General features: G+C 53.3%; 3 protein-coding genes and 1 long non-coding RNA gene across 7 annotated transcripts in view; 2 read left to right on the top strand and 2 right to left on the bottom strand.

The window, feature by feature from the left end:
• Nucleotides 1-2,350, bottom strand: part of Foxc2 (forkhead box C2) — a 3,896-nt gene extending 1,546 nt beyond the window's left edge. The window contains exon 1 of the mRNA XM_034522612.2: nt 1-2,350. This exon is cut by the window's left edge and continues 1,546 nt beyond it. Within this exon, the coding sequence (XP_034378503.1) occupies nt 340-1,824 (1,485 nt within the window). The 5' untranslated portion in view covers nt 1,825-2,350 and the 3' untranslated portion in view covers nt 1-339.
• Nucleotides 2,351-10,831: 8,481 nt separating this feature from the next.
• On the top strand, nt 10,832-21,681 carry Mthfsd (methenyltetrahydrofolate synthetase domain containing). Of its 2 annotated transcripts, none has more exons than XM_034523013.3 (8): nt 10,832-10,939; nt 12,397-12,500; nt 13,690-13,803; nt 14,773-14,886; nt 16,502-16,592; nt 17,951-18,063; nt 18,229-18,354; nt 20,471-21,681. In XM_034523013.3, the coding sequence occupies exons 1-8, from the start codon at nt 10,924-10,926 to the stop codon at nt 20,909-20,911; spliced, it is 1,119 nt and encodes a 372-aa protein (XP_034378904.1). In that variant the 5' UTR covers nt 10,832-10,923; the 3' UTR covers nt 20,912-21,681. The 2 variants fall into 2 exon arrangements, with proteins under 2 accessions (XP_034378904.1, XP_034378905.1); XM_034523014.2 differs by lacking the exon at nt 13,690-13,803 and adding an exon at nt 13,546-13,659.
• A 9,573-nt stretch (nt 21,682-31,254) lies between these two features.
• Nucleotides 31,255-35,242, bottom strand: Foxf1 (forkhead box F1). The gene is made up of 2 exons (XM_034523033.2): nt 34,077-35,242; nt 31,255-32,742 (listed from the first exon to the last, which is right to left on the bottom strand). Exons 1-2 carry the CDS (start codon nt 35,050-35,052, stop codon nt 32,582-32,584), a joined length of 1,137 nt encoding a protein of 378 aa, XP_034378924.1. The 5' UTR covers nt 35,053-35,242; the 3' UTR covers nt 31,255-32,581.
• A 202-nt stretch (nt 35,243-35,444) lies between these two features.
• On the top strand, nt 35,445-67,866 carry LOC143434998 (uncharacterized). Of its 3 annotated transcripts, none has more exons than XR_013104944.1 (4): nt 35,445-36,466; nt 65,394-65,603; nt 66,566-67,049; nt 67,614-67,866. It is a non-coding gene; the product is annotated as an uncharacterized LOC143434998 (long non-coding RNA). The 3 variants fall into 3 exon arrangements; XR_013104945.1 differs by having other exon boundaries at nt 35,451-36,466; nt 66,566-66,778; nt 66,889-67,866; XR_013104943.1 differs by having other exon boundaries at nt 35,455-36,466; nt 66,566-67,866.
• The last annotated feature ends 1,051 nt before the right edge of the window (nt 67,867-68,917 follow it).

The following is a 68,917-nucleotide window of genomic DNA, read 5'->3' as shown; positions in this document are numbered from 1 at the left end:
CCTCTTGCGCCCGTGGAGAGTCTCCACAGAAGTCATTAGGGGTCTCTGTGGGGTTTGGTCCATAAACTAATCCATTAAAGCCCCGAGGGGAGTGGGCGCAGCATCCGGGTAGGGGAAGGGGATTTTTTTTAAATCGGTATTTCGTTTTGCTGGGCTGTATCCCCCTTAGAGGGACTCGCTGAGATCTCAGACTGAGCTGCGGATAAGTTACCTGCGAGTTGCACGGAGCTCTCTGCTCCCGGGTCTGAGAGAGGGGCGCGTTCCGTCGCTTTCTGCGGCTCCGTCGAAGAAGGTCCCATGGGGGAGGTGCGGGCCTGGGGCTGGAGCGGACTGGACGCTTCAGTATTTGGTGCAGTCGTAGGAGTAGGGGGCTGCATGGCGGTAGAGGGACGGCGTAGCTCGGTAGGGCAGCTGACAGCTCGCATTGCTCACCTGGGACTCCCCGAGGGTCGAGTTGTCCAGTCCTAGCCGGTGCGAGTTGAACATCTCCCGGACATTGGGGAAAGTTTGCTGTTGGGTCGCGAACGTGTGGCCAGGGAGGTGGCTCAGGTCCCCGCCGTGGTTCAGATACCAGGAGGTGGCCTGGGTGGCGGGCTGCGGCGCGGGAGGGGGCTGCGGGGCGGGCGGTGGTGCCTGCGGGTGGAGGTGACCGTGATGCTGGTGGTGGTGGCCCGAGGCCCCCAACGCGCCCTCCTGACCCGCTGCGAGGTTGAGGGCGCCGAGCGGGGAGCCAGGGCCGCTCGGGTGGTCCGACAGAGCCTCGTCCAGCGCGGGCGGAACGCACACGTGCGCTGGCCTCTCGGCCCCGGTATACAGGCTCATGGCCCGCATGCTGCACTGGTAGCCCGCGGAGCCCGCAGCCTCCAGACCCTGCGCGCACGGCTGCGCGTAAGCGGCCGGTGGCGCAGCGGCGTATGGCAGCGCCAGCGGCGGCACTACCAGGCCAGCGCGCGCGGCCGCTGGGCTCAGATCGCCGCCCGGAGGCGACGTGCGCAGTGTCATGATGGTTTCCACGCTGAAGCCGGGCAGCCCGTTGGGTGCCGCGGCGTGGTGCTCCGGCAGCGAGCCATCTGGGGAGCCCGCGGGTGTGGAGGCTGCGCTGCGGGGGCTGGCCTGCAGCGCGCCCTCGGGGCTCAGCGTTTCCACCTTGGTGATGACGGGCAGCACGGGGGACGCCGCCTCGCTCTTGACCACCACTTTCTTCTCGGCCTCCTTGGGCCCGTCAGCTACCGGGGTCCCTGACGGGGCGCCCTTGGCCGCGGCCGGGGGCGGCTCCTTGAGGTGGGCCCGCTCCTCCTTGTCCTTGGGCACGTCCTTCTTCTTGAAGCGCCGCCGCCGCCGCAGGAAGCTGCCGTTCTCGAACATGTTGTAGGAGTCCGGGTCGAGCGTCCAGTAGCTGCCCTTGCCCGGCTTCTTGTCGTCGCGCGGCACCTTCACGAAGCACTCGTTGAGCGACAGGTTGTGGCGGATGCTGTTTTGCCAGCCCTGCTTGTTCTCGCGGTAGAAGGGGAAACGGTCCATGATGAACTGGTAGATGCCGTTCAGGGTGATCTTCTTCTCGGGCGCGTTCTGGATCGCCATGGTGATGAGCGCGATGTAGCTGTAGGGCGGCTTCACCAGGTCCTTGGGCGCCGCGGGCTGGTGGTGGTAGGGCGCGTAGGAGCGGCCCATGCCGGCGCCGTACTGCTCCGGGTGGCCGGAGTAGACGCCCATGGGGCTGGCCATGCCGCCGTAGCTGCCCGCCGCCCGGTAGTAGTTTTGCTCGCTCAAGTAGGGTACCACTCCCAGGGCGTTGGGGTCCGATACCGAGTAGCGCGCCTGCATGCTGCGTCCCAGACGCCCGGCCTCCGCCTGCGCGCACCGACTGCGGCCCGCGGCGAGCGAGGCCCGGAGCAGGAGAGCAGGAAGGGACGGAGCGATGCGGGCAGCCCCGGCTCCGGGCAGCCTCGCGATCCACGCGCGGTAGATGCCGGCGCTCGCGTTCAGCCGACCGGGCGGATCAGCATCCTGAAGGGCGCACCCCGGGCGGCCCCGCTGGCCGCGCGCGCTTTCGGCCCGGCGGGTGGCAGCCCTGAGCTGGCGGCACAGACGCCACGCTCAACCGCGGAGCGAGACCAGCCCTTCCGAATGTTAGAAAAGGAGACAGCGGCTCTCGGGGCCCCGCCAGGAGAACGGCAGCCCAAAGCGTCAGCGAGCTGGGGTCCGGAGAGGCTGCGCGGCCGAGCCCGGAAAAAGAAGCAAAGTCCCTTTTAGGGACTGGGAAAAGTTTCAAAAGTCTTCTGGCTCAAAGCGAGTTTTTACTTTCTTCAGGCCGCGCCCTCTCCAGGAAGTTTGCACCAATCATCTGGCAGCTCAGGGAAGGATGGCACCAATCAGAACGAGGAGCGTCTGAATCCGTCGGCTCTAAGACCCAGTTGCTCTTAGCCAGATCTCCCCCCCCCCACAACCCCAGCTCAAGTTAACTTGAGGACTTTTAAAAATGAGTTACATCTTATTAAATTTTATTTTATTATCACATTTTGTTTAACGAGACCACGTGTCCAGAGCAAAAATAAAAACCCGTTCCTTTGCAAAATAAAAAAAGAGGTTTGGTTTGAAATATAAAATCGAATTGATGAAGTTGGGCAGAGATCTGGCCCCTCCAAGACCTTGTAAGTAGGAGCCTGAAGATTTTTTTCTCATTAATGGGTGAAGAGGCTAGAATAATTAGATTTCTTAATTATCGGGGCCTAGTTGTAATGGGTTCAGAGCAAACGGACGGAACCTGTAGTCTGTTGAACGCAGTGATAAATAATCCACGGGACACTTCCAGGTCGGAGCCCACAAAGGAGGCCGGGTGGTAGAATTCGGTTCCTCTCGCCTTCACGATGGGAAGGAAGGCTTGGTGGGAAAGCCAAGCCGGGAAGGTAACACCTAAGGAGCAATTGATTCTCTGTCTTCGCTGCGGCTTAGGTGATGGATCTGCGTCCTCTAGCCCATTTCCTGGGGTTCAGGGAAGCGTATGGACCCAACGGTTGCTTTCCTGGTCTCCTTTCCCGCGTAGAGGGGCTAGCTTTTCCGTGCCATCTATCCCGGCCTCTCTCCCTTCTCCTCACCTACGAAAGCGCTGCCAGAAGGTTAGGACAAGGCAGCCAGCCTCCCCTCCCCCGGGCACTGGTGTCCCCGTTCGGCGTGGGAAGCCCCAGGCCTGCTCTCCACCTCGGCTTCGCCACTGGAGACGCAAAGGATCGCCGCACTGGGTAGCCTCCGACCCGCTTCCCTAGCCGGTGTTGGGCCCAGCGCAGATCCCACTCCGCGGCTAGCATCTTTGGGATCCTGTAAATTGATTATATTTCAGGCTGTTTGTTTTACTGAGTTTTGATAAGGTGAGCTGAGGACCAAGGGTTCCTTAGAGGGCCTGGTAACTGAAAGTTTTTTTTTTTTTTTTTCGTTGCCAGCCTTTACGCACAGCGACACCGAGTTCCCCGACCTTCAAGCGTGCTCCTTCCCTCTAGGAATCCCGGGGACAGTTTGTTTATTTGTGGACTGGTTATTTATTCCTTCAACACCTCCAGTCGTCATCGGATCCCTCCTCGTCCGCTTCTTCAGAAGCAGTGAGACGGCCCTACCGAAAGGCTCTATGCCTCGCAGAACCTTCTGGAAGTTGTTGGTCCGGTTGGGTAGGGAAAAAGGAGACAGATAATATGTTTGTTTCAGTCTTTCTCCTCCTCCGACTCCCCCACCCCTACCCCTCGTTGGATTTTCGGCAAAAGACTGTGAGAGATTAGAATTCACTTTTTCAGCTCTGACTTTACTGGCATCACATGACTTATCCTCGAAACAGCAAAATAAGTATTTATATGTATTATCTTTGACCAGAATTTAAAGAAATTAAAGGACAGGGCTGCACAGGACCCCGTGACCTGTATGGAGGATCTTAGGAAACACATTTTTGTGGCTGTTCTGAATTCTTTTTTGACTAATTCCTTTTCCCCCTTTAAGCTGCAAAGTAAGTGCAGGTCGGGTGCAGATCTGGGTAGGGGGTTAAGCCTTCTCTACTCTCAGGAGCCTCACTGTTCCTGCAGAGGCAGAGGCAGGCGGATTTCTGAGTTCGAGGCCAGCCTGGTCTCCAGAGTGAGTTCCAGGACAGCCAAGGCTATACAGAGAAACCCTGTTTAGAAAAAAAAAAAAAAAAAAAAAAAAAGAGTTATTGTTCTAATACTCCTTAGTGTATTTGCGCCTCCCCCCCCCCATTTTTAAAAAAATGACTGTGACAGAAAACGTCTTGGCCCTCGTGAAACTCGTGGCAAGCAGTGTCGAATTTTTCTCACGATGTCGCTAAAAATTCCACTCATTGATCAAGAAACATCTCCTCTCCCATGGGTTTCCTGCAGGGGCACAATTTACTCTGCTTTTATGAGGTAAGGGTGTGTGTGTGTGTGTGTGTGTGTGTGTGTGTGTGTCCCCGTGTTAAACAGCTTTATCAAAGCACAGGGCAGAAACCGAACGCCTCGGACTATGAAATCTAAATTGCCAAAGGCTGCTTTCTGCCTCCGTATGCCCAGACTGAAACCTGTGTTTTCTTAAAAGAACTTTGTTTTAATTCTCAGATGGATCAACCTCACCTCCTCTCCGAAAGAAAGGGTGGGGGCTCCGGGAGAGGCTGGGAGAAGTTGTAGGAATGTTCCTTCGCTCTGGACCTGGGCTTCGGGCTTCTGTGGAGTACGGAGAGATGTTTGTTCCGGTTTCTAAAACAACACTTTGCGCACACGCACATACACACCTGGACTTAGGCAGGAACCAAGTCCGGCTCCCGCAGCCTGCAGAGGCCTCGGCTCTCTAAGACTGGCTACATTCTTGCCTGTTCCTTCTCTTCCTCGTCTTGTTGTCAACGAGTCGAAGGCAAATCAGACCCCAGAGGGCCCTGTGTGTTTGTCAAATAATAAGCGATGAAAAGGGCCGGGAGGTGCCTCCCCCGCTTCCCGCGGGTCCTTCTTCCTCGGCAGGCGCCACGGCTTCATCACCTGGAGGCGCCTGGCGAATACTCCGTGGGTGATGGTGCCATCTTGAGGCCGGTTGTGGAACTACAACGGAAAAGGCGGTGTGGTGGGGGGAGCGGGGAGGAGCGAGGAAAGCCAGACAGGTTTGGTTCTAATGAAGGTGCTGACACCTTGTGGACGCCACGACGCCTTGCACTGCAAGAATAAAGCCTGCGGAAACCCAGAAAGAAGGTAAGCCAACTGCGCCTGACGCTTGGCTTACAAAAAGCCATTTTCCGAATGAAGGGACTCTGAGCTCGAGCGTGACAAACATGGCTCTGGCAAGACTTACCCTTCTCTCTCGTTCCCTCTGCTTGGCTAAAAACCGTTGGACTATATTCCCACAGCTAGCCCCGAAGGTCTGTTCCCTTATTTGGCTACTTCCTCCTCCTGAGGCTGACTACCAAGGTCCAGCTATCAAAGTTTTGAAGTCCTGCAATCAGAAGTTCCTCTTGCTTCACCTAATTAACATGCCCAGTCAAAACATACCACAGCATCCTGGCCCGTTCTAACACAGGACTCTCCCCCTTTTCTCTTCTTTAAAGTTATACCTGCAAGGTCACTGGCTGCTGTTTTTCTCCCAGAGACAGAAAGCAGCCACTTTAACCTTTCTTCTCCACCCATTAAAGGATTTCTTTGTGAAAACAGGTGTTTGGGGGTGGTTTGTACCTAATCCGGGGTCTAGGAGGGCGCCCCACCACTGGCAGGGGTTTCTTTCACTGAAGCTTTGCCTTCAAAGGCTGAGAGACAGAAACATTTTTGAGATTTCTGGCAGTTTTGAGAGAAGCAAGAAGGTTCTTCCCCATGGCTGGCCTTCACCCACGGGGTTGTTGAACAAATTGGCTACCACTTGTGGAGATGTGTTGGGGGCGGGGGGGGGGGGGGAGGCGGGAAGTTGAGCAGAGAGCTGTTTGGATGTGTGGTGAAAGGCCAGGTCTGCAGACTTCTGCCTTCCAGGCCCAGCCTGGACCAAGGCAGACAAGCTAGAAGCAGATTTTGTTCTCAACTCTCTATTCAGCATCCTCTGGGTCCAGGAGATGCCTTCAGTTTTAGGAACCAGATAGCAGAAGGGTCCCAGGTTCCCAAAGGCTTCTTGAAAACTGACCTGTGGTTTAGACATGGGCAAAGAAACCCCCTTCCCTTGGAGACAGGGTCTCACTATGTAGACCAGGCTGGCCTGGAACTCACAGAGATACACCTGGTTTTGTTTTCTGAGTGCTGGGATTAAATGTGCATACCACACCCCAGAATCAGAGCTGCTATTGATTGATTTATTGGTTGATGGACTGAGACAGTGTTTCTCTGTGTCTGAGTGGCCCTTGCTGTTCTGGAACTCTCTGTAGACCAGGCTGGTCTCAGACTTAGAGATCTGCCTGCCTCTGCCTCCTGAGTGATGGGACTAAAGTCATGCACCACCACTGTCTGGCCTCAGAGACACTTTTTAAAAAAAGATTTATTTATTTATTCCATGTATGTGAGTACATTGTTGCCCAGAAGAGGGTGTCAGATCCCATTACAGATGGCTGTGAGCCACCATGTGGCTGGTGGGAATTGAACCTAGGACCTCTGGAAAAACCTTTTTCAGAACAAAAAGTTCCATCCTTGATGGATCCTAACTCAGTTTAGTGAGAATTTCCCAGAAGTTGCCATGGTAAAGGAAATGATGAGGGTAGGAGTTATAAAGGACATGAAAGAACCCAGAGACTCCATGCCATGCTTGACTCTATGTGGCAGGAAGCTATCAAAGGGCAGGTCTGAGGGAATCGGAATCCAGAGTGTGCCCTGGACAGCCATCTTCCCCAGGTTAAGATTCCTGAGTGAGATAGGATTTGTGTTCAGGTAAGAACAGGTCCTGCCAGTAGCAAGCACATGTCAAAATATTTAGGGTTGATGTCACAGCCTCTGTAACTTTTAAAATATTTGAAAGGGGTTGTGCCATGGAGCAGAGCGATTGCCGGGCACATGGGGCCCTGTTTTCCATCCCAGCACTGCAGAAGAAGACAGGGATAGAGGAAGAGTGGGAGGAAGGAGAGAAGGAAGAGGGGAGAAAAGGGAGGAAGGGACAAAGGGAGGAAGGGGGAGGGAGGGAAGGAAAGGGGAGGGGAAAGTAAGTACTCAACCAAAGATGGGTGGGATTTTAGCCTGTTTTCCAGCCTGTGATAAATGCTCTGACAAAGGAAATTTCAGCACACAGTTCCTCAATTTGCAGAAGCAGTGGCAGTAGCAGCATGGGGGTGGGGGTACAGGGACAGGGCAGGAGCTGCACACTGTAGCCACAGTGAAGGGAGCCAGGGCGACCGCATGGGTGCTGGTGTTCAGTTCTGCTCTGTTTCACACAGTCCAGGATCCCTGGGAATGTGATACCCACAATGTTGGATCTCACCCACCTCCTAGTTAATGCCTCCAAGATAATCCCCACAGACAAGTTTACATCCCCTCTCCCAAGTGAGCCTAAAGTCTGTCAACTGACAGTGGACACTAAGTATCACAGCTGACAGGTGTAGGAAGCTGAGCCTCATAAATGTAACAAAATGTGACAAGATGGGGGCTTTTAAAACTCGGGCCTCTGTTGTAGCAGCCCTGCGATTTTTCTGCATTTTGGAAACTTTCAAAATCAAAATATCATTATAATTCTGAAAATAGAACAGAAATGAGAGAGAGAGAGAGAGAGAGAGAGAGAGAGAGAGAGAGAGAGAGAGAGAGAGAGAGAGAGAAAGCAGTCAGTGAGCCGAGAATGTTCAAGAACCTGCCAGCATCCCCTGTCCCACTGTTCTGGGATTTTCTAAAACTCTAGCCATGAATAGCTGTGACATTGTGAACCCCTTCGACTCACCCTCCAGGCTAAATGGGCTTCTGTGGGGGCCTGCAAACCCTGACTGGAAGGTCAGGAAAGAGAAAGGTGCCGAGCATTTGATCTAGGATTCTCTAGATTGAGGGTTCCTAGCTCCGAGGATGAGCCACATTCAAACTCCCTAATTTGGACTGGTGACTCAAAGTGGCCACAAGACAGATTCTGGGACAATAAGATGCTCGTGGACTGGGTAGAGCAGGGGCAGAGTGAACGCCTGGGAATCGAGCCACTTCCTGGTCCATGGCATCTGCTTTACCTCTAGGAGTGATGAAGCCAGGGTCACCCTCATCCTTCGTCAGCCAGAACCCTCTCTAGCCCCATTGCACCTGCTGAGCCTTTCTTTGGCCATCCATCAGTTCAGGTACTTGCTCCCTAGCTCCCTTCTCCGAAGCCCCCACTGAGGACCACCTGCCTCCCTCCCCCTCCACACTATCCCACTCTTTACCCTGTTCCCCCCCTTTTTTTTCCAGCTACACCAGTCAGTGTGGTGGAATCTGATTGTATCTGCTGCCACACACAGTAGCAGGAGAGGACATCAAGGCAGGCTAGACCCCATGCTGTTAGAACTTCTTCCTTTTGTTAATTTAAAAATGTTTTTTGCATTTATTTGGGGGAAGGGGAGATGCACCAGGTTGATTGTGCTGAGGTCATAAGGCAGCTTCCAGGAGTCAGAAGACAGCTCTGTCCTTCCACCATGTAGGTCCTGGGCTCGGAAGTCTTGCCTCATAATCCAAAGTAAATAAATAGATGATGGTTAAAAATCTGCTGGAGAGCTGGGCGGTGATGGTGCACGCCTTTAATCCCAGCACTTGGGAGGCAAGCGGATTTCTGAGTTCAAGGCCAGCCTGGTCTACAGAGTGAGTTCCAGGACAGCCAGGGCTACACAGAGAAACCCTGTCTCAAAAAAAAAAAAAAAAAAATCTGCTGAAGAGGTGTTCTCTCCACTTCCAGGGAAACATGTTTAATCTAAGAGAGGGCTTCAGGAGAGTGGGCCAGGTAGCCCATTGTCCTTGCAGAAGGGTGCTGGTCAGAAGCCCTGGTCACAGTCTTTTCTCTGAGGACAGTAATGACAATTCTAGAAACCAGAGGCCACTGGACAGGGCATGGCTGTTCTCTCCATACCACATGCTCCAGTCAGGGGCATTTGGAGTTAGAAAGGTCTCAGTTGGTAAAATGCTTGTCTTGGAAGAATGCCCACGCTAAAGAATAAAAATGAAAATCTGGGCATGTCAGTGTGGACCTGAAAATCCAGCAGAGACAGGCAGATTCCTGGGGGTGGGTCAGAAAACAAGCTGGGTGGCTTTTGAAGATGTCACCAGCTTCCTCGAACCTGCACACATAGGAAGCACGACTCCAACACACACACAAGAAAACGGAAAGAACATGCAAGCTGAGGTGTAGTGACACTGGGCTGTAATCCTAGCCCATGGGAATTTAGGAGGGAGGCTGAGGCAGGAGGATTCTGGGTTCAAGGTCAGGAAAGACTATGACCCTATCTCAAAACACCTAAAGGAACAGGAAGAGGCAGAAGAAAAGAGGAAACGGGGAGGAAGAGGAAGAGAAAAGGGAAGATGGGTTGGGGGTGGAGCAAAAAAGCAAACATTAGCCAGGCATGGTGGCTCACAACTTTTCTCTCAGCCCTTGGGAGAAGAGACAAGTGGGGTCTGCGATTTCAAGGCCAGCCTGGTCTATATGATGAGTTGCAGGGCCAGCCAGGACTGCATAGTCAGACCCTGTGTCAACAAAAAAAAAATAAATAAATGAATAAAAGTGTACCAATTATTTTGGCGATTAGTGGGCAGGAAGAGCAGAGTGCTAACAGACTCTAACCCACTGGGGAATCTGTGAAGATGGCCAGCCTGGGATCTATCCCAGGGAGGGGGCAGTTCAGGGAAGCCTTGTCTCTTCAAGGTGCAAAGAAAGGTAAGCTGCAAAACAGACAACAGATCCCCACCCTCATCAGAGGCTGGGTGCACGGGGCTGAGCGGCCACCGTGGACTTGTGCATCCTTAGACCAATCAGGTGCTCCAAACGCACAGTATACGGACTACAAGCAAACACCAAGCAGCTTTGGTCTCTCTCTAAGGCACCTACCTCCACTTCTCCTTGCATTGGGCGCGCGCGCGCACACACACACACACACACACACACACACACACACCCCTGATAAGACTGGAGCCAGATGCTAGACCGGCATGACCACCAGAGATGGACAAAGGCAAGGCTGGACTGGGTGTATGTAAATGACCAGTGAGGAGTCAGAAGCCTCCAGGCCCAGCATTTTTGAGTGTCTGTGGTCCCCTCTTTACAACCCTCTTCATTTCAGGAGTGCCTTTCCTTTCCTTAATAAACAGTCTTTATTTCTATGTCTAAGCATGTGTTCCTGGTACAATTCTTGGTACAGGAAGTTGGAATTCCTAGATCCACTCCTATATACAGCTTTCTTTGTTAACCTTGAATTTCAAGCGCTGTTTCTACAGCTACTACACATACTTGCATATATATATGATATATGTATATATCATACATGTTATATATACATATATACACACATATGTATGTGTATATATAATCCCTGTAGTTTTCTGTAGGCTTGTGTGTGTATGTGCTCATGACACAGCACAGCCTGTGAAGGTCAAAAGACAACTTTAGGGAGCCTTTTTTTTTTTTCCTGCCACCCTGTGTTTTGGTCCGGAGGATCAAACTCAAGTTGTCAGGCTTGACAGCAAGCGCCTTCACTTGCTGAGCCGTCTCGACGGCCCTATATGTGTTATATGTTTCGTGCAGTACAAATGCATGCGTGTTGTGTGCGTGTCTGTCCCGGGCAGTCCCGGGCATCCGCGTGCTAAGGCGGCTTCAACGGTGGCCTCGTTCCTCTAAGGCGTCGGATGCTAGGGAACCCCAACCCCAGAACGGGAATCCCCGCCCACTGCATAATCCACGCATGCGCGGCTACTTAGCTTCAGTGCGCATGTGCAATACGAAGCGCAGCTGTCTGCCGTCACTAGCGCGCCGGGATGCGCTACGGGGGTGTCGCTCGGTGACGTGTTAGCCATGGAGACCCAGGAGGGTGAGGACCGAGGGCAGTGGGGAAACCGAGGCTGGGACGGCGCAGTTGTTCCCGTGGTCCGCATGCGTGGGGAGGACGTGGCTCGGTCTGTTACGGCTGGAACGCCGAGGCTGACAGCCGGGAGGGAGGGCCAGTCCACCATCGTCCAGCCGGGCTAGACAGGTTTAAACCAGCAGGACGTCGCGCAGCGTTGTTCCTGCCCGCGCTGCAAAGTGTTTTCAACAAGTAGGAAGTGTGTGCACCAGCCACAAAGTATGGGAAACATCCATTGCTGGACAGAGGGGTCTGCCGGTGCAAGCGCTGTGATGCCTTCACAAAGGTTGGGGCGAGAGAGACAGGAAGGAGGGGGGAGGGCGGGAGGGGAGAGGAGAAGGAGGAGAGAAAGGAGGAGAAAGAGGGGAGAGGGACTGAGTGAGAGAGAAAGCGAGAGAAAGAGTAGAGAGAGCGGGAGAGGAAGGGAAGGGAGGGGAGAAGAAGGGAAGAAGAGAGAACGAGAGATGGGGGGTGGAGGGGAAGAGAAGAGGAGAGACTCAGAGCCAGCAAGAGCGAGCGAGCGACCGAGCGAAAGCTCAGTGGTTAAGAGCGATTATTGCCAAGGACCAGAGTTCAGGTCCAGCAAGCCTATGTGGTGGCTCAGTTCGGGGAAGGGACCCAGTGCCCTGCAGCACCTGCGTGCACCACCCCGCAGGTTGCTGGCGGTGCACATATACAGTAAGCACATCTTTGGTTTTGTTTTCTTCGAGTCAGGATTCCTGTGTGTAGTCCTGGCTGCCCTGGAACTCACTCTGTATTTCAGGCTGGCCTTGAAATTAGCGATTTGACCGCCTCTGCTTCCCAAGAGCTGGGATTAAAGGCGTGCGCCACCAAGGCACCAGCCATAAATGACAAGAAAGACAAATGTGCTTCCTATACACCAGTTTTGTGAGGCTTGTAAGGTCATTTGTAAGGTTTAACAATTTAAAAAGACAGGTTGGGGGTGTGGCTCAGTGATAATGCTCTTAGCACACTTAAAGCCTTGTTTGACCCACTGGGTCACTAAATAATTCAAAAGACTACCTTCTAGCCTGACCCAGTGGCACGCACGTAATGCTCGCTTCTTAGGGACTGAAGGAAGAACACTTCAGGTTCAAGTCCCATCTTGAACAGAAAGACACCCTACCTCCAAAAGGCGTGTAGCTCACTAGTGTGCAGGAGCCCCCAATACTGCAGAGAAAAGAATATAAATTAATTTACAGCTAGGTTTTACGGTGTGGTGCAGCTTCCTAGCAGGAATGAAGGCGCTTCTCTCAACTGGTGAAGGAGCTTGAGGGAAAACCAATATTTTTGGTGTCTTTCAACTGGTCTGATGCAGTCACAAATTCCTGTGCAAATGGTGTCACACTGGCAGGTATACATGTGCCAGTGTGCATTATGGGATTGTTTTTTTATCAGTACGTCACAGTCCTTTGATGTCGTAGGTGTCTCCAAGCAAAGCATACGTGAACGGATTTGGGACTATATGGAATCCCATGATATAGCTGACTTTCCCCGTCCTGTCCATCACAGGATCCCCAACTTCAAGGTACAGAAGCTGTTCCTTGGGTTGTTAGAAGGAGATCAAGCTATTCCTGTCAGTGACACACAGATCCAATGCTTTCTGGTGGGATGGATTTCAGGGGCACAGTGTGTGGAGGCAGAGTCCGGAGGGTCTGGGGGTCATGTGGTATTTTGACAAGTCCTGTTCCATTAACCCTTGGGCCATGCACAGTCTCTGCACTGGGGCTGCTTCCAGTGCTTTTCACAGAGCTGGCCTCCCTCAGCCATTTAGGGAAAGGCTTGTGGAGCCCACAGAGGGAAGCCCAGCCTGGGCCTCAGTGTCCTAACTGTACAAAATATAAGTCAACCTGAGATGACTACTGCTGATAGTTTGCATGGGAAATAATTTGTCTTAAAGAGGCAGTGTAAGCCAGATGCTGGCAGGCGGAGGCAGGGGGATCAGTAGTTTAAGGTCACCCATAGCTACATCGTGAATTGGAGGCCTGACTGGGCTGCAGAAGACCCTGAGGGGAAAGGAGGGGGGAATATTGAGAGATTGATTTTGAAAAAATCTGAAGTGCTTTTGAAGGCATATCAAGGCCCTAGTGGACTTAAAACTGGGCATCCACCAGCACCCTGTGTTGCCTGGACTTTCTCCTTACACTGGCCTGGCTCTGGTCCTGACCGGGCCTGCTGCAGACTGGAGGCCATCCCTCCTTGTAGTTTTGTTTCTGTATTCTGTGGGAGACAGATAAACATGGAGTTCAGGGAAGAGGGTGCAGGAAGCACACGGGCAGCTCACGGTCTCAGGAGTAAATCCGAGAAATCAAACAAGGCCTCAGGCCATCCTGCTCCTTGACTGGGTGGTGCTTACAGGAGCTCAGTTCTCTTATGGAAATCCAGCAGATTCTGCACTTGAGATCTGTGCTCTCTTTAGAGTTTTCTTCCAGTAAAAACTGAGTTCTGGGTTAGCCCTTTCCATGCTGTGCTCTTTCTGTCTCCTTGGGGGAGTCTGGGTTCATGCTGGGCTGTGATGCCTAGGCCAGACCTGGCCCATGCCTTCATGGTGACGTGCAGTCACGTCTATACAGGGTGCTTCTCGTGCTGCGGAGCATTTTCCTCACCTGCATGCTTTCAGTGTGGCCAGAACCATTAAAGTCAACCCTGACGCTCCTCAGAGAAACGCCCGCTTCCTGGTGCTGGAGGTAAGGGTAGCACTCTCTCTGCCTAACTAGGGGTCCTATCTGGCTGGCCAGAGCATCAGAGACCTGGAAGTCTTTGCTGGGACACAGGAAGTGAAAGTGGACCCTGATAAGCCCTTGGAAGGTGTCCGCTTGCTGGCACTGCAGGTAACTCCGCTTTCCCAGGCTGCCCTCCGTCCTGAAGACTCAACTTGCAGCTGACTGCTGCTGTAGGCACAGTGTATCCAGGTAGACCAAGCCATGACTGTAATTCACAGCAGTCTATTTCTTCACTACATTGTTACTGTTCTAATTTCTCGAAACAAAAATCTCCTCAGTTAGAAATCTGATACTTTGTCTCCCGAACGGAGCAGAGTCTGGGCATACATATGCCAGCCGCTTCTCAAAGCGAACAGCATTCAGGTTCACTGCTTTATAGCATATTGTCGTATGAGGAGAGGCCTTGGTGTGTGTTGTGATGCTCCTGCCTCCTAAGCAATTATAACGTAAAGCAGGCAGAGTGATTAAAGACAGAGCTGCCAAGGTGTCATGGAAGGGCGCGTTAATGTAGCTGTGCGGAGCCGAGTCTGCTGCTGTCGGCACTGCATGTCGGGCTGGGGGGCTGAGTCTGCTGCTGTCGGCACTGCATGTCGGGCTCAGGGGGGCCGAGTCTGCTGCTGTCGGCACTGCATGTCGGGCTGGGGGCTTTGGAAACCCCCCTGGGACTGCCAGAGACTGTGGGGGTAACTCACTTGTCTCCCACTGGTGTTGCAGTGATACAGAAGTCTCAGCTGTGCCAGCTGTGCAGGACGCTTCCACATGGTCCAGGAAGGAAGGGCGGCGATGTGGGGCTCCTAAGCGTTCTCTAAACAGAGCAGGATTGAACAGGATTTGGCCCATGAGACAGCAGGGAGACAGCAGGGAGACAGCAGGGAGCTGTAGCTGATGGGGTGACAAGGGATGGACACTCTCCTGTACTGTCACCTGCAGTCCCCTCGTGGCCGTCAGGGGAACGAGGCAGGAGAGAGGAAGCAGCCTGGGTCTGCTCAGGTGTTCCTTCGCCCATATCCCTTTCCTCCTGCCGTGGGGAAAACATGCGCCCACCCTGTAGTTGACTGACTGTCTTCTCCCCCAAAGAGCAAAAAAACACTGCTGGTCCCAACACCAAGACTGAGAACAGGGCTGTTTAACAAGATCATACCACCTCCTGGAGCCACCAAAGACATACTGAGGAAATGTGCCACCTCCCAGGTGAGTGCTGGAAACCCCCAGCTTCAGGGACTGTGCTCTGGTCAGTGTAGAGTAGAACACCATGGAGCTCACACAGAGGCCTGAGAGCAGACTTCCAGCAGTCGATCCTTGAATGAATGGATGGATTGACCATGTAGAAACGCTTATTAGACAGCTGGCGAGACCCAGTGTTGGCACTCTGGCGCCCTCTGGTGGTGGGTTTGGGCTGAGCACCTGTGCTGGCTGAAGCAGTAATGACCCCTCTGCAGAGCAGGCTGGGAGGCCCCTGTCATTTGGAACCGCTGACAGGAGCCTGCTTGCCTGTCACCAGACACTTTACAGTCCCGATAAAGTGGTCTGGAGACATACTTGAGGGATGAAGAACCAGGTAAAATAACACTTGGTGGCTTTTTCAGGAACCACGAACTCAGTGTCATTCCCACAAAGGGACTGTCCTCTGAGTCTAACATGTAGCAGCTGATTGAGTCACTGTTTCCTCATAACTTTTCTTATTGAAAAATAGAATTGTCAGGGGGGCAACACCTGGAATGTAAATACATAACAATGGAAAAATAAAATAGACTTAAAAAACACAATTGTCTACGGCTTGCAAAAATGTGTACACTCTGCTATAAAGATAGAATGTGTGTGCACAGAGGGCTGGAGTTGGTGGTGCACACCTGAAATCGGCTGCTGGGTAAGCTGGTCTGGAGGATTGCCGTCCAAACCTGCCTTGGCCTCACAGCAAGACTGTATCTAAGAAGAAAGATTAAAAGGAAGCGTGTATGTGTGTGTATGTGTATGTATGTGTGTGCATGTGTGTGTATGTGTGTTGGGGTGTGTATGTGTATGTATGGGTATTTGTATGTGTATATGGTGTGTGTGGTATGTGTATGTATGTGTATATGGTATGTGTGTTATGTGTGTGGTGTGTGTGCACCTCACTGGAGCTCCTCTGCAGATGTATGAGGCCCCATATCCCGTCCCTGAAGAAAATGAGAAAGAAGAGGGAAAGTAAGGAGAACCTTACTTCTGCTCAGTCCCAGGCCGCAGCTTAGGCAGGGAGGAGCCTGTTCCCATGACCGCAGAGAGGGATGGCACAAAGGGTGGGTGCTTCGGGCATGCCCAGCCGTGTGCTTTAGACAGACCCACACTGATCTTGCCAGGTCTCCGACCTGCTACAGAGACACTGTCACTCACACTTTGTACAGACTTCTGATGAGCAGGACAAGTGGTTGCACTTGGGGTGCATTTCCAGAAGCAGGAGTGCCTATGTGACGGCACGGCCACACAGGAGTACCTACCATGCCTAAAGTGTATAACCTGTGGCCTCATTTCAAACAAGCATCCCGGTGTCTCTGTCCCTGAGGACCCTGAAGCTCTTGTGACTCCCCAGGCTCTGTCCTGCTTGTGTGTCTCCCACCTGGTGCTCCCTGTGGTGCTCACCGACGTTAGTGCTGTAAGACTCTGCGTGGTCAGCCCTTTGGCTACCTTCCTGGGATGGGGAGTGTAGGAGACTCACCCTCCGATTGCTCCTGCGACTGGCTGTCTCAGGACACTGCCTCCTGGAGGGTGGTGTGGGGCCCACCCCCACTCTGCCTGCTCGGAGACTGACTTCCTCACACTTCCCTCCCAGGGTGTGCGGAACTTCAGCGTCCCGGTGGGCTTGGATTCCAGTGTCCGCGTGGATTTAGTTGTGGTGGGATCCGTTGCTGTCTCTGAGAAAGGTAAGCTAGAGGCAGGCCAGCGGTCTGGACGCTCCCGAAGGCTGCCCTGCACACTCCCCGCTTGCCAGTGTCCACGCCGAGAACCTGACATCTGTGCCACTCACCCGGACAGGCTTTGTCCTGTTGAGTCAGTCCGTATCGCATGCTGAGTGTGATGAGCATGGGTGGGATCAAGTCTCACACCTCAACTAACCTAACCGCAGTCTGGAGCATCCCCACAGGCAGACTCATGACTGGGATTATCCAGCATAAACAGTTAGCAGACTGGGGGTGAGCCCTAATCTCTCTCCTGCCTTTAGTTTGGTTTTTAAAGATAGAAAGTTGCTGTTTAGCCCAGGCTAGCTTACAGTCTCCATACTGTGTCCTTATATTCTTCTATACTATATACTTATAGTCTTCTTCCATCAGGTTCCCTGTCCTCCTATCCTCCTCCTTCCGACCCCCATGCGTGTGTGCGACCGCGGAGGACAATGGCTCTCAATCTATGGGTCGTGATCCCTTTGGGGCTCACATATCAGATATCCTGCATATCAGATATTTACATTACGATTCATAACAGCAGCAGAATTACAGCTATGAAGTAGCAATGGAATAACTGTCCGGCCGGGGGTCAACAGAACACAAGGAGCTTTATTGAAGGGCTGCAGGGTTAAGACGGCTGAGAACATCCTTCCTACTTGTCTCCTGCCTCAACTTACCTGGCCACGTAGCCTGCGCGTACTGTCATGTCCTCTGTCCCTGTCTCATCCCTTTGCGTGTGCATTTCTGACTCTCAGGAGCTCAGGCAGGTCTCAGTCTTAGAGAGGCATCTTGGTGGTGTGCTTGCGCCCAGGTGATGCTGTGGTGGTACCCAGACCCCAGGAGAGGAGAGCCGAGGCCCACACTGGCAGCCGAAGCCGGTACTGCTTGCTCACTGCTGTGGTCCTTTGTTCTTCTGCCTGGATGGGCTCGGCTGTGAAGCCCCGCTGTGCCCAGCCTCCCCTTTCCATCCGCCTTTTCTTCCCAGGACAGGAAAACCAAATACCTGCCCCTTTGAAGTAGAGCTCAGTTCTCTGTCTTCACACACCGACTCTCCGTTCTGATGGCAGAACCTTCCACCCTCTTCCGAGTCAGCCTCTGGCACCTGGCCCTGCCCACTGCTTTTCTCGGTGTCGTGCTATCACGACAGCCTCCCAAGTGCCAGTGTGGTCACTCCACATGGCATCTGAGACTCCCTCTCTCACTGTGCGTTTTTAGTGTTGGGTGCCTGTGGGTTCGTGTTCTGGGGCAGCCGTGGGTTGCAGTGGACGACAGGAACTCTGGGATCCCGTTCTTTCCAAGGAGACCCACTTCCGCTGTGCCCCTGTCTTGTCTCTCAGGCTGGCGAATTGGGAAGGGAGAAGGGTACGCTGATCTTGAATATGCCATGATGGTGTCGATGGGAGCCGTCCACGAGGGGACACCAGTCGTCACAATCGTCCACGACTGCCAGGTATGTTCTGTAGACCTGTCGCTGGTGTCTCTGCCAGCTACCCTAGGAGTGGGAGCTGGAGACACCTGCTCCTCCTCATGCCTGCCATTAGAGTGGATTGACGATGCTCCGTTCCTGCTAGGTGGGCCCTACTGTCACCTGATTGTCAGCTCCCATCCTGTGCAGGTCGTTGACATCCCCAAGGCGCTGCTGGAGGACCATGACCTCACAGTTGACTACATCCTCACTCCCACCAGGGTCATCACTACAGGCTGTGCACGCCCAAAGCCAACAGGCATCATGTGGTCCAAGGTGGGTCATCCCCGTGGCTGACGTGGCATACTGTGGTGGCTCTTATGGTGTTCCTTGTGTGTCCTAGCCACTGTCCACTAGCCTGTGCGGCTGGATATGAGCATTACCCATGACTTTGAATGGTGTAACCGAGTCACCTCTTCAGACTGAGTTCTAGAATCTTACCCAGAAAGCAGTGATCGGGAGGAAGGGTCACCGCACTGGAGCTCCCTTGTCAATGGGTCTCATTCTCTCTGTCTCTGTGGGTGTGTTCACGTGTCTGCATGTGCAGAGGCCAGAGATCATCCTTGGACAGCATTCCTCAGGGTCTGCGCCACCATGCCCTGCAGGGTTTCCAGTTTTTGTTGGTTTTACAGTGGGGTTGGACTTACGGCTTTGTGTCGCTGGGCAAGCACTTTGCTGCTGTGCTGCCTCACTGGTCTGTGCTTATTTTGGAGGCAGGGTTCACTGACTAGGTCTCTCAGGTAGTCAAGATAACAAGCCTACACTGCTGGCCCCAACAAGGGATTGCAAGCTTCTAGCTGATTGACATGCGAAAGTCATATCTGTGTTTAGTTCTTGGAGGATGGAATGGTTATCTTCTGTGTGATTAACAATGGGCATCTCCGTTTCATGTGGCCCATGGACAGAGTGTAATGACCATTCCTAATTGGCAGCCGGGAAGAGCAGGTCCATGTCAGCCTGGGCAGCAGCACAGCCTTGTTCTGTAAGCCCACATGTGAGCAGCTGGGAAATGGCAGAGCCAATGGGCTTGGGATTTGTGGAGAAGAAAGCCAAGCCACATTGGGCATCATCACTCCCTACTCAGAACAAACTGCTCTAGAGAGGAGTGACACCTGGCTTCATGGTAGACTGAGCATCAAGACATGCCATCATCTTGGCTTGAGCTGCTCGGCTTCATAGGAAAGCAACCTCAGAACCTGAGAGCTGACCTGTTGTGCACACTGTAGAGAACTGACTAACGCACACACTGTAGAGAGCTGACTGACGTGCACACTGTAGAGAGCTGACTGACGTGCACACTGTAGAGACCTGACTAACATGCACACTGTAGAGCTGACTGACATGCACACTGTAGAGAGCTGACTAACATGCACACTGTAGAGCTGACTGATGTGCACACTGTAGAGAGCTGACTGATATGCACACTGTAGAGCTGACTGATGTGCACACTGTAGAGACCTGACTGACGCTCACACTGTAGAGAGCTGATGTGCACACTGTCAGTGCCCATGTGGTGGTCTGCCTGCCTTCCTCTGTCTCTGCAGGTTGTTGGGATATTGTGACCAACTGTACCAAGCATTAGGGCCACAGGTGGCCTGCGCAAAGCCCCATAGGCTGTCACTGAGCTCAGCAACAAGCTGTTCATTGAGCAAGTTGGTGGCCCTTCTGCTAGGGAGTGCTACATGAGTCCTGCTCCGTGTCAGAGCTGCCTGGCTCTGTATTTCGACCCAACACATGCTCCTAAGCATGAAGGAGCACGTGAAGGACTCCATCCCAGCCACAGGCACAGCAGAAGCCCACCCCCTCCTGGAAGTAGGCAGGGAATTACCCTCTGTGTCTGGCGTGAATCCCAGTGACTGCGGGAACCTCTTGTAAGTGGGTGGTCCACAAAGGAGCCCCAGCTATTTGTGCTTCCTGGGCCTCAGGAAGGTGGAGGCCTGTTCTACCCTCACTATGGCACATGAAGGGCCAATCTGAACAACTTCAGAGTGCTGGGATCTTCTCATTCAGGCTGACGTGGGGTCAGAGCTGCGGTTGTTTGTTAAGTGGTGGAATCCCAGCCAGTTCTGGCAGTGCAGGCTTCTCATGCTGTCACCCAGGATGCCGAGGCAGGAAAATCGCAGGTTTGACATTCAGACAAGCTCGAGCAATAGGATGAGGCTTTCTCTCAAAATAAAGGGAAGTGGTAGAATGCTTGCCTAGACTGAGGGCCTGAGCTTCACTCGCAGTCAGTGCAGTCTTCTCTCCCCAGAGACTGAGCTGGGCCCCTCAGCATTCTTCCATGCATATGGGGTGTGGCATTGCCACAATTCCTCCTGAGCATGTGGGCATGGCCTTGGTGTGACTACCTCCTGGACACCCCAAGCCCAGCTGTGGCTGCTTTCTCTTTCAGGTCAGCTGTGAGATGCTTACGAAAATCCCGGTGCTCAGGAGCCTCCGTGAGCGAGAGAAACGGGCTGGGAAGGATGTCACTCTTCAGACCGAGCCTGGCAGCCAGCAGCCAGCTCCAGGCACTGTCAGAAAACCCCAGGATAGACCACAAGCAGGTTTCCAAGGAACGTCCCATAGTCCCCTGCAGGGGATGGACACCCAACCAGCTGCCACTGTGTGTGTGGGAAACCTACCCTACAATACTCGTGTGCGTGAGCTGAAGGGAGCCCTCCAGGAGCTGGGGGCAGTGCCCCTGAGGCTTACCTGGCAGGGGCCACAGCACAGGGCAGTTCTACACTATACAGACTCAGCTGCTGCCCAGCAGGCTGCCTCTCTCCTGCAGGGCCTACGTCTGGGTGCTAACACCTTGAGGGTGTCACTAGGACAGCAGAGGGATATGTGACCTGGGGAGCATCCCCCATCAGGAGAGTCATGCCCTTTCTGTTGCTGGTATGTGTCTGCTGTGTGACAGTTTGCCATTGGTGATGACCTGCTGCTGTGTGAAGCACCTGCTCTGTTCTTCCTGGGAAGAGACTGTGCTTCTCTAGTGATAGCAAACAGCACAGGATGTCAGGACACCCAGGATGCTGCAAGCTCCGGCTCATTCCAGTTGTGGTTCTTGTGAAGTCCACATGACCTTCTCTGGGTGCAGAAGGTTCAGGGCAGAGCAGCCCAGACAAGAGGTAGACAATGGAGACCTGTTTTGGGGTGTTTGAGGAAGAGAGCAGAGACCTGCAGAGAAGAGGCCCTGCATAGCAGGACCGAGGGCATACAGCAGAACCGGGTGTCCTTGTGACTACTGGAGAACCCGCAGCCCAGCAGAACGGGAGTGGGAAGGGCGGGGCTTCTGCACGAAGAACATAAACCTCGAGTTCTGTCCTTGGAAACCCTGTGTTGTGGGCGTGCGTGGTGACATCTACCCAGGCTGCTTAGGGCCATACCGTCTGTTAGGTGAGAATGTGAGGAACATGGTGGCTGCCTGTGCTCTCCCAGAAGCACTTGTGCCATTGATCCTAAGGAAAAACAAGCATTTAGGTGGAGGGTTCATTCTGTTCAAATCTGTATGCCTGGCAAGTTTCTTGTTTTTAACCAATGGGTCTTCCACAGTGTCTGTTACCATTGTCCTCTGCCCCAGAAGGGCAGACCTCGCTCATATTAAAGGGAAAGAACTTATGATATATGTCTTTTTGCAGAGACCCAGCCTTAGAAAACAGCTAGTTCAGTAACCACTGCTTCTAAGTTGTCACCGGTGCGGTGAGGACTGGCCGAGAGAAGCAGGCTCAGGCTGTGCTGGCCTCTGCCTGGCCCCACCTCCCACTCCACAGCCACCCCATCCTCACCTGCTCTGCTTTCCTCGGGGTTCTGCCTGCCCCTTGTGTCCCTTCTTACCACTGATGTCGCAGTGGGACAGCGCCTGCAGGTTAGCAGCATGGAGCTGTCTCTTCCCTCCTGCTGCAGACCTGCAGGGCATGAGCAACTCAGGAAGTCCACGTTACGGGAGCTGGGAGCTGGGAGATGACCCTTACCCAAGAGCCAACCAAGCTGACTCTCATCAGTGTCACTCAGGCCTCCCAGATAGCGAGGGCCTCCTGTCTCTTGTGGCCAGAATAATCCAGATGTGTTGAAACACAGTCTGAGCCATTTGTGTCTAAGTGCTGAAGACCAGGTGCTCTCAGTCTAAGCCCAGGTAGATGCTACAGGGATACCCTGTCTCTGAGGTCTGGTTCTCCAGATGACGGAAGCCACAGGTGACAATGTCACTGCATTCTTTGTCACTGCAGTTGTATAGCACACATAAAGTGGACAGAGAGCTGCTGTCGGGTGCTGAGGTGGAAAAGGCACTGTAAATGTCGCTGCAGGGTTCTGGGCCCCTCCACACTTCCACTCATGGTTGTCCACTTTGCCCATAGTGGAGACCTGGGCAGGAGGATGGCTGTTTGGAAGAAGTCGTCCTCAGGGATGCACATCACCCTGGCTGGCTTAAGTTGGGTAACTGTCACTGCGATGAACCACCATGACCAAAGCAACTTGGGAGGAAAGGGTTTATTTTATTCACCGTCCCATACAACAGTTTGTCAGCAAAATCAGGCCAGGAACTCAAGCAGTGCAGGAACCTGGAGCAGGAGCTGATGCAGAGGCCGAGGAGGGGGCTGCTTACTGGCTTGCTCCTCATGGCTTGTTCGTTCAGTCTATTATAGAAGCCCCAGCCCAGGGATGACCCTACCCTACAATGCGGTCTGGGTCCTCCTGTATCAGTCATTAAAAATGTTCTACAGGCTTCTCTGCAGCCTGATCTCATGGAGGCATTTTCCCAGCTGAGGCTCCCTCCTCAGATGATTCTACCTTGTGTCAATTTGGCATAAAACTCTGGAACGCACAGGCCTCTTCCTGTGTGTGCTTGCCCTGCATCCTGGCTGTCCTGAGAGCAGAGCTCAGGCTCCTGCTGTGAGGGACTGATACCTGAAGCTGAGTAAACTCTTCTGGGCATCTTAAAGAACGGATGCAGGAAGATGCAAACCAACGGCTTTCCATTAGAACATAACTTCTAGAAATGGAACAGCAGGGCCTAGGGAGATGGTCTAGCCCTTGGGAGTCCTTACTGCTCTTCCAGAAGACCTGAGTTCAGTCCCCTCCACCCATGATGTCACAAAGCTCAAAAGCACTCCTGGCTTCAGCTACAGGGATCTAATGCCCTTGTCTGATGGCCTCATCTGTTCATGAGTACTGCATGCACACGCGTGCATGTACCCACAAGCATGCACACGCACACTAGCATTAAAACTCATAAGTAATTGAGACTGGCTGATGAGTTTTACAGAAAGTGGTTGCTTATCTGCAGAAAGATGTCAGTTTAAACACAGTCAGCAAGATCTCAGTAGAAGCTCCTCAGGGAACCAAGAAAGCAGATGATCAGGAATTGTTACCCACAAGCCAGAGGACAGCAGAAGTTGATCTGTGGTCTCCCACATACACACACATGAGTGTGTAAACAGAATGAAACCAGCTGGCAGAGGAGCTTCTAGGAAGAGACCTACCCAATGCTGGCTTCTAGGCCCTGGCCTAGAGATGAGGTGTGGTTACAAGGTTCAAACGTCCAGGTGATGTTGCCTGCATCCCTCCTGCCCTGTGTCCTGTTCTGGTGAAGCCACACTTACCACAGAAGCCAGGGTGCCCCAGAAGGAGAGGCCAGAGCAGCAGCAGTCATTGTTCTGAGGAGCGAGATGGAGGCTTGAAGGATAGAACACAGAAGAGGCTGCTGAGCCGAGGGGCCACTTTATGGTTCTTAAGTTTCTGTCTGCTCTGTAAAAGAACACCGTGGCCAAAAGCAACGTGGGAAGGAGGGGCTTATTTCATCTTATCTGTCCATATCAGTCTGTCCTTACAGGAAGTCAGGGCAGGGGTATGAGTCAGCTGATGCAGAGACCATGGAGGAGGGCAGCTCCTCACAGCTTGCTAAACCTGCTTTTCTGTAGAGCCCAGGACTACCAACCTAGGGGTGGTACAGCCCTCCCTGTCAGCCGTTGACCAAGAAAAGGCACCAAAAGCTTGCCCACATGCCTGTCTAGCGGGGACATTTTCTCATCTGAGGTTCCCTCTTCTAAAAATGACTCCAGTTTGTGTCAAACTAACCATCACATTAGGGGAAACATGTCTGTCCATCAAGCACCCACAACAAACACACACAGGTCACCCCAGCACTCTGGATGGCCTGGCACATGAAAACACATTTAAAGGCACAGGCCCCATGGTCTTCTGTGGTCTGAGATGTCGTTTTCTGTCTTTATAGAAAGAGCCAGCACAGGCCCTCCTCCTGGCCTGATGATGGGTTCTGGACAGCTGGGCTGCTGTTACCCCGCAACCCCATATCCCAGGCACCTGGGCCTGATGCCACCTCCTCTGGGTCCCCAACACCTGGCCTGTGATGCTTCTGAGGTTGCTGTTCTACAGCCCCGGCAAATGTGACCAAAGGCAGCCATGTTCCTGCACCCTTATCTGGGCTCTGCGAGTAGCACCTCAGATAGAAGACAAGCCCTCAAAGAGAACATCAATTAGTTATTTTGCATTTTCTTTATGTTCTGTTTTTTGAGACAAGGGTTTCTCTGTGTAGCCCTGGCTGTCCTAAAACCTGCTCTACAGACCAGACTGGCCTCAAACTCAAGATCCGACTGCCTCTGCCTCCCACCACACTCGGCTTCAAATTTCCAAAATACCAGAGGGGTTCTACAAAGTAGATCTGCAGGTAGACCCATGTGTATGGGCTACGGTGTAGGCAACACCCAACCTGTGGCCCTCAGCACTCTTCCGTGGCAATGCCCGCTGACCTCTCACACTCCAAAGTCCCTTTCCTTGCATTTGGACAATTCTTCCAAGAACTTGAAGTGCCCTTTGGAGCTTGGTGCAACTTCCTAGGAAATGTTCCAGCCCTCCCCACCAGAAGCCATCACCCCCCCCCAAATCTGGCTAAAGTCACACCATGCTTGGCTTGTCATCTGGAGACCCTTCCATTGCCGTAATGATGCTGGGCTGCCCTGTGGAGAGGACCAGGTGCCCAGCACTGCCAGGACCATGTGCCATTTTGGAAGAGATCCCAGGCCAGGCGGAAGAGCCCTGAGGAGTTAGTCCCACTGAGGCAGCCGTATAGCCTCATGAGTGAAACGACATACGGTTTTAAGCCCCTAAACTTGGGGGCAAGTGTTTGCTTCCTTAGTAATCAATCCTCACCTGTGGTCACAGATGGTGACGGGCACACATAGTTCATCAAGACCTGTATTTCCTCTGAAGAACGGCAAGTCACAGGGTATAGGCCGAGGGTTCACCATAACCTCTGTTATCACTGAGGTTGAAGGTTCCTCTTCCAGCTGAGTCCCAGAAGCCGAGCTAAGTTGCTCTTTAACCCCAGTGAGCAGGATCAAGCCAGGGTCATTTGGCAGGAGGGAAAACCAGCCCTGCCCTATGTGGTGACTTTGGTCTTCCTACAGCAGAGGAAACATGGACCTGGGTCTGTGGCGTGGGAGTCAGAGTCACCCAGTGTGCTGGGCCCATCTGACATCCATCCTGCATTTTTCAGTTCAAGCCTCTCACCTCTAGGTTTTGGCTGCTGCCCTTTGGTGCTCCTGTGGTCACACTGCATGCCCCAGGGACTCTTTAGGTCTTCCCCATCCTTCCCAGAGCCCCAGAGAGTCTGGGTCACCCCAGGACCGCCACAGAGACGTCCAGACAAGCAGATTTAGGTAAGGAGCTGCACTTCTGTTCCCTTGCAGGGACAGGGCTGTCTCCTTTGAATGGAGTCCTTTATTTTCCAGGGCCATAAATCCACAAGGTTGAAATGGGAGCTGACATGCATCTGTGTGGTGTAGGTACTCCATACTTTGGTGGTTGGTAGCCATAAGCACCCGCCTGGAGGTGCTGAGCTGTGGGTAAACCTAACGTGGCTCCCACCTGCAGGTCCGACAAACCCACCAGAAGGAGCAATCTTCCAGAGAAGGGTCTCAGACCAGAACTGGCTGATGTCCTGGAGCCTGGCTCTGTTAAATGGAAAAAGGCAGTTCCCAGGGGGGAACACCGACTTGCCGCAAGCCGGGCCGCCTGGCCAACTGAAGCCGCATCAGCTTGTCAGAACACAGAGAACATTTAGTGGTTGAAGAATTCCAAGTCAGAGCCACATACCGCCTGAAGGGTGGAGTGGGTTTCCAGTGTGTTCTAGCTGTGTGACCTCAGGCAAGGGCTCACCCTCTCTGTGCCTGAGTAGATGCTTTTGAGACTCACAGTATACTTCTCAGGTCACCCACCAGGCATCACAGGAGGGAGGCAAAGTTAGGAAGAAGCGGAGTGAGGAACTCCACCCAGTGGCCCGGAGCCCTGAACCAGTATGTCTGTCCATTATCTGCTCTTCCTGGGGCCACAGGGTCTCCATGAGCAGGGAATGTGTCCACGGGCCGCAAAGCTGCCTGGGATTGGGCTGAAAATGATGTAACCTTCCACTTTTCTGAAGCCCTATTGTTTGTGCGACTAGGAAAAGACAATTAATTCAACTTTCAACAAAAATAATCTGTCTCCCCTAAACTCCCCTAAACCAAGGGCCTTGAATAGGGTTGGGTCATCTGGACACCTATGCTTGCCTCCTGGTGAAACCCATTTTCTGTAGTTCTAACGCGAACTGTGAGAAACGGACAGCAGGGGGCGCTGTCTCCTCATGAGAGATAGGAACAAAATCCCAGGGTAGCCTTGGTGTTTCTCGTGCATTATCCGAGGTTCCCTCTCCTTTTCAAGGGGTCCCTAACCTTGAGCTCTCTCCCTGTATTGACACCACAACAAAGTGTGGCCTGTTGCTCCCTCCCAGCCCCTACCTACCTGCTGCCCTGCCCTCCTGTGTAGCAGCAGGTCACACACAGGTCCATTTCTCAAACTCAGCCCCACTACTGGAGCGGGTGCTGGGGGTCCAGTGAGAGCCCATGCCTGTCAGGCCTCTATCACAGAAACCCAGAAACATCACGTATCTATCTAGAACTTGCTTTTAGGACATATTCCCAAAGACAGTTGTCCTTTTTCAGGGACATCTAAGAACCTGGCATTCTTCCACATGGCCATGGCTGGGACAGTCAGGGAACATGGGGCCCCTGCCTCCCTGGTGTGATGTCAGTAGTTTTAATAAGATGCTCAGAGAGGTTTGGCATATGGTCCCTCCCCAGCCAATGCTGTGTCACCACAAGGGCACCAGAACTATTCTAGAGTGATGCGGGCTGGGTCTGCCCTAGCCAGGCAAACAGCCCACTGAAAGGGCTCTGCCTGCACTATGGCTGAGTTTAGCTCTGTTCAGACTGCTCCACCCATTGTCTCTTGGGTGGCCCAGGCCCAGTGGCATCCCGTCAGGGGATCCACGTGAGCCTTCCTGGTACCGGAAACATCGGCATGACCCTGCATCTGCTCTCAGCAGAGAACACACACAGTCCCACCTTGGTAATCTCACCTTCCTGTCAGGCTCTCCTCAAAGTTTCTGTATGGCCAACCAAGTGACTGTGGACACCAACTGGCAACAGCAGGGCTGTGCCGACCTGTCCCCTGTGAAGGAGTCTGATGGCAGGCATCCATGGACGCTCAGTGCGGGGGGGGGGGGGGGAGGGCCTCATAGGCGTTCAGTGTGGGTGGATTGAACAGCCGTGGCCACTGGTTACCTGTCAGGATCGTATTCCTCTCTGGGCTGTCAAAGCACACCAGGAAGTATCACAGGGGTGGGAGTAAGATCTATGGTTGACATCATCCTAAGAGTGAGACCCTGGCTACAGTACCATCAAAGAAAGAGTAGGGGGGTGGGGGCAAGAGAAGTGGGCGGGGGACTGAGGAAATCCAAGCAGGAGACAAAGCTTATCCTTAAAGCTCCACAGAAGCCACAGTCCTTCTCCACGGTAGCTCAGAGTCCAGTGACTGGTACCCTCCTCCCAGGCTTACAGGAAAGAAAGTCCCCTCCTCTCATTAAGGAGACCCCACATCTAAGAAATGGAATCAGGCAGCTGCACCCTACCGCCATCCACAGCATCTCCGGTCCTGTGTCAACTTTTGCTTGGCATTTATTTCCACTGTACCAAGGGCTGGAGGGAAAAAAAGGAGCAGGCGGGGAGTCGTGGGGGAGATAGCAATGGCAGTCTCTGTGAGAGTCCTCGGGCTGGGAGTCGTAGCCTGTCTGAGCTCAGAGAGAAAGCTGGGCTGGATCCGGACTTACTCAACATCGCCCTCCCCACCGACAATGGGTTATCCATCCGAACAGGTCAAAGGTTTCAGGGTCAGAAAACCTGGAGCCTGAGCCCCAGGCCCCTGGTTCTTATTTTAACCCTGTCCTCTCTCGGAGTTCGGCTTTCATGTCTCGGGTGGGGGAAGGGGAGAGTGAGAGCCACCTAAGGGGCTGTGGAGAGGGCTGGGCTGCCGGGATAAGAATGTCACCAGATTGCTGCCTGTTACCCTGGTCACCCAGTTTTCCCCAAGCAGCCTCTGAAGCCAGAGCAGGCAGGAGAGGGCAGCAGAGGCCAGCCCAAGCTACCTCAGCAGGGATCCAGAGGTTGACTCAATGAAGCAGGCTTCAGCCCTTACCAGGACTCCTGTCAATCTGTGGGAGGACCTGCCAAGGGGTGGGGACTCCCCTCCCTGTCTCTCCCTCAGGTAGTTACAGACTGAGACAGACTCCCAACCCCCATGTGGTGGGTCTCGCAGAGCCACCAGCATAAGTAAAGTGACCTTTCTTCTCTCATCCTGGGACCAAGTGTCAGAATATTTTGGTAGTTTGTTTAGGACTCTCAGGCCCAAACCTGCTGTTCAGTCATCCCCCAACTGGACGTTCAGAGGAAGCTCCCAAGAGGCTCCTGGAAAGTGAGGGTTGGTTCCTACTTGCTGCGTTTGTTTCTCCCACCCCCCAGCCTTATAGTGAGAAACCCCAGGAGTCCAAAGGCCACCCGTTCTGTTCTCCCTTCTGGGTGCCAGGAAAATATGTCCCCTTCCTCCTGAGCACGTCACTGCTCCATCTCACTGGAACAACACTGTCAGAGAAGAGGAATTCAAAGATGAGGGTGGCTTGGTTTCCACAATGCCAGGTGGCCTCAGGGTAAGGACGCCGGGTCAGTATTTCCACTCCCTCCTAGGAACACAGTCACTGGTAGGGGCCTGGCAGGCAGGGAGCCAGGCTTTGGTGCAGTACCAAGCCTTCCCTGCCCCGGACCCTTCAACCCCCAAGAGAAAGGACGACAGTGTATAGACAGCGCCTCTATGGGCCCGGCGCCTGCAGGCACAGCTCACAAACCCTGTTGCCCTCTAGGCCTGAGGCGCTGCTGTCAGACCTGGCCTGGGTTCAGGGTCCAGGCAGTTCCTCCTGCCTAGGTCTGTGGGACCCGAGTCGGGGCCTCGGGGTTTGTGCACCCAGGTCCGCAGGAGGAGGTTGTGGAGGGGACTGTGTGTTTTACCCACAGGGCCTAGCTTTCTGTCTCCCTGCGGCTTGTCCATCTCCATGCCTCCTGCCTCACACAGAGACATTGCATCTGGAAGGTTCTGCAAGGGTCATTGGATTTTAACTAACGCACGCTCCCAGTGCGGTGAGCCGACAGTAAGCACTCACACACAATTTCGTGACACTCGTGTTGAGTTTTTAGCCTGTGACCTGCAGGTGCCCGAATGCTTTCTTGGGCACCGCGGCGGGCGCTTCCCCCTACTCGACCCTAAACCAAAATGAGCCCTGGAGAAACCCGGACGCCACCAAAGTGGCGGCGGCGGCGGGAGATCTCGGTGGCTGCTAGGCGATCTTCCCGGCCGAATACGGCCCTTCTAGGCTTGCCTCGAGCCCAGCCCTCCTCCAGAGGAAGGCCGGACTTTCCCTCTCACCCTCCCGCGACAGATCAGGCGAGAGGCAGAGCCAGGCCCCCATCCCCTGGGTTTTGGCCAGTTCTGCCGGGGCGACTCTGGGTGCCTTCTTACCCAGCTGGCCCTGATGTGGTGGAGCTGGGAAATTCCACTGAACCCCACACAGGAGCCTGATGAGCCGGAAGCCGGGGTCCGCGGGGCCGCCGGGACACGGAATCAATCGGGTGCAGGAGCCATAGCACCGGTGGCCGCCTCCAGGCTCCCTGTCCTCACTGGAGAGCAGTCCAGAAGGGAGGCGCCCCGTCTCCAGGCAGTGGCTCTAGGGCCTGAGGGCTTTTCCCTGAACCTGCTTTTCTGCCCGAGGGGAGGCCTGAGGAGAGGTGGCCCCTGTCTTCGAACCTGCTTCAGGACGCGGGACCGGGAGAGCAGCGAAGCCGCAGCCCCCGCTCGATGCTCCAGACGCCCCAGCTCCGGCTTTTCTCCTGTCGTCTTTATCTGGGTTTTATAGACAGTTGTTAGTTGGGGACATTAATTGCCCGGACTAGTTTATTGATAATTTTGATGTAACAGAGCACCGGAGAAATTACCCTCCCGTCCAGAATGTCAAGTCTGAGAAAAAGCAGGTTCTGAGCCGCGACCCCACGGTGCACAGACACTGCGGTGGGTCAGGACCGTGGCACCAACAATTCTGTTTGTTTTCCTAGGTGGGTGGTTGGTGATGGTGGTCAGGGGAGACCGGAGCTTAGCTGTTCGTTGTCTCCAGAAGAGGAAGGAAAAAAAGACGGTTTAAAAGAGAAATGTGTTCCGGGCGGGCGGGAGCGTGGCCCGGAGCACCCACGGATGCTGGATGCGCCGTCCCTTCCTGACTGCGTTTTACAGGACTCCACAGGAGAAGGGTATCAGACAATTAAAAAAAAAAAAAAACCCAAGTAAGCAAAATAAGTAAAAACAAACAAACAAAGCTTTGAAGTCGCTTCATTATCTACAACAGAATGCATGACAGGCCAGGCTCGCCCCTAGAATGAAGGGCTCACTGGGCTCAGGGTAGCAGAAAAATTATGCATAAACATATGTAAAGCCTGTGTGTGTTTTTCCCTGGGATGAAGGTCTACATTTTTTTTCTTTAAATGTGTAATTATTTCTTCAAGCTAAGGAATGGCATTTAGAGGGAGAACGGAGGACTCATCTTCCAAAGGCAGAAATGAAGAAAAAGTTATCCCTACTCAGCTTTTACTCCAGTGCGAACGAAGAGGGCTGGCTAACTGGGAAAAACGAAGTTCAGAATAACCTACAATTAATCCACGACGCCCCCCCCCCCCCCAGAGCTGAAGCTCCTGAGGTGGTAACGAGATGGTCAACTATCTCCCCAATAACCCAGCCATTCGGATTTATGTCCAGCAACAGGAGTTTTGGAGGGCCTTATACAAATGTTACACATTTTTATTTTTTGTTCGTTTTGTAGGAAAAAAAAATACACAAAAAGCAAACCCTTAGATTGTCCCTTTTATACAGTGCAGAAAGGAGGTTTAAAGTATGTGTCACCGATGCCACACCTCTGTGGCCAAAATTCTAAAAGGGGGGAGGGGACAGTCCTTCATATTATATATATTTATATAAAACATATGGAAATTTGTTTTTTTTTTACACGGATTGGTCTTTGTTTCAAATTTACAATGTTATCTAAAAAAAAAAAAACGCACACACACACACACAATAATGACAACAACTCTACACGGCAAATATTGCCAACCAAGTCACACCATTAATACTGAGAGGGCAGAGCTACGTGGTGTTTTGAGTAGGGAAGTAAAGCAGAATAAACTGCAGGCTGAGCCCGCCTAAGGTGTCAGAGCGCCTGAACTACACCGGCCACATCGAACCTAGGTTCTCGAATCTCAATGTGTTCCTTTCTTTTCCGAGAGTCACAGTAGAGACAGAAAAACACCCAGGGAAAAAGTCAAAATGCAACTCCAAGCAAGGTGAAAAACAGACGCTGGAGGAAGAAAATAGACTGGCCTGGCTGGAGGCTGGGGCAGAGCTTCTCAGACTCTGTTCTTTTTTTAAAAAGACAAACAGTTGCTCCAGGTATCTGTGTCATTCCCATTAAGATTCACCTGTGATTGCTGGAGGACACCCCGGGTTGGGAGAGGGGATGCCACACCTGGTCCCATCCTCCTCCCCGGAAGGGGGGGGGGGAAGATGGCTGAAGGGAGAGCTGTGCATTTCAAGACATTCTTTCAAAAACTTAAAAACTAAAAGATAAATACTCAACCAAAATTAAAAGTTTTTGATAATGATTGGTCTCATATGTCCCCCCCCCCTTTTTTTTTCTAAAAACAACTGTCCTTCGATATGGAAGGGGCGGAGAGACCTCTGCAGAATTCTTTCCATGTATCTGGCTTCCCCCAAGTGAGGACACAGCACCTCACCTCCGTGGCCGCTTTCAATGGGGTTGAAAATAAGTATTTATCTACTGACAGCTGCAGTCCGACCTGGCTCCACAGCCTCACAGCCGCTGTGTTTTTTAGAAATTGGGGGGGGGGGGGAGGGAGGTGGAGTCGCCAGCCGCTGCTCCCAGTCTGTGTTGGGGTTTTCTTTACAAATAATCCGTTAGGGGTGGGGCTGTCCCTTTTCTCTTGCTGACGGGTTATACCTCCAGAGTAAAGCAGTTTGTAGCAGTGGGCTCCTGGTCCCTGGGCCGGCCAGGCTGGGCTGGAGGGCCCGTGGCCTCACCTCACATCACACAGGGCTTGATGTCTTGATAGGTGACCTGCTGGTGGTAGTAAGATCCTCCACCAGTAGTGTGCATAGAAGACGAAGCCATGGCATTGAAGGAGAAGACAAACTCCTTTCTGTCACACATGCTGGGCGACTGTGAGTGATACCGAGGGATGCCTGTAGGGTAGGGTGACAGCAAGAAGAAGAAGCAGCAAAACATTAGCAAGAAGAAGAAGCAGCAAAACATTAACGTATAGGGAGAGAGTTCAGGACCCAGCCTAGAAGCCCCAACAAACTTGGGTGTAGCAGGCGGGCAGCTCAGCCTTGCCTCGCTCCTCCTAGCCCCACTTCCTAGTAAAAGTGGCCTTCCTGGGGCTCACAGCCTTCAGCGGGGACCGAACTGGGAAAGGGACCCCTCACTGTGCTTCCCTGTACCTGGACTAATCACTGGCTACAAGTCCTGTTAGCGGTGCTTCCCCAGCTTGGGCCTCTCCAGCCTGAACGCCGTGTCTGGCGGAGGGCTTCTTTGATTCAGAAGGGGAGGAAGGCCCAGGAAGCCGTTATGGCTTCTGATGCCCCAGAGCTTGGAAGGCTGAGATTTCTACAGTTGCCACTTCCACCCTGGTGGAGCCAGAAGCCCAATGCGGGGTCAGCAGGACTCAAAGCCCGTATCAGCTGAAGAGTCCCTTGAAGGACAGGCACAGCAGGGGGGGGTGACCCTGTGGAGTTGGGCTACCAGCTAAGCACCTCTATCCTCGGTCTGCCTCCCCGGGGCGGCTCTGACACCTTATTTATGGCTATCCCTCTACCCACTTTTCCTTCCAGAACTAGGCTCAGAAGCTGAAAGTTATCTTCTTTTTCAGTGGGGGGAGTCTGAGGTGGGCTCTGAGGAACCTTGAAAACTGGATCCTAAAAGACAAAGAGCCTTGGGGCTTGAAACTCAGATCCCCCCAACTCCACGCCTGGTCACCACACAAGGTCCAGCTTATGTCAGCACAAAATACCCCTGGACTCACCAAACCAGGTTTCCTGAAGGGCCTGGGCTGGGCCTCTCAGTGTTTGGTCCAGGCCGCTTTGGGCCTAATTCTTTCTTTGGGCCTAACTCTTCCGTTCTTGCCTGACACAGATTTTTTTACATGGGAAGTATCCAAAAGGTGGGCCCGCCGGCCAGGACTAGGCCCCTGGCTAGATACACAGGGCCTTTGCTAGAGGTGAAGGAACCCACATGCCCAACGGACTTAATAGCCCTGGGATCTAAGTCTTTTTGGTGTGAATGGGGCCTACCTGGTCAAGCTTGGGGCAGCCAAAAAAGAGAAGCGAGAACCGAAACTCGTCAGTCTAAACCCGGGGCTATCAAAACTCAGCTTACTCCTCAAAGAGAGAATAGTTGGCACCCAAAGGTCCGGTGAGCTGTTGCCGCCCCTCAGAGTTAAGGCTAATATTTTGGAAGCAAGATTGGTTCACAATGGCTGTCAAGGTACAGGTCTGGGCTTGGAGACCCCTGTACTCACCTTGCAGCTCCGCTGGCCCGTTGTGACTGTTTTGGTGCAGGTATGGCTGGTCCAGGGAGTGCGTGGAGATGCTGCCAGACAAGGGGTTGGCTGCTGGGTTGCAAGGGGACAGAGGCTGTTGCTTGATGTAGGAGGCCCCGCTGTTGAGAGCCGCGGAGGCCGCGGGCGGCCAGGCTGCTGCGGAACTGGAGTAAACGGCGTGCGGCTCCATGACCCCGCCGGCGCCGGCCGGCAGCAGCGGAGAAGCGGGCACAGAGCTGTCGTGGTGCGGGTACTCCCCGGCCGCAGAGCCACCGCAGCCGCCCATGTACGAGTGGCCGCCGTTGGAGGGCAGGTGTGGCACCGAGTGGCTAGGCAAAGCCATGCCGTCCACGTTGCCCGCCAAGTGGCCATTCATCATGCCCAAGCCGCCCTCCAGCGCCAGGCTGTTGGGCGCGCAGGAGAGGCCTCCAGAACCCTGGAAGCCGTAGGTGTCGGGGAGATGGTTGAACCCCAGCCCGTTCACCATGCTGTACACAGGCTTGAGCGCCTGGCATTTCCTTCGGAAGCCGCGCGGCCGCCGGCGGAACGAGCCCTCCTCGAACATAAACTCGCTAGCCGGGTCGATGGTCCAGTAGTGGCCCTTGCCGGGTCGCCCGAGGCCCTTGGGCAGTTTGATGAAGCACTCGTTGAGCGACAGGTTGTGGCGCACGGAGTTCTTCCAGCCCTGGTAGGCGCCGCGGAAGAAGGGGAAGCGCGCCTGAAGGAACTGGTAGATCTCGCTGAGCGTCAGGCGCTTGCTGGGCGAGCTCTGGATGGCCATGACGATGAGCGCGATGTACGAGTAGGGCGGCTTCTCCGGCCGCCGCACGCCGGCGTTGGTCTTCTTGGCCTTGGTGGGGCCCGCCGCCGCGGGGTCCATGGCCTGGCCACCCGCGCCGCCGCCTCCTCCTGTGCCCCCGCCGTGCGGCGGCTGCTGCTTGTCGGGCGCGGACATCGGGTGGCTGCTGCCGCCGCCGCTGCCGCCGCTGCTCTGCGCCGCGGAGCCGGGAGGAGGAGGAGCAGGAGGGGAGGGAGGGGAGGGGGCTGCGCGGGGCGGCTGCACCTCTGCCGTCACTGCGGCTCCCGAGCGCGCCTCCCCCGCGCGCCCGCCCTCCCCAGGCGAGCTATTCTCCTCCTCCTCCTCCTCCCTGCGGGAGGCCACGCGCATCAGGGGGCCCGGCACCGCCCCCCCCCCGCCTACCCTCCCCCGTGCACGCCTTTGCGCCCCCGCAGCCTGCCGTGTCCGATCCCCCTTACTCAGTGGGCTCAAGACCCCCAGGTCCCTCCCCACGCGTCCCCAACCCCCCCCCTCCAACCCCCGTTCCCCGGACTGCGCTGCCCGCCCCGCCTCTGCCGACCTGGACCCGGTGCGCCGGTCCCCGCCTCCTAGGCCCGGATGACCGGGCTGGACACGCGCCCGGGACCCCGGTCTTCCCGGCGCACTGGGCTGCGGCGGTGGCTGAGGCCTTGGGTCGTGACCAGCGCGGGCAGAGCGAGCGATTGGGTTCCCGGCCCCCGGGGCAGGACGGCGTAAGTTCCCGAGAGGGACCGCCTCCCCTCACTCCCCGCCCTGGGCAGCGCTGCGCCGGCGCCCGGCGCTCCTCGGACTCGCCCAACCGCGCAGCAGCCACTGCCCCGGCCGAGCGCGGGCGGGCAGAAAACGAAACCGCAGGCGGCTTAGCGGGCGCTTTGTCTCCAAGCGCTGCAAGCGGGACCCGGAGAGTGGCAGTGCCACGAACCGCACAGGTTCCCTAGCAGGCGGCTCCGTGCACTCATTCATGAAGGCGCACACGCGCGTGCATTAACACGCGCCCCGAGCACACACGCAACGATGCCCCCGAGCGAATCCGCAAATCACCAACTCAGACGCGGTGGCTTGCACCCAGTGCGCGTCCCACCCACGTTCCCCAGGGTCCCCCAGGGAGCTGCCACTCTACAGATCTGAATTCACAGAGCAAAGTCTCCTCGGAGCCCCCTCCCCCCACGCTTAACTCTGAAATCCGCTTAGTTGGCCCCGCGGCCCCGTGTCCCCTTTTACAAGCGCAGGTTCTGATTTCCTGAGCGATGGCAAAGTCTCGGGCAGGAAGTTTACAAGGCTCAACGTAAACACGTTCCGGGGATCCTTTAATAATAAGAGTAGAGAAGCCCGCGGGCGCGGGGGGGAGTTGGCCTGATGCCCCTATGGGCTCGGCCTGCCGCCGCCGCGGGGCCTCCGACGCTCTGCGCCAGGCCGGGTTCCGGAAAGCCGGTGGCGCAGGCGGGGAGCGCGGCAGGGAGCGGCCTTGGCTGTCGGATCGCGGCCGTGGAGAGGTGATGCGGGGCGCAGGACCGCTCAAGATCCCAGCTGGACTCTGCGCGCGCGATACCAGGTGAGTGTGGGCTTCCGCAGCCCAGACGCGCGCGCGCGGGGAGCCCTAGTGGCAGGGAGGGTGACGAAGGGGACCTTGACACGAGTTGGTGCAGGGAGCGTGGAACTAGGCGGCTGCGCCGTGGCGCGAACTGCAAGAAGAGAGAGTGCGGGTCTCCTTCAAAGCCCGCTGGCCTCAAGTTTCTTGGGATTCCTGGTTCCCCGTCTCCTCCCCACCCCCACGCGTTCAGCTTTGGTGGTAGGCGCCTTGTCGCCTTCGAGGCGCCTGGCACATCTGTGCGAGGGTCTAGGGGCTTACTGACTTAGGTTGCTGCTCTGTAGCCGGCTCCTTTGGCAGGGCCAGGTACGCAGGAGTCGCCTACCCGGAACTTTCTCCAGGACAGACTTTAGAACTTTGTGGTCCAACTAAATAAAAAGGGCGGAAGGGGACGTGAACTCTTCTATATGGTTATGTGTTCGTGCACATAGACTCTCTGGCAAGCCGGCTTCTGCGTCACGCAGTCGGCCTAACCAACATCCTTCAGAACCATCCACAAACTGGCGTCCGCCTTCTTAGGAGACTTATGTACAGTTCAAGGGCCCCACCCTGGGACGACGCACTACCTTCGCCCACACGTAGCCACAGAATCACAAGAATGGGCCTTGTAGGCCAGGGCACACCCTCCCACCCCAGGCCACGCATTCCCACACCCCCAACTTTTTCTTTATTCTTTCCCTCTTTTTTTCCCCTCTCCATTATTTTCTTTTTTATGTCCATTTTATCTCCCCACTGGCAACTCCAGACCTGGGAACTCTGAGCTGTACCTCAGGGACACAAGTTCTCAGAAGGTCGCTACATATCTGGCTGAGGAAGGCGTCCAGTTCCTGAGCCAGCACGGGCTGCATTTTGCACTCTTCCCCCAATCCAAGAAAGTGGTAGCGGCTGTGCCTCTGATCTCAGATCAAGGGTGCCTCCAAATCGAGGGGCATGAAGCCCTTTTCCAGGTAGAGGATTTTGCCCACAGGTTACCTCCAGATCTGTCCCCTCCCTGAACTCCCACAGACCACACTGTCTTTCATAAAGCCTGTCCCTTGGAGGCTCCTTAGGTTATTTTGCAGAGACGTTTCAAGAGTTCCACTTGCCCTTCAGTCTTTAGGCCTAGACCCTAAAGCTGCCTGTGAAGGTAGGGTCAGGATAGCAGTCTCGTGGCAGGGAAGAAAGGGGGCCCAGCAGCACGAGGCTCAGCCCAAATACCCACTTTCCACTGAGGAGGGAGATGGAAATGGTCCCCAAGAGGGTAGAGAGCCCGAGCGCCTCATCCTGCAGCTTGGACTACCCTCTATGTAGTAAAACTACAGTTCTAGCAAGGGGGGGGGGGGCTAGGTGTGGCACTCTCTGCGATCTCCCTGAATCTCGCATTTTTGAAGAGGATGTTCAGTCAGGGCTGTACCCCTTGCTGGTTGAACATGTCTCCCGGCCCCATAAACCATCTCCAACGGATGCTTTTATAAAGTGTCAACCGCAACTGGAGGGGAGAGGGAGGCATGCATAGCCCTTGGTCATTTTGTGTAACTGAGTCTGACTGCAGGAGCAGGGTCACCATGCCTCCCCTCCTGAGAGGCTGAGGGAGCCGCTTCCCCCAATATTCCCACTCAAAAATTTGGACGCTCCCTGCCTAGGCCATTTTGTACTGAGCCAAATTTATCCCTTTAAACGCTGCTCCAACCAAAGCACCCACTTCTTACGGTTGTGGCAGTTGAGTCGGGACTACGGAAAAGGACGAATATCACACAAAGTCCCCCTGGGAGCAGCCCCAGGGAAGCAGGGTCCGGGTCCATAGGGTGATACTTGCTCTCAGTTGAAAATTCACAAAACTCCCTCCTCATCCCAAATCAAATCCCTGCGCTTAGCACTGGCCTCAGGAATGCCCACTTTTCGGGGAGGACGCCCCTACTCCAGGGGGGCCCCCAGGTATCTGGGCTGGCTAATTGCTTAAGTGAAGCCGCCGGCCGAGAGCGCGCCCGGCGAAACCCGAGCGCGGAACCAGATCCTGCTTCGGCCGTCGGGCCGCGGGCGCCGCCGACCACCCACAGCGAGGCCGGCCGCCCTGCTGCACATTAGCAAGGGCCGACCCCACGCGGGACTGCGCATCCTCGGCATCCCGAGGGAGCACGGGGGACGCCGGCCGAAGTGCAGGGATGGAGAGGTGAGGGAACGTGATGCGGACAATTCAGCTTTGAGCATCAGAAGGGGGGGGGGGCGCTTGCCCGATGAAGTTGACTCGTGGGCAAAGTGCACGCGTGGGACAGGTTCCAAGGACTGCCCTGGAAACTCGAGAGGGAGGTAGATGTAGAAGGGTGAATGGCAAATAAATTCCATGCGTTCAGCTCTGGTCACGACTGGTGTGGTGGCTTCCCGTGCAATCGATGTTTGAAGAGTCTAACTGGGTAGGACTCCTTCAGTTTATCCACCGGCTTCGTTGATAGATTGCCCAATAAAGGTGTGTACGGAAAGCAGTGGTGATCTGGAATTCCAGCCTTCAGGTTGTGGAGTCAGGAGGTTCAGAAGTTCAAGGTCGTCCTTGAATTTAGCAAGTTCAGGGCCAGCCTGGGATATCAGAGATCCCTGTCCCTCAAATTAAACAAAACAAAACAAAACACGGAGGATACACCCTGTATGCATGAACAAATCCGGAGTGTGAGGTGGAATTACACCTGCAGGGTGTAACTGCTTTCTGTGTAAGGCACTGTATAAGGCATAGTGGAGAAATGTGGACAGGACTGTGTGTTACAGGCGGAATGTTCTAGACTGTTCTAAATGTGTGCCCAGATGGTAGAATACTGTAGGTCTGCAGGCCTTGGGGTGTAGGGAGTGCTGTGAGCGGTTTCTGTCGGGTGTGGGACGTGGAGCCCTGGAAACACAGCGTGAGGCAGTTACTTGTATGGGGTGCAGTAAGGAGGGGCCGGGTGTTCTGCCTAACCAAAGTCAGGGGACTGGCTCTCAGCAGAAAGAGGTGAGGGGAGCGGAAGGCTCACCGAGTCTGAGGCCTGCCAACTGCTGGTCACCATACAATTTCTAAAACCTGTATTTCTACTAGGCGCTCAACCCAGAGAACAGGTTAATAATTTAGTTTAAAAAAAATAAGGCTGTGGATGTGGCACAATTGGCACACACACACAAAAAAAAAAACAACAAAAACACAAAACAAAAACTCCAAAACAAACAAAAAATTTATTTGCCAGGCATGCACAAAGCCCTGGGTTCCATATCCAGAACCAGGTAAATTAGACTTGGTACAAGCCTGTAATCCCGTCACTTGAGAGGAAGAGACAGGAGGATCAGAAATTGAAGGTCATCCTGAGCTACACAGTGAGTTTAAGGGTAGCCTGGGCTACAGGACACTGTGTAAACAAATAAATACAGCCAGCACTCGGGTGCCAAAGCCTGTGCTTGCTTCTTTCCTTATATCTCAAAGCGCCTTTTTCCGTGACGTCCTTCAGTGAAATATTTGATGGCACTGCAGTCCCGGAATTTACAGCTCTTCCCTGAGAGCCGGTCCGGAGCTTTCCCGGATGGTCAGATCCTGTTACTCTAAGAAGGCTAGGTTCTGACGCCGGGTTCCTAGGCAGCTCTTTCTTCCTGCAGAGGCACCCCAACTATCTCCAAACATTTTAATTCTAGCTGCTTGAGCAATTATTGTATTTAGAGAGATGGAGAGAAGGGGTTGCGTGTTTGTGTGTTGTGTGTGTGTGTGTGTGTGTCAAAGACAGAAAGAGACTGAGCCACCAGAGAGGATTTCTGGGAAGGGGTTGGAGCAGGGGGATACTCATCACAGAGAGGTGAGGATGCAGAGGGGTTTGGGGATGCGGGGAGTCCCAGAGAAAATAGGACTGAGGTGGAGGATGAGGGGAGAGGAGACCAAATGAGCTTCCAGAACAAGCCAACAGGAAACACAGTAAATGTCAAGGGCCAGGTGTTTTTATCTTTATGTTGTCCAGGTTTAGGGGAACGAGAGAGAGAGAGAGAGAGAGAGAGAGAGAGAGAGAGAGAGAGAGAGAGAGAGAGAGAGAGAGAGAGAGAGAGGAGCGCGAGCTGCTGCAGCCATGAGTCTGGCACGGAAACCATCTCAGATTTGTTTCTTAAAAACCATCAGTTTGCAGCCAGCAGCCTGCTGGTGTGCAGGGCTCACTACCTAGGTGCCTGCAGCCTTAGCACACTACAGCACAGCACAGCTTGTTCAGCAGCTTATACACACACACACACACACACACACACACACACACACACACACACACAGAGCTCCTGTTTGAGAGCATCAAAAAAAGTGGAGACTGCCTTAGCAGAAAGAAACAGTCCACCCAGCCGAGGAGGCCTTCAGGAGAGGAGAGAGTTCACCACCCAGCTCCCAGAAAAGGCCCAGGCTTGGCTGAAAAAGTAGGGGTGACACCCTCTTTGCACACCCCTGCCAGCTATGGTGTGGATATTATATGTGTGTGTTTGTGTGTGTATATATATTTGGGCTCGTGGGCAGACCTGCTTTGTGCATCCAGGCTGCAAGGAAGAACTAGTAACCGGGGGAGGATGTCAGGGAATCAGAGAGGAACTAGGTTACAACATGGGATGGGGGAGCGATGGCACCTGTAATCCAGAAGTCTGAGACAGGAGGATCGCCATGAGTTTGAGGAAGAAGAGAAAATTGGGATGGGAAATCAGTAGTGTACCCCTGGAGAGACTGGGGGTGCAAATACTCTAGACAGGGAAGACTGGGAAGGGGATGGGAAGGCTCTCACTGGAATGGGAGGACCAGGTGGAAGCAGAGAGTAAGGCATCCTCAAGGAGAGGCTTGAAGCCCGGGCTGAGAATCTTCGGGAAGAGTGTGTGTATCTGCTGCAGGATGGGGCCCTGAGGGAAAAGTGTGTGTGTGTGTGTGTGTGTGTGTGTGTGTGTGTGTGTTCATGTTCACATGCCTGTGCCTTTGTGTGTGTAAGCACACACCTGTGCCTATGTGCTATGTGCATGCTCCTATGTTTGTATGCGCGCACATGTACCTATGTGCCTGCGCATGGGTGATGTGTGTACATGCCTGTGTATGTGTGTTCACGTGCCTGTGCCAGTGTGCATGCTCCTATACCTGTATGTGTGCACACATGCCTGTGTGTATCTCTGTGTGCCTGAGTGTGCATCTTTGTGTGCTTGTGCATGTGTGTACACTTGTGTGTGTGTGTGTGTGTGTGTGTGTGTGTGTGTGTTTTGGTGAGGAGCTCTGCTCTGATTACCCACTGTTGGCACATAGAGAAGATCCCAGAGGCAAAAATTACAGGACTGTCAAGGTATTTGCCTTGGTTTCTTTACTTTGCCAACAGGGTCATGTCTGCTTATCCCTGGGCTGTCCCAGGATAAGAGGAACATCAGAACTACAGTGTTCTAGGAGCCTGGCAGGTCAGGGAGGAAAGACGCTGTAAACTCAAAACCATGTTAAATTGTTACGCGAACAAACACACATAACCACTCGGGCCCTGCAGTGAGGATTTATGGTTAGGTTTGGGTTCCATTGCTCTGTGGCTCAGAGCCAGTGGCGCTGCCTCTCTGTGCAAACAAGAATAAGGACACAGTCTCTTCTGTGTGGTTGAGAGGATCAGACATGCCAGTAATTGTTGGCTGGGGTTGTTCTTCCCAAGGTGCAGAGATCCCAGGAGCCTTGCTGTTTACAGGACTGAAGGTTTAGAGTTAATATCCCCGTTTTGAGGCAGCCACTCAGAGTGGTGGAGTCCTAGCCTGGGCACAGGAGCTAATGGAAGGAGGGTTGGAGGTGGAGGGACAGGCGAGGGACAGGCGCTCCTGTCTGCTTTCTGAGAAGTGCAGGGCCTTAAATAGGGCATTTCTCACACAGAGAAGCGGGTGCCAGCTCAGGTGCCTGCTTCTACAGAGCTAGTCTTGGCCTCAGCCCTGGGTGAACTCTAGAGTGCTGTCTTGGAGCAGCTCTCTCCCCATTCAGAGGCCGTGCTTTCCAGGCAGGGTGATATCGGGAACACCAGCTTCCCTTCAGGGCTGTCCTGAAGACTGCAGGACAGCCTGGGGGAACTCTGAGCACCTGCCAGCTCCGCCTGTTTCATAGTGGGACCGCAAAGATCATCCAGGGGTGAGCAGGAAGGTCTCAGTACCCTGAGAGCTGGTTGAAGGGGCTTCCCTTCAGGATGGATGTGGAGATCCCTTCTGTGCTGCCAGCGAGGAGGACCTGGGAGATTTGATGTCCCCAGACTCTGCCTGGGTGGAAGGCAAGCTTGACGATGCTGGTTGCTCCAGCTTCCAGCCACACATCTTTGTCTTTCTTTCTCTTTCATTTTCTTTTCTTTCTCTTTCTTTTTTCTTATTCATTTTCTTTTCTTTCCTTTCTTTTTGTTGTGTTTTTTGGTTTTGGTTATTTTGTTTTTATTGTTTTTGTTTTTGTTTTTTTCCTGTGGCTGTCATGGAATTCCCTCTGTACACCAGGCTGGCCTCCAACCCAGAGATCTGCCTGCCTCTGCCTCTTGAATGCTGGAACGAAAGGAGTCTGACCCGCATTCCACTGCAGTTAACAACAGCTCCCCAATGTCCCGTTCTGCCGTCCACCGCTTGGCAGGAGGGCAGGGTGAGCGGGTGGGTGGGGGAGCTATAGTTTCCCAGCAGCACTTTCTGCTGCCCGTTTCTGAGAAGTGCCGGGAGGGGGTGGAGTGGGGCTGGCTGACCACCTCTGGAGCAGCAGCGTTCTCAGAGCCGACCCACTCTTGCTCAGTAGTTGACTCATCCTCCGACCTCTGTGTCTGGGGAGTTAAGAGAGAGTCCGTTATCGAGGCTTCTGTCGAGGTTCGAACTTGAAAGAGAAAAGCTCCTGAGCTAAGGAGCTGCCTTGGAGGCCAGAGCTCCCAGGTCCTGTCACAAACTGACCGGGGAGATAGTGAGTGCTTAGGAACCAGGGTCTCCATCTAGGGCTTTTGTAGAAACACACCAGTACCCAGAGAGTCCCTTAGTCCCTTGCAGTTTAAGATTCTTCTCTCCCTCCATCCCTCCCCTATGTCCCTATGTTTCTTTTCCCCCTCCTCTTCCTCTCCTGGGGGGGTCTGTTATTTTTTGCTAGCCACTCAACCTTCAAGGTGTTACCAGCCGGTAGTATTTACTCCCACACAGCCCCCGCCCCCAGCATAGCTAAGCAAATCGACACACAAAACAAAAGGAGTCAAGCCCCCCACTGAACAGCCGGCTAAGTTCTATGCATCATTTTTGGTTTTTGTTTTTTGTTTTTTGTTTTTTTTGTTTTACAATTTATTTTCTCAACGCTTAGAAGGACCCCCAATTCTTCACAGTTTGATCACTTGCAATCCCAAGTCACTGTTCGTTTAGAAAGGAATTTCCCCGTCGCACTAGTACTACTTGGGGGTTTTCGACCCCAGCACCAGGGAGCTCCCACACCCCATGTTTTTAAAAGTTCTCAATTAATTGCCTGCAAAAAATTTCTGTCCCTGGCATGGGAGGGTGTTCATAATTAGCTGCTTTTTTTTGAAAATATAAACGCAAACATATTTCAAATACTTCGTACTATCCCTAGGTCAGGTCTATTTGGAATCTTCCCTCGAGCCTCCCTTTTCTCTGTGAAGATCCAAAGACAGCTTTCTCTACTGCGGCCCTCTGATGGGGTCATTATTTTTCCTGCAAATTGGGCTGAGACCTATTTAATTCACCATGAAAACCAACCTAATTAGGAATCGAATTCACTCTTTCGTGGGCTTGAACGAGCGCTCTCTCCTCCCTCTCTCCCTCCCTCCCTCCTTCCCAGCTCTGAGTGGTTTCCTGCGGGCTTTCTGAACTCCCTTCCTACGTAGGTGAGCGCCCTTGGCAGCCTCCTACCTGATCCTAAGTTTTTTTTCTCTCTCTCCTTTTTAAGCAGCCGAGACCCACGCGATTCTGAGTCTGCCGGGAACACTTTTTTTTTTTTTCCATCGTAGTCTTCCAGGGGAAAAAAAAAAACATCTCTGGCTGGCCTTCTTCGGCCGAGGCGGTATGTTGTTGGTCTGGATGCCAGAAGAGGCTGAGAAAGAACCGTTAGTGGCTGACTGAGTCGGGTTGGTGCTGGCTGGGTGACCCCTGCAGCAGCGGATCCGAGTCCCCTAGGGCAAGGCAGCGGGAGGGTGCCTGGCTTTTTCCCGTCGCTCTGTGCAGAGAGTAGTTCTTTTTCTGTGGTTGGGCTAATGACGGGTCCTGATTTTGTGAACTCGGTGTTTATCTTCCCTCCACGAGCCGGGGGAGGAGTGCAAGCTGGAGAAAAGACCCTCGGGGCCCCAAATCCCACCGTTCTCCTGGGGAACCAGCTGAAGCTCTCTTCTAATGCGCCTTGTTTCCACACATACCAGCTGGACATTGGCTGTCAGGGTTGGGGTTAGGGTGGGTTTCAGCCTTTCCTTCCGTCTTGCTCTTGCAATGGGGGGCAGGGAGCCGAGGCACAGGGATACACACCAGCCACTTTTCGGGGACCCACTTCAGCACCTTCTGCCCTGGACACCTCCTTTGGTCAAGTTCTGAGTACCCAACCCTGGGTACAGGCAGCCTCCACCCTGGGGCCGGGCCGGGACAGGACAGGACGGGAAAAGTGAGCAAGGGTGCAGGATTCTGCAGCCTGGGCTGCCTCTGAGGTGAGGTGACAGGGTCTGTGGATTGGGTGGGCTTCCATCTGATATTAGACATGAAACCCCAAGAGGTGGACTTAAACTGGGAGCCATAGATCTGGTCATGAAAAGTTCTTAGAAGGCACATCATGAAGGGGTGTTGTCACATCGAGGCTTAGCTTGAGCCGGTGGCAAGGCCGGCTTCCGACGCCACCTGCCCTGGAAGCCTGTGGAGTCTGGTTGATTTTCCAATACTTTTCAATTTTCACTTCCAGTGATCACAGGGTCTAAATAGAAACCAGAGCCCCTAACAGACCGAAGCGGTCAGTTACTCAGGACCGCAGAGACACCACACCCTTCACTCCTGCTTGCATTTGATCTGACTCCACCAAAAGGTCCAGATGCCATTGCCTAACTGAGGTCCCAAGCCCGGCCTTACCCCCAACTCCTTCCCCCTCGGCCTCCAATTGAAGGAAGGCCTGGCGGGCTCCAACTCAATTAGCGGTACGGCGGCGGCGGGCACCCGGGCCTGTGCAGCAGAGCAGGGAGCGTCCTGGCAGGCGGGTAGAGAGGACCAGGCTAGCCCCGGGTGTTATCAGCAAGTGGCTTAATCAAGGAATTTAAGGTGACAGTTGCGCACCGCCACCGGGCATCCTCCAGCCGGTTGACGGTGGGGGTGAGACCCGAGAGGCTGGAGCACCAGGCTTCAAAGCAGCCTGAGGTGCGGCGGCCCGCCTTGGGGAGGGGGCCGCCCTGCGACAACCAGCGACCCTGAGCGCCGCCTGGATAGAAGCCGGCGGGCCAGTGGGCGCTGGACCATCTTCCCGGCGAAGTAGGTGGCCCTGTATATTTTTGTTCAAGTGGTGTTTACGTTAATGGAAAAGGGATGGGGTTACAAACAGCCTGCGATCGGAGTCAGGGGCCGCTTGGGATTCTACACTGAGAGGGCTCTCACTTCACCTGGGGAGACTTAGCGGTAACCCCACCCAGTATGGGGTGCTGCTGCAGAAAACCCCACTCCAGCCCGTGCACCTATCCATCTCTCCCGACTAGAAAACCCCTGCTGCCCCAGGCGACAGTGCAATTGGGTTTACAGAGGAGAAAGGCCTCATTAAAAGGCTCTTTCCAGAAGGGCCCGGGGAGGGGCGATAACCCTTCCCCGCCATGCTTTCCCTTTCTTTTCAACAGAATTTTCCAGGAGTTTGACTTCTATTCCTCCCTCCTCCAGAGCAGTGGTCTTTCCAAACACAGAATCTGGGCCCCCTCCTTTTCTCTAACAACTGCGATGCTACCCTCCTTTCTTCCCCTATGGGACAGCAGGATGGCGGTGGTGGCAGAACAGGCTTCTTTCTGTCCAAGGAGAACTCAGAATGCAAAAATCAAAGCAGGAGCCACATGGTTCCTCTGGGAGGTGGGTGATGGTCCAGGTAGGTAGGAAACCGGGTAGGTAGGCAGCTGCCTGAACCAGGACAAGAGGGCTGACCGACTTTTGGAGAGGTGTTTCCAGTCCCTTTCCAGGACAGCAGCTTGACTGTGAAGTCAGACCCACTCAGGGACTGTCCACCCAGCCTACCCAGCCCACCCAGCGATCAGCTCAGCCTTGTCTGGCCTTTTCCTGGAAGTTGGTGAACTGGGTAGTTAGGGTTATCTGACACACTTCCGAAGTTGTTCAGACTAGATGAAACCGGGCCTCAAGGATGCTTGCGGGAGGAGGGGCCCCCATCAGCTTCCTACCTAGAGAGCTGAACATCAAGCCAGTTTTGGGGTACCATAATCTCCTCCTCATTTAGGGCCTTCTTCCCAGCTGTGAAACGTAAGCAGCTTAACATGAGGGCGCTGAGGCCAACGGAGCTCAGGAGACAATCTCCCAAAGGAAGGGAGAGGGACCCCACACTGTCATGAGCCTGTCCTTTGATGGGGTGTTCAAGAGGAGAGTTGTGGATTTGAAAATATTTGTGTATTTACTTTTTTTTTTTCTATGAGTACATTGTAGCTGTCTTCAGATACACCAGAAGAGGGTATCAGATCCCATTACAGATGGTTGTGAGCCACCATGTGGTTGCTGGGAATTGAACTCAGGACCTCTGGAAGAGCAGTCAGTGCTCTTAACCACTGAGCCATCTCTCCAGCTCCTGTATTTACTTTTGAGACACGGTCTCACTTTACAGTCTATCCAGACCCCAGGCACTGGCCTTAAACTCCCTGGGATTCTCCTGCCTCAGTTTCTGAAGGCTGGGATTACAGGCCTGATTACCTCATTATCCAGGGTTAGGTATCCAGCCCCAGCTGTCTCACACACCCGTGGAAAGTACTCGAGGGCTTGGCTTCTCTCCTTAGCCACCTTAGGCTGCAGGGGGGGGGGTGCTCAGAGTCCCTACCTTCTGTAAGGTGCCAGTGACTCACCTGAGCTTTTGTTTCTTTTCTTTTCACTTTCCCTCTCTCCCTCCCTCCCTCCTTCCCTTCCTGTTTGTTTTGTTTTGCTTTTTGAGACAGTTTCTCTCAGTAGCCCTGTTGTCCTGGAACTTGCTCCATAGATCAGGTTTGTCTCAAACTCAGAAGATACACACTTCCATGCCCCACTTGCTGGGCTTTTCTTAATTAACCACCAAAAGATCTTGGGTGGGGAGGGAGGTGGGTGCTGGTACTGGGGGAGCAGCAGCACCCTGACTTTCCCCAGACACTTCCAGCCCTAACGCACAAAAAAGAACAAAGCTGGTGTAAGTCACAGTTATTGGCAGCCAGCTGTCTTTCAAAGACCGTTCTTCAGACCCGTGGACTTGTTGACACCCCCTTGACAGGCTCTGGGGCATTGACACTGAGCAGCCTAGAGAGGAATCCAGGCGTGGTGCAGAGAGAGATGCAGAGCGAGGGTCGGGAAGGGGAAGCCTCTCTGCTGTTGCAGGCCAGCGAGGTTACCACTCAGCTTCTACTTCCCTGCTAGGCCGATCAATGGACAGGCCACACATCAGTCCCCTGGCCTGACTGGTGGGTACAGGTGCAGCCTGTATCCTGTGCATCTTCAAACCGTGTGGGTGTGTAGTCTGTCCGGCGAGGTGGCCAACTTTTCTTTTTGCCCCTGAGGTGCAGGAGCAGGAGGGTCTAAGAGAGTGGCCCTTCAGGATTAGGGTGGCCCTCATGCGGCCAGGCCGGGGACTCCAGGGTAGGTCCTGGGTGAGCATCCCTGGCCTCAAGCACAGCATTCTCTGTCACTCCACTTTCTCCTGGGCCAGGGACACCAGATGTGGACTCCTGAGTGCGCTGGCAGGGTCCCTTGTGTGAGCCCCGACCATTTTTGCCATCCTGCAATTAAACCCGAGGTCAAATATCTCCTTAACGATGCTATCAGACCAGAACCTTATTATGGTGTATATTTAGCCATAAAATAAGGGTTGTACGGGGCAAGGCATGGAAATGACTGCATTCTGGGAATGAATCCTTTTAGCAGAAACCAGGGCTGTTATTTACCACGAGAGCTAAGTACAGGCTGGGCTTTCCAGGCGACCCAGGCAGGAGCAGCCTGCTTCCAGGCTCTTCTGGCATTGCCTGAGCCCACCACAGGCCTGGCATCTGCCTCTGAGTTGGTGCACCGCTGTGGACCAGGAGCTGGTATTCGGACAAAGGTCCACCAGGCTTGCAGCTGGGAGGCCTCCGGACTGTACACAGGGGTTGCCAGCAACAATGTGGGGATGGACAACATCTGCAGGCTGCTGGGCTGCCATGGGTGGGTTACCCAGCCTCTCTGGGCTGTATAGGGGAGGAGTCAACTTTCTTCCCAGAACCCTTGAGAGGAGTTGAGTCAGAGAGCTCAGTGAATGTTGCTGGCCAAGGAGGGACTTCCAGAAGCAGGAAGGTTAGACTGGGGGTTGCAGCTCAGGGGGGGGAGCCTGCCTGAAGTCCTGGGTTGGACCCCATCACAAAAGAGGGGAGAGGTGAGAGTTAGGGGAGGAGAAAAAGGATGAGCGAGGAGTTCCTGGGTTCCTGGAAGGGATGAAGGAGCAGAGCCTGCAGCAAGAGACAGAGTAGAACTGGGGACTAGGGGAAAGGACTGAACTTTGGCTCCTAGGCCAGGCCCCAGGTAGCCATCCATCAGCTCAGGCCTGGACCAAACAGAGGAGGTTCCAAGTCACCCCCTTCCCGCCTCCTCTCTCACCCCACTCTCCCGTGCCACCCCATCCTGGGGACAGGTGGCCTGAGTGGACCCAGAGCCCTTCAAACACACTGAAGTCTCTCAGTTTCACTCTGAGGGACCAGGATTGTGTGGGCAGGAACAACCCAAATCCTGCCTCTCAGGAAGTGGCTTGGGTGACCCGCAAGCAACAAATATTTGGACATATCAGAGGAGAGGAGGGAGTCCCCAGTCTAAATGTTTGCCCAAGGTCTCTGGAGGGCAGATTAATCACAAGACTGAACGCCCACCCCCACCCCCACCAGCTATGATCTAGAGAAACATAGGCTAGGTCCCCAGCCCAGTTGGCCAGGTTTCAAGCTTTCAGATCAGGCAGGATCAAACAAGACCTACCTGTCCTCCATGGTCCTGCCTGGAGATCCTGAGCGTCTCACATAGTGGTGTGAGCTGTATTGGCTTCTAGGCTCTGCTTGCTGGGACACACACATATACCACATACACACATGTACTCGGGCACACATGTATGCGTGTACGTAGCCTTTTGGCCTCCAGAACGTTCCTGCTCCCCTCTCCTTAGCGCACATTCAAAACCCTAGATGGGGCTGGGCCTGACCTCTAGCCTTGGTGAAGGGATACAGTTCTTACCATCCTTTTCACACACGCACGCGCGCGCAAACACACACACACACACACACACACACACACACACACACGGGCGTTTTCAGGGTAGTCACTGGAGCTCTGTGGTGGCAATACCATGTGAGCCTGGGAAGGAAATGGTAGGTTCTTCACAGGGGTTTAGTCCCCACAGCTCTTTGAGGAAGGTTTTCTTAATTCTCTCTGTTTCTCAGAATCAAAGAAGTGAGGTGAGGAACCGAGGGGCTCACAACTTTCAACTGGGCAAGAACACATGATCTCTGAGGCTTGTGTTGCTTTCAGTGTGTTTGAAAGGCTCTGGGTCCACCTAGGCCACCCGTCCCCAGGATGGTGTGGCACGGGGTGGTGGGGTGAGAGAGCAGGCGGGGGGTGATGGATGGCTACCTGGGGCCTGACCTGGGAGCCAAAGTCCAGCCCTCTCCCCTGGTCCCCAGCTGTCCCCTGCCTCTTGCTGCTGGCTCTGCTCACTGTGTTGGTTGGTGGTTAGGAGGCAGACAGAGGGTTTGTTCCCTGGAGAGCCAGATGCAGATTCTCCAATGGTTCCAGATGTTCATCACTCATCTGCATCAGAGGCTGTGCTATCAGCCATGTTACCAGATGCACTCTCCAGTGCTCGGTGTAGATACCTGAATTATTTCAGTGAAATCTGGAGTCGAAAGTGGTCCAGGTTATGGTCCTGAACTGCTCAGGGCCTCCAAGGGGTGAACCGAAGACAGCGGCCATGGAGATGACAGCTCTGCTGAAGAATTTCATACCTTGTCACCAGGCTTTGTGCCCAGCCACTGGACTCGGGCTACCTGCTCCTTGGATCAGAAGCCAGGATCTCCACATCCTGGCTAGCACTTGGGCTGTTTTGTTGCTGGGGCGGTCTCTCAGTCTCTCTCCATAAGTGATGACAGATTTGTTTCCTCATGACTCAGCCCTCATTTCCAGAGGTGTTTTACCTCCAGCTGCTCCAGCAGGAAGGCAGGTAAAATGTCCATTGTATCAATGCCTCAGGACAGAGCCCAGGCTTTATGTTCCAAAGGGTGTGTGTGTGTGTGTGTGTGTGTGTGTGTGTGTGTGTGTGTGTATGTGTGTTTCCCTCTGAGAGTAGGATTTTGGGGAGGCGAGCTCAGAGATAACTCAGCAGACTCGGGTGAATCAGGCTCTGCTGTCTTTCTGGAACTGGATTTGGCTCATTCTCTTGCCTTTCCAAGATCAAGGCTGACCCACAGGGAGACTGAAGGAGGAGGGCATCTGACCAGTTTGGCTCCTACAGCCCTGTGTCTAGGGGTCATCCCTGAGCAGCAGGGAGCTCACAGAGGCTAAATGAGGAGGCAGATGTCTGATGAGAACAAGTGGAGGTGGAGTGGCCCCCAGGGGCTCACACTGGGGATTGGGGGAGGTGAAGGGACCCCCAGGGGTTCACACTGGGGAGTGATGGAGCCAGGATCCAGACCAGGGACTGAGCTGGTGGCCGAGTCCTCAGGAATGCTGATGCCTTTGATCACGTGACCTTCAGGGGTTGAGTTTGAGCCACAGTGTTCACTACTTCCCACTGGAAGGTGCTGAAGGAGTTAGGCTCAGGGTATATGGGTGTTGAGTCCTTAATCTGTGCATGTGATGACTGAGGGCTTCCAAGCACCTGGAGTCAACAGTGTACATGTGCGTGCATGCGTGCATTCGTATGGCATGTGTCTTCATGCCCATGTATGAGTTTTTCATGCCTTTCCTGCATGCCTGTGTACATGTGTATGCACGTGCACACGTGCACACGTGGATGTGTGTATTCTTAACCTGCGCTTTTTTTTCCTTCTGAGAAGTTAGGGTGTCTGTTCCTCAGCCAGATACTTTGCAAACAGGGTATGTCAGGACCAGCAGTTGCGTTTCCGTGGAAGCCAGCCCCACTCACAGGTACAGGGTGAACCCCAGCCTCCTGAGAGGTGGGAATGGGGGCAGGGCAGAAGGGAGCAAGGCAGGCCTGAGCTGGTATGGCTGATGTTGGTCTCAGTGCCTGGAAGTTGAATACCACACTCATCTTGTTATGGTTTGTCATTCTGTGATTAAAGGGGAATAACATGGTCTTTTGTTTGTTTGTTTTTGTCTTTTAAGACAGTGATTCACCATATAGCTCTGGCTCTTCTGGACTCGATGTGTAGTCCAGGCTAGCCTTGAGTTTACAAAGATCTGTCTGCTTCTGCCTCCCAAGTGCTGGGATTCTAGTTGTGAACTACCATATGCAGCCAAAACTTGTCTTCTTCAGTTGGTGCCTCATAGGATGAACTGGGGAGGTGTCTTGGATTCCCTCCCCTCCCCTCCCCTTCCCTCCCCTCCCCTCCCCTTCCCCGTTCCCTCCCTTCCCCTCCCCTCTTCCTCTTCCTCCTCCTCCTCCCTCCTCCCTCCTCCTCCTTCTTTTGTTTTGAGACAGGGTTTCTCTGTGTAGCTCTGACTGTCCTAGAACTAGATCTGTTAACCAGGCTGGCTTCAAACCCAGACATTCTCCTGCCTCCGCCTCCTGAGTGCTGGGATTAGAAGCCTGTGCCACTATGCCCATCTGGGCAGATGCTCTCATTCTACCATGTGGGTTCTAGGGATCACACTCAGGCCATCAGGCTTGGTACCAAGCTTAGCTGCTGAGCCATCTCTCCAGCCTCTACCCCTTTTAAAGAGACAGGCTCATGGTGACAGGGGTAGACATGGGGGGTGGTCTTTTCAGTGATGAAGGTCTGAGATGGCTGGGGACACAGGATGCTGTCGTGGGGCAGAACAGTTCCAGAGCCCCCAAAAGGACCAAATGTGCCCTCACCTTCTAGCCTCGGGCCTCCAGAGCACAGAGAAAATAGACTGTCTAAGCCCCTGAGTCAGAGATAAATGGAGAAGCTGGTCCCAGGAAGCCAGTTGCAACAAAGAATCTAATTTCCATGTATTGTTAAAGAAATGATCCAGTATTGTAAGTCATAGGTGACAGATAAAGTTCAAGGGCTTCTCTTATCGTATGATTATTATGTCAACTGTGATGGTAAAGATAAAAACCCAAAGCTGCATGGGGCTGATTGGTTTATTTTACTCCGTTAAATAACAAATGTGGCCATAACAAACAAGAGAAGTTACTTTTCTTCAAACCCACTTCAATGATGAACTTCCCAGCACCATGGAGACACCATGAGGCGGGGGGGGGGGGGGGTGGGGGGTGGGGGGGGGGGGGGGGGTGGGGGGGGGGTGTCTCTGTGGGGTTTGGGGTTTTGTTCTGTGGAGTCTTTTCCCAGAAATGAGTCCTACCATAGTGTGCCTTCGTCCTTATGCTGTTCCTGCCCTGCCTGGATTGGCTAGCACAGTCAGTTCATACAAATTTCGCCTCTCTAGGTTCTCCTTGTGAGCGTGGAGACAGATTATCTTCCTGTGATACACTTTAGTGCATTTTCTGTTATGATAGAACACCAGAGGCTGAGCACTTTATAAAGAGAAAAGTTTGATGCTCCGTGTGTGTGTGTGTGTGTGTGTGTGTGTGTGTGTGTGCGCGCGCGCGCGTGCGCGCATGCGCGCGCGCGCGTCCGTGTCCATCCTAGTTTGCCTCCTGCTTCTGTGATAAACACTATGACCAAAAGCAGCTTGGGAAGAAACGGATTATGTGGCTGATTCACCCCACTTCAAAGCTTATCATTGAGGGAAATCGGCAGGAGCTGGAAGTAAGGAACTGAAACAGAGACCATGGAGGACCAAGCTGCTGACATCAGTTTGCTCAGTCTGCTTCCGTAGGACCACTAGCCCAGGGATAGTGAGCTGGGCCGTCCCGCGTTAATCAAGAAAATTCCACACAGACTTGTCTACAGACCAACGTGACAGAGGCCGTTCCTCAGCCGAGGCTCCCTCTCCCCAGATGATGCCAGCCTATATTGAGTTGACAAGGACAAAAACTTGGGGTAAAAACTCAACCCTACCCAGCATGAGGTGTGGTGTGGTTAAACCCTTGCTGTGCCCTGGTGTGATGAATGCCATCATAGTGGCAGCGAGTGGGAGGGAAGAGTAACAAGGCTAGACCCCAGTTGAAGGATTCAGAGAGGCTATCTCGCTTGAGTGTGATGTGCTTTCCTAGGAATCTCCTTTGAATGCCATGCTCCCAGCGACCCAACCACCTTTCCCTGGACACCCCTATTAAATATCCTACCACCCCCCAGCTCTGCCACACGGAGGACGAAGCCTCTTGCATTGGAACCTGGAGGAAGGGAAGTATCAACTCCAGGACCTCATCCTGTCCAACCAAGGGCAGAGGTCAACGGTAGAAACAATGAAGAGACATTTAGAACAAACATAGTCCAGGCTTCTGAGAGTCCCGAGACCTGCTCACAGGGTACATCCCTAACATTCACACTCGTACCCAGTGACTTCTCTGTCCGGCGTGCCTGACATCACACATGGAAGAAAACCATAAAAGCAGACCAATAGATGAACAGGATCTAGAGTGACCAGCACCAGACCGGATATCCTGTGATGTCATCACAGGAGGTGCCAACATTGGTGGGGAATGGTGCTTGAAGATGAAGCTGACGCTTTCTGGGAAGACCTTCCTGGATCTGCAGAGGTGTGGAACCAGTGGCTACAGGCATGGCATGCTGGTCCTCAGAGAAGGAGGCTGTAGACCCCATCACTTTACACAGAAAGACCCACTTCTCACCTGTCCAGGCAAGTCCAGGTGCAAAATGCAGGCTTGCTCATGAAGTAGTGAAGGCTTAGGACCTACTTCTGTACATGGCGCAGAGAGGGTGCAGTGGGGGTGGGGAGGCACTGGAGGGAGACGGACACGTCAGCCAGCCCACCAGATGTGATGCTTGTTGGATAAGCCACAGCGGGTTCTGACACAGGTGCCAACGTTCTGTCTTGGGGTGTTTTCCCCCAGCCCTGGAAGTCCCAATTTTCTTTGTCTGGTTGCCTCTTTAACTTAAAGCCAGAGGGCTGGAGGGTCCCGGAGGGTCCCCATGTCCACCAAACGCCTTGGGAGCACTGAGGGTTTGATTGCAGCCGGGTCATAGAGATACATGGACTTGCCAGGATTACCCTCCATCTACGCTGCAGGTTCATTTTGGGCACTGGGCAGCCCAGTGTCAGCCATCAAGCCTGGCCCGGGGATCTTCAACCAGTGCACTCAGATGTGTTGTCAGTCAGAGTTTGTGTTGATGTTCTCCAGATCCAAGTTTGGCATGGTGAGTCCCAGCTTCCACCACTGGTCTTTGTGACCTCCTAGTAGAGCTGAGCCCTGCCTGTGGGGTGATGGTGGGGCCATCACACACGTGTAGAGGATGAAGACAAGCCACAGAGACATGCTGAGCATTCATTATGCACCAGTAGCCTTCAGCCACGGTAAGTATTAACTCCCTTATGTATACCCAGGGGCTTAGATATGAGAAACTGAGGTCCCCAGACATGGGAACTCGCTCGGAGTCACACATGGAGAAGTGGCAGTCAGACAGGTGACTCCCTATGCCCTCTGGGGTTGCCACTGCTCTGTGTCACGCTGTGTTGGCAGCCCAGGGAGTGTCTGCAAACCTTTGAGCAGGATCAGGACACAGACTGGGGAGAGAGTTTGGTCTCAGGCTCCCCTCTCTGGAACGTTCTGAGAAGTCACTCCTGTTGCATACTCAGGAGAAGCATGGAAAGAATTTGCTAAATGCCAGATTTGTTTATTCCAATCAGCTGTAGGTTGGCTTCAGGCTTACCCAAAGACAGCACGAAAGCCCGAACTTTCTTCCTGCTGGGTTCAACACAAATCATCTTTCAGTTGAGACTTGGGGGCTCATGCCAGAGCTTTGGGTACCACAAGCCAGTGGCATCTTTGGGGCGGGACGATGCTGGAGGAAGTCTGTAGGAGTCCTAGAGAAATTAGCTGTGCAGTCCCACGGCAAGAGTGGTCTGTCCCCAGGTGCACCTGTAAGCAGTAACGTGGATAAAGTTTCTGTGATTGACGCTTCAGCAAGGAGAAGAGATCGGTTCCCACCCCCAGAGCATTCAGAGTTTAATCAGCCTTCCCAAACAGGCAGAGATTTTCTTTCAAATCCCAGGAAGAAAGGCGCTGCCTGGCCTGCTGTCTGGGTTTTCCTTCTGGGTACCTTGTTTCCAGTGGCCCGCCAGAGTGTGGCCACAGCCCAGTCAAGCTTTGCAGCGCCCAGGGAGGATAGCCCTGGATTCCTGTGTTCCACCCTGCTGGCCGCCTCCAGTCACAGGCCCGGTCTCCTTAGGGAGAGAGTCTGTGCTGCAGATCAGTCTGGGAAACGTGAGTCTCCAGCAGAATTCAGCGCTGGGGAAACCGCTGCGAAATTACTCCCTTCCTTCTCTGGAAGCCAGTGGACAAGAGGGCATTGTGTGGGGTCAGAGCCCTCCTGTCACAAAGGGGCCTTTCAGAGGAGCTGGTGGGGCGGGTGGGACCCCAGCTGCCTGGGCTCCTGGGCACATGCCCAGTCTTCCATGTGCACATGTGTATGCATGTGTATGTGTGTACATGTGTATGTATGTACATACGTGTGTGTTCCCATGTATATGCATGTGTGCATACATGTATATGTTCATGTGTGTACATGTATGTATGTGTATATATGTGCATGTATAAGTGTATGTGCACTTGTATATGCATGTATGTGCATATGTGTGTGCATAAGGGCTCACGTGTGTGCATGTGTGTCCATATGTGCACACATGTGCATGATGGATATGTGTATGTGTGTGTATGTGTGTACATACACACGTGTATGCTGCGAACAGAGAGCTGTGTGTTTGTGTATCCCATGTAAATGGGTAGAACAGAGCAGTAACCAACATCTCTGTTAGGAAGTTATTTCCTTGTAGGAGAAGGACCCGGCATGGTAGGATGGGTAGACAGTATGACTGGATCCCTGAAAGGTACAAGTGAGGCTGCCATCCTCTGAGCTCCCGGCTTACGTGTGGTGACAGATGACCTGGGGGCAGGCAATGTATTCTGATGATGGCCTTGTGGACTCTGGATCAGTCAGCATTATGAGAAGTTGCCCATTCAAATACTTGCACCCTGGAAAGAGCCAGACACACACTCCTGAGGGACGAAGGGAAAGAAGGAGGGAGCGAGGAGGGAGGGTGTTTGGGATGAGAGGGGGCTTTGATCCACCTGAGAGTGAATGCTGCGTGTGCACACGTGTGTGCATGCGTGTGCACCCGTCCATGCTCTGGGGAAGCTCTGCAGTGTAATTGCTCTCTGCAGAGCACGGCCCGCTGTGTAATTAAGCTGAGCGCTGGCAGCTCCCAGCACAGAAATGATTTTGTGTGCGCTTGGCGATCACCCTGTCCCTTTCCTTAATCAAAAGTGCTGCTTCCGTTTCTCACACAAAATGGTTCCCAGACCAGGAGGGAGGGCAGCCTTCCCTGCCGCCTTGGCAAGATGGTGGCTTCTGGGAAGGAAAGATGGAGGGAGGGAGAGAAGAGGATGGCCTCAAAGTGCAGTGACTGAACTTCTGCGCTTCACCACCTAAGAAAAGTGCACTGGCCAGAGCCAGCATTTTACAGCATGTGTCCCTGCCGTCTGGCTCTGGCTCCACTAGTGATGAACAGTAATTACTCTGAATATCCAAACCACTCAAGCAGTTTGTGTTGGGGGGTGGGGCAGAATATTCCCTCTGGAGCACGGGCTGCCTGGGGACTGGCCCTGCGTGAAATCCCTTCATACTCTACCCACGAGGCTACACAGAAGCCATCCAGCCATCCAGAAGGGACTGGAAAGAACATGGAGGTAACGGAGCTGAATTTTGCTCCTTCACCAGACTGGAAAATTTTGACACAAATTTCAGGGCTCCCCGGAGCATTTTTTATAAAATCGTTCTATTATGGCTGCGGGCCTCAGGCAAGTTAATGAAATTCTCTGAGCTGCTCTCTGGGGGAGGGGGGACAACAGTAACAGAATGATATGTGCCACCTTTGGGCGGCTGGTGGGTGGAGTGAGACTTGCTGGGGACCAGCACCTGGGGCCGGCTTAGCAGGTGCTATCTTTTTTTCTCATCTGCAGCAGTGTATTTATTTTCATCTCTCAAGGCATCACAATGTCAGGCTTCTAGAAACCCTGTGATTCTCAGGACAGGCCCAGGAGGAGGCAGGCGGGGTGGCTAGCTCTGGGTCACTTGTCTATCTTGGACAACTTGATAGATTATTACAAGAAGGACACGCCCCATGACCAGATTGCAGATCCTGGCTGTGTTGCCACCAGTGAATCACCTAGCCTATCTGGCCTGTGCCTTTTGTGTGACCAACAGGGTCCCGCAGGGCTGAATTACTGTGTAGGTCAGGCTGGCTAGCTAGAATCCTATTCGGGAGAGGGGCGGAGATTATAGACTTTGGTGGCTAAAGCAAGTGCTGCCCAGGGACTATCCAAGCTTGACAGCCTGCCTTGATACAGCTGGGTGGCTTTGGGAGAGAGTTCCTTTCCCTGGTCAGGTTCCTGCTGTCTCCTTTTCTCGATGACATAAATATGGAAAGAGGGTGCATCATAGGGGTGTCTGCTAAGAGCCCAGTGTGCATTGGCTGCAGGGCTGCAGTTGTCACCAGTAGGTGTGGGTGTTGGGACCCAGGCTTGTTTAAGGCCTGAGAGTCAGGGAAGGATGGGGGTTGTGTCTGACCTCACTGGACTCAGAGCTGTTGAGATACTCATCTCTTGTCACTTTATACATGGTGTGTGTTCTATATTTTATCTCATTGAATTTATTGACATAAACCTGCTCTTGTGTTTTGCAGTTCCAAGTTTTTGTTTGTTTGTTTGTTTGTTTTGTTTTATTTTGAAGACAGGGTTTTTGTTTTGTTTTGTTTTCTGTGTAGCCCTGGCTGTCCTGGAACTCACTCGGTAGACCAGGCTGGCCATAAACTCATAGAGATCCATCTGCCTCTATCTTTCAAGTGCTGGGCTCAAAGCCATGCACCACCAGCGCCTGGCTATGCAGATCATTTTCAAAAGACACCCGTTTCCTCGGGGTCTGTGCTTTGTATGTTACGTTGTTTTCTTCTATTTCCTTTTTTGTCATTTGATACAGAGACCTAGTCCTTGTATCAGTTTTTTTCCCCAAAGATACTACTTTTGGCCCTTCATTAATTTTCTGCTTTTCCCCATTTCCTTATTATTAATGTTTTCTTTATTTCATTTGCTTTTGTTTGTTTGCATGCCAGCACATGAGTGTGGAGATCCGAGGACAGCTCTGTGGAGTCACTTCCCTCATCTTTCAGGTCCCAGGGATCGAACCCAGAGCGTGAGCTTTGGCATGCTCCTTTACCTGCTGAGCCATCTTGCTGGCCGTTTACTGTCTCCTCATCTTTGCTCTCCCTTCTTTGGATATTGTGTTTAACTTGCTTCCCTCGTCTCCTTAACACAGATGCCCACAGCACCCACTTGAACATCATTCATAGCTGACATGGTATGTCAACCAGAATTCTCTCTCTGAGAATCCTGGTAGCCACAAGCAGCAAATTAGAATATGCTCTTCTCTGCTGCCGCTGGTCTGGGATGAGTTCTCTCCTGTGTATGCTTCTGCTGGTGGTGAATGTTTTTGCCTTCTTTGTAAAGAAAAAAACTTATATTTTTTCCTTTGACAGTTCCATACATGTACACGGGCAGTGTTTGCTGATCATATCTGTGTCAAAACCTTCTCACTCCCCCATACCTTTCAATACCTCTTCTCCCTCCTCTCCCTTTCCTCCCTCCCTCCTCTCCCTTTCCTCCTTCCCTCCCCTCCGTCTCCTCCCTCCTTTCCTTCCTCTTCCCCTCCTCTCCCTCCTCTCTCCCTCCTCTCCCTTCTCTCTCCCTCCTCTCCCCTCCTCTCCCCTTCCTCTTCCTCCTCTCCTCTCCCTCCTCCCCTCCCTCTCCTTTCTCTTCTCCCTCTCCTTCTCTCCTCTCCCTTTTCTCCCTCCTCTCCCTCCTCTCCCTCTCTCTCCCTCCTCTCCATTCTCTCTCCCTCCTTTTCCCCTCCTCGCCCCTTCCTCTCTATCCTCTCCTTTCCCTCCTCCCCTCCCTGTCCTCTCTCTTCTCCCTCTCCTTCTCTCCTCTCCCTCCTTTCCCTCCTCTCTGCTCCCTTCTCTCCCTCCTCTCCCCTCCTTCCACTCCCTCCTCTCCCCTCCCTCCCATCCCTCCTCTTCCTCTTTCTTCTCCTCATCTTCTTTAAAACCAGACACAGTCCGGTGAGTGTTGCCTGAATGCACATTCGTATTGAGCCATCCCAGGGGCACATCATACCTTTGGAGCCTAGCAGCAGCCATCCATACCTTTGGAGACGCTCGGCCCTCCTTCCCTGGAAGCATCCGTTGTCAGTAGATCCTCACCCAGGGATGGGATTTTTCTGAGCCCTTCCTGTTCACACTGGATATTGACTGGCTTGATCACATCCCCGAAGCTGCTGTGAGTTCATGAATCCGATGCTCACATGTCCTGTCCAGAGGACAGCATTTCACGCCCCCTCCCACAGCCTCTGTCTCTGATGGTCTTCCTGCTTCCTGTTCCACAATGTCCCCTGAGCTCTGCAGGAGACAGGTGGACATAGGTGTCCCATCAGAGTTGAACACTCATGGCCACCCACTTACTGTTAGCACTCTGATTCAGTTATGGGTCCTGGCACTCTGGAGTGTGTATGTGTTCCGGACTGTGCACCCTCACACTGTGAGCCAACATGAACCCTTCCTTTAAGGTGCTTTCATCGGGCGTTTTGTCTCAGCAGCGAGACAACAGCTAATATACCACCGACGCACTTGTGCGGTGTGAGTGTGCAGGACTCGTGTGGACTACACACCTCCCCCTCCCACTTGTCTAGCTCTTGGCATCTCCTTCAGCGGCTTTTCTAGAAAACCGTTTTTATTCTTCTGGACTCTCTTTGGCTCATAAAATAAAATGCAAATTCTATCACTGACTGTGTACAATTAACACCCTTTCCAAGCTTGTACGTCATGTATCCTGTTACAGTTGGACTCTGCCCTGACCCTTAGATCATGGAACTCCATTTTTGCCCATTGGAAAACAGCTTGCTCCCTCCTTTGCAGCCCAGATGTCCACCTGGGTGTATCCAGCTATTGGAGCACAGCTGGGGAGGAGTGGGAGCTGGGAAATACCATGTGCATGTCTGAACGCCAGTGTCCAGGTCCACGCTTGAGACTTGCAAAGGTCTGTGTCAAAGAGGAGCCATCTTTGGGAGCTGGAGTCGAGCACTGTGAGCCTGTGAGAGCAAAGCCTGGCGCTTTGGGTCTTGCTAGCGCAGGGCTCTCTGTCCCGTGCAGCCCTGGCTGGCTCTCCTTCACAGCGAGTGAAGGGTGAGGAGAGCAGTGAGTTTTTTTGGCACAGGACAAAACATGGAACGCCCAACCACAGAATTCCCAAAAACATTGCTAAGTATTAATTTCGCTAACATGTTAGATGGCACGCAGGTCTCCGCAGGCTCATTCCTGGGCTAGACACAGTTCCCAAAAGCCATCTGATTCTACATTCCCCCTGGCCATGTGTGGATAATGAGCAAATCCATCTGGGCTGGCCCTGGCCTTCCCCAGCTCTGTCCTAGGCCTGTATTTAGAGTACTGTAGGCACCCTCCTCTGCCTTGTCTTCCTGCCCTTGGTAAAGACCAGGGAAAATAGGCTCAGAGGGGCTCTCCAGACCCAGACCCAGACCCACAGGCCCACAGTGGCTCCTCCTCCCAACCATGCAGTGCCTTCTGGGGACAGGCTAACCAAAGAGGCTGCTAGGGTAATGTCTCTTAGGCCTTGACTCACAAAGACTTATTTCCATGGTTTTCTTTGAAAGACACATACACACAACCAAACCGATTTTAATTAAAGATCTTGTCTTGTGGTCAGGCGGCCACAAATGAGGGCAGAGCGGCTTTTATGTGAGGAACATACACAGGACTGAGCCTGTTTCCCATAAAAGGACACTTCCCCGCCCCTCCAAATAAGAAAATAGTTTGTTCCGCACAGTTCGGGAATGCTCGGCATAGCTGTCTTTTGCAAAGTCTACAGTTGAGGGTCTCCCCACAGCAGCCTCTGTGGATGCTGGATTAACTGGGGCATTTGTCAACCTCCAGTGCCTGCTGGGATCCTCTACACAGAGGTTAGATACTCAGTCCTGCCTGTGACACAGAAGCCAGGCGAGAAGCGTGTTAGCACACCCAGGAGCACCGGGAGGCTCCCAGGCTTTCTGTAGACTGCTGGATGTACGTTCTTGCCTTTCCCCCTTTTGTTCATTTTAAACAGGAATTGGGAGTGGGGGTGGTGGAGACGGCTCGGAGCTTAAGAGCACTAGCTGCTCTTGCAGAGGCCTGGATTGGATTCCCAGCACCCATGGGGACCGTTACAACCACCTGTAACTCCAATTCAAGGGGCAAATAACACCCTCTTGTGGCCTCCTTAGGCACCAGGCAGGCACGTGGTGCATATGCATGCACGCAGGCAAAATACCCTTGCACATAAATAAGCAAAACTACATTTTACTCCTGTGTGTTCGTGACGCATGTCAAGGTTAGAGGACACTTTGAGGGAACTGGCTTCTGCCACTAATTAGTCTTGCCCGGCCCTGTTCCTGTTTTTTATTGTGAGACAGTTCATAGTTTCCCTGGGTTATCTAGAAGAGAACCAGTAGAGACCTGAGGAGAGAGGAGGCTGGACCATTGGCCAAGGAACATATGAATCCAGGGTCCAGGATTCAGGGACTAGCCCATGCTCTGAGTGGGGGTGGGCTAAGCACTGTGCAATGAGTACTGTGTGATAAGTACTGTGCAGTGAGCACCACACGTGAGCACTGTGTGATGAGCACTGTTCAACGAGTGCTATGTGATAAGTACTCAACACTGAACATCACACTGTGGGCACCATGTGATGAGCACTGTGTGATGAGCACTGTGTGATGAGCACTGTGTGATGAGCACTGTGTGATGAGCACTGTGTGATGAGCACTGTGTGATGAGCACTGTGTGATGAGCACTATATAATGAGCACCACACCGTGAGCACTGTGTTGAGCACTGTGGAATGAGCACACCGAGGGCACTGTACACACGGGTCGGTCTTTACACTCAGAAGGTGTCTTCTCTTCCCTGTGCTGGACGACACGTGTTCTACCAGAGGCTCACACCCTTTGACATGGGACGAGTGTCTCAGGTCTGTCTCATAGAGCACAGCAGGAACCCCCAGCCCCCTAGTAGCCCAGAACTTCCCACAGGACTGCACCCACAGCACAGCACCCACAGCACAGCACCCTCTCCGTGTAGCCAGAACCTCTTGCACCCACTGTGGCCTCTGGTGGATTTCAGTGGTTTACCGATGAGAACAGCAAAGGAGCAAACAGAAGGTTTGAGAAGGAAGACTCCTCTGTTTCACCCGAGGCCCCAGGGCTGTGGCCCCCTCCTGTGTGACACTTTTATCTTACCCTCTGCCCTCACACACCTTTGCTCAAGATGGCTGCTGCAGCTCCACCCATCGCCTCTACACTTCCAGCCAGCAGGAATGAGGATTGCCTCGAAGGAAGGGCAGGGACTCCGGTCAATTATTTGCTGCGTTTAGGAGACAAGATGACCAAATTCTTAACTTAATCTTATTAGCCGTAATGCAGTCACATGACCTCAGCTGCCAGCAAGGGAGGTTGGGAAGCATGGCTTGACTTCTGGGTGTTTGTATACCTGGGTCCAGGGGCTGCTTCTGTGTTCCTGTGTGTCCCCATTGTTCATGGCAGAGCCAGGACTGTAGGAGGGTTTCTGTGACTGGACAAATGTATGCACGGCGTAGCAGAGGGACTGGCACAGGCCTAAGTCTCATGATGTGTGACAGGTCAGGTACAGTGTGGTGGCTCAGGAGTCCATATTTTACCATGGCAAGGGTGAGAACATGAGGTCTACAAAGAGAGCTTGCCCTCCCCAGAAGCCAAGAGCCCTCTCCTTTTGCCTGGGTCATTTCACAGTCCCATCCTCTAACACCAGGCTAGCCCTTGCAGAGAATGTCCTAGTTACCCTGCCACACAGTCTTCATTTATTGACTCCAGTCACTGGGGTCTGGTTGGCTTTGCAGACCGCTGTGAGGAGGGCCATCTTTTATAATTCAATTAGCAACGGATCCCCTAAACATTGGCAGATGGGAAGTCCACTCATTTGTTATGGAGGGCAGTAAGAAGAAGACGGGCTCCATAACCTTGTGGGGGGACAGACATACTCCTGAATGCACAGCCAGACCAAGAACAGAGGAGGTCAGAAACCACCCACACAGTGTCCCCAGACAGAAAAGCATCTGCGGTTCCTTAAGTCCTGTTTGGGGCAGAGGACTCACACGCAAAGACTCACATCACCTTCTAACCCGGCAAAAAATGTGACAAAGGGCCCCGTCTTCTCCCTCTCTCCTCAGCAGAGGGAGAGGGGGAGAAATCTGGGCTCTAGGACAGACTCACAAGGTTCTCTGTCCCATCTCTGGCGTGACATGGGAAATCAAGATCCAGACGGTGAGGTGAAGTGAGTTCCTCAGAGGCTCAGGAGAACAGGGACTACACCCCATCCTTCTGACTTCACATCCGATTCCCAGGAAGGCTCGCCCAGAATGAGCACACAGGTCTCAGGAGTTCACTGTCGTGTCGCCAGGCATTTTACTTCCGAATTCTGTTCATTCTGCCACCATCTGTAGCAGAGAAAGACCCGATTCAGGGGCCCATTATTTACTTCCTCAAGGGATGGGGCTGTTGAGGGGCTTGCAGCTTCTTAGGAAAGATGCCTCCTGGTCCAGGATCCCCACCCTTGGCACACTGTCTGCTCTGGTCCAGGGCCTCTGCAGCCCTGGATGTCTGAGGCTGTTTCCAGCCATGACAGTGCCCTGAGGCTCTCTCTCCAGCTTACTTCAGCATAAAGTTACCAAGGAACCTCTGCCAGGAACAGAAACTTCGAGGCTCAAAGAACTGGGTGACCTTAAGAAATTAAGAGACAGCTGGACAGAGGACATTCATGAGCCTGGGTTCCAACTGGGATGGATATCTGGAAACAGGCTGACTTCTTCGCTGTGTCTGTGTCCCAAAAATGTAGCTCTGAAACTCCAAGTCAGAGGCCAGGGATGCAGCTCGGTTGGTAGAGTGCCTAGCACACGAGAAGCCCTGGGTGAAACCCAGGGCATAAACCAGCTTTGATGATGCATGCCAGTAATCTCTGCATTGTGGAGGTAGAGGCAGGAGGAGCATAAAATTTAAGGATATCCTGGGTTACATAGTGAACTTGGGGCTAGCCTGAGCTATCCCAGACCCTTTTCTTAATAAAATCCCAACTCCAGTGAAAAGCCTGTTCTGAGCCTCTGCATCTTACCCTCATTCCTCCTCAAGAACTGGATGCTATGCCAGGCACTTTTACCTGCCTTTTCTTTGGGAGTAGGTGGACTACCCAGAGAGCCTGACATGAGTGGAGGGCAGGGGTTTACAAGCTTGGTCCTTGCTAACTGTCTCTCTTGCCTGCCTGCCTGCCTGCCTGCCTGCCTGCCTGCCTGGCCTGATAACGGCTGCATTTGGAAATAAATGACACATTTTCCTTACATCTGCTCTAAATTTTCGTTTCAGAAATTAGAGCGCTCAGTTCCGTGGTATTACGCGGCACCCCACCGGCCTGGGAGTGCGGAGCTGATTGGATGTCCCACCCAAAGGAGAGGCGGTTCAAGCTCTTTCCAGGAAATTGAGTGAAACACCCAAACTGACATTCAATATTAAATATTATATTTGTGGAGTCGTTCGGGAGAGTTCCCTGGCATCCGACATCTGGGAGAGAAACTCGTAAGTAGGGAAACTGAATGCTTTGTTGGAATGAGGCTCGTCAGAGCTGGGAAATTAAATCATCACTGTGCACGGGGCAGGGCGGGTTCCGTAGAAAGGTAGGGCTATTAAAATGTGATTAGCCCGACCGTATTTTGTCTCAAAAAATGTCATACATCATTAAAGTTGAAAAGACTTTGATGCCAGTACTCCTGGCAAGGACTGTGCCCTGTCAGCAGAATGGACCCCAGAACATTCTCTGCAAATATGCAGGCTCACCAAGCAGGACCCAGAAAACCGTAGCTTCACCTCCAAATCTAAGCCCTGCCACTCACGAGCCTCTTGTGTGCCATGCATCAGGCCAGGTAGATTTAGGAAGTGGGACACAGGGCAGAGCCACCTACAGAATGCACTGGAGAGCCAAGGGTGCAGGCTGGTGGCAGAGAACTTTCCCAGAGTGGGCGAGTCCCTGAGTCCCTGAGTTCTGTCTCCAGCCACTTAAAACAAATGAAAGTGTTTCTGCAATCTGGGTGATCAAGATAAATGGTATTTCAGAGTAGGAGCAAAACCGAAAATGCTAAGGGGTTGGGGATTTAGCTCAGTGGTAGAGTACTTGCCTAGCAAGCGCAAGGCCCTGGGTTCAGTCCTCAGCTCTGATTTAAAAGGAAAAAAAAAGAAAAGAAAAGAAAATGCTAATCCATTATTTGCTGTGATTGGCTAGCCTGTTTTTTTTTGTTTGTTTGTTTGGTTTTTTTTGTTTTTTTTTTTTATATATATAAATAAAGTTTTATTAGGCTAAGGGCCAGGATTGGGGAGGGGTCAGCTAGGAAGGGTTTTATAAAGTCAGAAACCCATTTTGTTCTTTCAAAAAATTTTTTTTTGATATTTTATACTTGTTACGGAGTTTTACGGTTTTGATTTATCTTTTTTTTTCTTTTTCTTTCTTTCTTTCTTTCTTTCTTTTTTTTTTTTTTTTGAGACAGGGTCTTCTGTAGTACAGGCAGGTCATGAGATTACTGTGTGGCCAAGGATGAGCATGACCTCGAATGGCCTCTTTACTTCCTCCTTCCAAGTGCTGGAATTACAGGCAAGTGCAACCATACCAGTTTCATGGTGCTGGGAGCGGAACCTGAGGATGTCACGCATTCTGGGCAAGCCTTGCACCCACTAAGCCATAGCCTCCATCCTTTCGAGAGGTGAGGCTTGTTCATCTAAATTTCAACCTGTGAATCTAATGCTCCCCACCAGCTCACCCCAGTCCCTGTCCTGACCAAGGGAAAGGTTATAGGTCATCTTCTCTTCCCAGAGAGGGTCTCTCAGGTCTCCAGCTCTGTCATTGTTACTATGAGATCCCTGATCTTGTACTTGGAGGTCACCCAGAGGTTCCTGTATTCCCCAAAACACCAGTGCATCCGCAGCCTCTCAGCAACGGCACAGCCAGCCTTGGAAACCTCTCTCTCTTTGGTGGTAGGAGGTGTCATTTTGTGGGTGGGATGTGGGGTTGGTACCTTTTGGCCAGGTGTCAGGCAAGAAGGGTGTAGGAAGACCCACTATGCGCAAAAGTGACCCATGCTTCAGGAGAGAGGTCCAGTGCATCAGACCAGAGACAGCCTGCATCAGATACCTGTGCTTGACATCTGGGCATGAGCATCCTGGATGTGAACAGCTGTGAGGACTGCTGGCAGCTGGGAGGATGTTAGAGCAAAACCCACCAAAGGCAGCTCTTAGGTCCCTTCTGAGCTTAGGCATGGACCCTGTGGGCTGTGTCACTCAGCAGCTGATGTTAGGGGACCCCAAATGTCTCCACCCCAGAGTTCTGACACGGGAGCCCGTGTGACTTGAGTGGGTCCTAGGAAACATGAAGTGGCCCTAGCAATGACCTAGGCTGACCCTGAAGGGGGAGGAGGGTGTCCCTGACATGGTGAACAGCAACCAGCCCTTGCCCCAGGCTGGAGTTGTCTGCTTGGTTTGAATTCCCTCTGTTGCTCAGGCTGGCCTTGGATGCTGTAACTTTGTATCTCTCTACTTCAGACTCCCGAGCTGCTGGATTGACAGGCCTGCAGCTGGAAGCCCTCTCTGAGAGCTTTGAGAGTTGGGAGGAGCGTCTGGCCCGACGAGGCAAAGTTAGTATGGACATGCTACGGGGAGCCCACTGCTCTCTTTACAATAGTGGGTTTCGAACTCAGGGCTTCACACACACTAAACAAGCTCTCTGGCCCCACGACCTTTGTCTCTTGGAACCCATTCATTACTTTGCATGCTAATTAAAAACTATAAACAATGATATCAATGTCTGGCCCCATCCCATAGTTACTGAACAGGAAGTGCTGACAGTGAGGAGTTCATTTTTTGACCCCTCTCGTGTGGCTCAACAACCATGAACAGAGCCACAGAAACGGCTGACTAGGATACCTCACTCATACCTGGGAGGGGCTGCCTTTAAGTAGAAGCTCCTGGGATGCCCTGTGGTCTAAACTCCTGGGGCATATTTGGGCAGTACTGACTCCCGGATGCTCCAAGCATGAGGACAGAATGCAGAAAGCCCCACCATTTTGTTCTCAGAAGCCATCCATACCTCGCATTAGAAGAGGAAGGGGAGGACGGGGGTGTGTGGTCTGTGGCCCACCCCTACCGGGCAGATGGACATTAGAAAGTGCTGAGGTTGGAGTGTCATCCAGGAAAGCTGCAGCTGGGGACATGGGATGAGCGACTATGGAAGGCTGGTTTTGCCTCCAACCACTGAGGGCTGGAAAAGGCCCAGTCATAACAGATTTGACCTGCTGCCTGCCGCTGATACAGACCCGAAAATGGCCCAAGAGACCCATAAACTGAACTCCCAAACCCCGCCTGCCCCTGGTTTGGCTTGATGGAGGCTGGCATTACTGCCACAGTGGGGAGGAGTTGTGGTGACTCATGACCCTCCCTCCCGGAGCTTCCTCTTGCCAATTTGAATGAAGCCTCTGACGTCTGAGTTGCTGCAGAACCTCCTGAGGTGGCCGGAGCACTTGGGCACGGTGGGGGTCACTCCCGTGGTTGCCCCCCACCCCATATTGGCTCCGAGTTTGTGGGAAATATGAGGTCAGTGTGTTATTAAAGGGGACTGCTGAACTGGCATAAGGTTTGGTTTAGTGTATGTGCTTGGCTCAGTGCTAGCTGGAGGAGGGGAAACTGAGTCACTTCATACACTGGGAAAATTCAGGCCACTAACTGTAGCATATTACTTCTCAGATTCAGCCTCCAGCCCTGTGATGACCTTGGAGAAACATACTGTCAAATCCTAGTGCTCCTGAGGAGCCTCAGTTTCCCCATCTGTGACATGGGAAGAATACCCCAGT

Source organism: Arvicanthis niloticus, chromosome 18 (assembly GCF_011762505.2).
Source record: "Arvicanthis niloticus isolate mArvNil1 chromosome 18, mArvNil1.pat.X, whole genome shotgun sequence".
Taxonomy (NCBI): Eukaryota; Metazoa; Chordata; class Mammalia; order Rodentia; family Muridae; genus Arvicanthis; species Arvicanthis niloticus.
Note: the sequence above shows the minus strand (reverse complement) of the source record. Positions and strands in the feature narration are given on the sequence as shown.

Bases quoted from the DNA above. Each gene is read 5' to 3' on its own strand.
- Foxf1 (XM_034523033.2), bottom strand. From the start codon at position 35,052: ATGTCCGCGCCCGACAAGCAGCAGCCGCCGCACGGCGGGGGCACAGGA. The intron at 32,743-34,076 runs GTGAGTACAGGG...CCTACCCTACAG, and splicing joins CGGGCCAGCGGAGCTGCAAG to GCATCCCTCGGTATCACTCA.
- Mthfsd (XM_034523013.3), top strand. The intron at 12,501-13,689 runs GTACAGAAGCTG...CTGCCTAACTAG, and splicing joins ACAGGATCCCCAACTTCAAG to GGGTCCTATCTGGCTGGCCA. The intron at 18,064-18,228 runs GTATGTTCTGTA...CATCCTGTGCAG, and splicing joins CAATCGTCCACGACTGCCAG to GTCGTTGACATCCCCAAGGC.